Source organism: Colius striatus, chromosome 2, assembly GCF_028858725.1.
Source record: "Colius striatus isolate bColStr4 chromosome 2, bColStr4.1.hap1, whole genome shotgun sequence".
NCBI classification, from domain to species: domain Eukaryota; kingdom Metazoa; phylum Chordata; class Aves; order Coliiformes; family Coliidae; genus Colius; species Colius striatus.
The window spans coordinates 74,426-144,397 of record NC_084760.1 but is presented as its reverse complement, the minus strand read 5'-3'; the positions used below and the strand labels follow the sequence as shown (position 1 = coordinate 144,397).

Here is a 69,972-nt window from a genome sequence, read left to right as displayed (position 1 = left end):
CTGGCCAAGTCTTTGTTACGCTTGACTGTTTTTAACTGATTCCTGCCAGAAAGATGTTGGGAGCTGTGGGTACACGAGGCTGCGCAGGGCGGGAGCAGGGAGTGCTGCCTGGGGCAGGTGGGGGCAAGGAATGGCCAGGGGCTTGTGGCAGGGGTGTGCCCTCCAGCTGTGGGGGCTGTAGGGTGCCCACGGAGGGATTTGGGGGAGAAAACGAGGGTCAGAGGAGCCCTTCTCGCTCTCTGCGACTACCTGAAAGGAAGCTGTAGCGAGGTGGGAGTGGGTCTGTCCTCCCCAGTAGCAAGCAATAGAACGAGAGGAGACGGCCGCAAGTTGCACCAGGGGAGGTTCAAGCTGGATCTGAGGAGGAATTTCTTTGCTGACAGGGTTGTCAGGCGTTGGAGCGGCTGCCCAGGGAGGTGCAGGAGTGACCGTCCCTGGAGGGATTTCAGAGCCGGGTGGATGTTGCACTACGGGAAGTGGGCTGGTGGGCGATAGGGCTGGGACAAAGGCTGCGCTCGACGAGCTTCAAGCTCTCTTCCAGCTGAAACCGTTCTGTGACTCCGTGCTGCTGGGTGTGGGGTGGGCAGAGGGGGGCTGGGCTGGGCCGTCCACTGGGACCCCCACCAATGGCTGGAGCGGTAGGACGTAGCCCAGGCTGTGGCTCTGACCGGGGTGGTTTGTCCTGCTGCTCCCCAGGGGAGGCCTGGCGCCTGGAGGATGACTGCACACATCCCCCCTGCGACCCCCAGCTCGGCACGGCCGTGCAGGACGCTCCCTTCAGCTGCTTCCGCACCTGCTCCTTCTACACGAGGAAGAGCCCGTCTGTGGATAAGCAACCGCATGGGTGCCCTCAGCTACGCCCCGCACCCCGCTGAGCGCGAGGCCGAGCGCGTCAAAGCCAAGCTCGGGCGGCAGTTTGTGAGTATGAGGCTGTGCAGCCCCACTGCCTTCACACACACACACACAAACACGCAGCTTCCTAACAGCACCCACAGGGCACAGCTCTCTTGATGTGCAACGTAACCTCAACAGCAGAAAAAGAGGCTTTTCCAGCTTGGTGGAGGAGCTGGAGGCAGCAGGTTGAGTTTGGTTGTGCTGTGGCAGAGTCCTGCCTGGCCTGGGGAGTGCCTGGCTGCCCACATCCCACCGGGCTGTGCTGGCGCTGACTGGCTCTTACCCAGCTGAGTGATGCCTGGGATCAGTGCCTTGCCTCCGAGTACTGCTCTCTAAGGTAGCAACCAAGTAGGAACTGAGTTTTCCTGTCCTTGTCCCCACGTGTATGAGCAACTGAGTCTTTTCAAGGCTTCAAGCAGATTGGCTCAGTGAGGGGCAGGGGTGAGCAATGAGACCTTGGGGCAGCTCAGCCCTTTTTTGTCCCTTCAGGGCGTCTCGCTTGCAGGATGGGAGGGCCACGTCAGGCGTGTGCCACAGCTACAGGATACTGATCAATGTTCAGTGGGCTTTGCTTCTCCTCTTTCCCAGAGGCACCTGATCCGGGGATACACGTGGCTTTCCTCCTGCTGCGTTACTGGCCTCGGCCTTGTAATGAGGGCTCCGGTGTCCTGCTGCTGAAAAGAGCTCGGTGTTGGTTAAAAATGGTAACTAGACTACTCCTCTGACTTTAATGGTGGCATATATCTGAAAGTTACAGAATTTGGTTGATAATTCGAGTGCTTTATTGAATGTACTTTGTGTACACAGTATAAAAGTACATATTTCTCGTCTAAGAATTGGAATATTCTTCTGAATGTATGAAAGGTAACTTTCTGAAACGAAAAGGATTTGACTGATAATTCGAGGACATGTTTGAATTTACTGTGTGTACGCAATACAACATACAGAATTTGTGCCTGATAACTAGACTGCTCCTTTGAATTTAATGCAGGTATATATCTGAAAGTTATAGAATTTTTTGAGAATAAACCTCACCTCGTGCATTTGCATCAAGTCGGCTCCTCGTTTTCCTCTGAGGTGCGCGTCTGCCTGGATAGAGGAAAGCTTCGTCTTTCATGACTTCGGGCTTTGACTCAGTCAGTTTGCCTTTGGGCTTTGGCAGTTAAGGATAATTCTGTGTTGGGGCTGGGAGGAGGGGATAAGGTCAGGAGTCACAGGGAGAAGTTATAAAGGTTGTGTAGAGTAATGTTCCGTAGCGAGTCCCCATTAGGCAAGGAAAGAGAGGAAGTTACTTCTCAGGACAACGGCAGTGTGTGGCAGGCAGAGTGGCTCCAGTGTCTGTGTGGGGTGTTGTGTTGTCTGTCCTTCACATCTCAGGACTTCCTTGAGTCCCAAAGTCTTTTTTTGCACTTGAGGCACATGGCACATGACTTGGCCATTTTCCCTGAGGTCTCAAAGAACAAACCTCCTCGTTCCAGTGCCCATCAGTGCCACTTTTCTTTCATAAGAAGCTTAAACTGTGGATCATCTTAACACCTTGAAATTCTTTGTCGGTCGTTTTCCACGGTGCAGCGTTCCAGGCTGCGTCAGCAGCTCTTCTCAGTAGGCATCCCTGTTCTGAGATTTGTTCTCATTCCCTTCATTGCTACATTCTCTGGGACTCACGGTCAGGCTTCTTGTGCATCCATCATCCCAGTCTCAATCCTGGGCTGTTCCCTTAGCCTCTTTGCGTGGCTGCTGTGGAGCCTCGCTTCTTTGTCACAGCCCCGTAGGCCTTTACTTTAGGGCATCTCCACTCCCAGCATCCTGTGACCGACTCTCCTCGCTTCTGTGTTGTGTTGTCTGTGTTCTGTGTGGTGTTGGTGTTTATATGTGTGTGTTTACCGTAGAGGTGCTCTGCCTGGGGATGTAGAGTCAAGGAGCACTGAGTGTATGTCAGTTTGCTTTTGATACGTGGGAGTTGGGGCTTTGGCTGCCGAGTGAGGTGCTGGGGCTTTGGCTGCCGAGTGAGGTGTTGGGGCTTTGGCTGCTGAGTGAGGTGTTGGGGCTTTGGCTGCCGAGTGAGGTGCTGGGGCTTTGGCTGCCGAGTGAGGTGCTGGGGCTTTGGCTGCCGAGTGAGGTGTTGGGGCTTTGGCTACCGAGTGAGGTGCTGGGGCTTTGGCTGCCGAGTGAGGTGCTGGGGCTTTGGCTGCCGAGTGAGGTGCTGGGGCTTTGGCTGCCGAGTGAGGTGCTGGGGCTTTGGCTGCCGAGTGAGGTGCTGGGGCTTTGGCTGCCGAGTGAGGTGCTGGGACTTTGGCTGCCGAGTGAGGTGTTGGGGCTTTGGCTGCCGAGTGAGGTGTTGGGGCTTTGGCTGCCGAGTGAGGTGTTGGGGCTTTGGCTGCCGAGTGACGAGGTGTTGGGGCTTTGGCTGCCGAGTGACGAGGTGTTGGGGCTTTGGCTGCCGAGTGACGAGGTGTTGGGACTTTGGCTGCCGAGTGACGAGGTGTTGGGACTTTGGCTGCCGAGTGAGGTGCTGGGGCTTTGGCTGCCGAGTGATTAGGTTTTGCATCTGAGTCACTTGTTTTGCTCTGTTTCCAGAGACTGAGGCTGTGCTCTGAATAAGAATACAAGGGGCAAGCAGAGTGTGTCAGTGCTGCTGTCATGTGGACACAGTGGGGTACTGAAGCTCTGGAGCAGCGCATCACAGTGGCACCCGCCAACTTTTGGAATCGGATCTGTGATTCTTTGCAAATTAAGTACCGGGATAATGCTGTGTTGGGGCTGGGAGGAGGGGACAAGGGTAGGAGTTACAGAGAGGGTTTTTGTGTAGAGCCTGGACTTTGGAGGCAGTTACTTCTCAGGACAATGGCAGCATGTCCCAGGCAGAGCTGCTCCAGCCTCTGTGTATGTCTCATGTCGTCTGACTTCCCCATGTCAGCTTCCTTGGGCCTCCTCGTTCTTCACTCTTTGCTCTTCAGCGGCAATGTCCGCCCATCAGCTCCTCCTACTCCTGACTGACTCATCTTCGTACCCATCACCTCCTCCTGCTCCTGATGGACCCATCTTGGTGCCCATCACCTCCTCCTGACTGACTCATCTTGGTGCCCATCACCTCCTACTGGACCCATCTTGGTGCCCATCACCTCTTCCTGCTCCTGACCAAACCATTTGGTGCCCATCACCTCCTCCTGCTCCTGACCAACCCATCTTGGCATCCTGTCATCTCTGCTTGGCCCTGCTGGACTCGGTGCCCATTGTCTCCTCCTGGTCCTTCCCAACTCATCTTGGCATCCTGCCATCTCTGCTCGGTCCTGCCAGACACATCTTGGCATCTGTCCTGTCCTTCTGGTCCTGCTGGGAATGTTTTGCCACTCATGATGCCCTCCACTTCTCCTGGAACCATCTCAATGCCCCTCACATCTGCTTGGCCCTGCTGGACCCATCTTTGGTGCCCATCATCTCCTCCTGGTCCTGACCAACCCACCTTGGCACCTTTCATCTCTTCTTGGCTCTACCTGACCCACCTTGGCACCCATCATCTCCTCCTGGTCCTCCTGGACCCATTTTGGTGCCCATCATCTCCTGCCCAACCCATCTTGGTGCCCCTCATCTCCTGCTCAGCCCATCTTGGCACCCATCATCTTCTGGTCCTCTTGGACCCACCTTGGCACCCACAATCTCTTTCCTGTGCTGACCAACCACTCCTGGTGTCCCTCATCTCTTCTTGGCCCAGCTTGACCCATCTTGGTGCCCACCATCTCTTCCTGGTCCTGCCCAACCCAACTTGGCACCCATCACTTTCTGGTCCTCCTGGACCTATTTTTGGTGCCCCTCATCTCCTGCCCAGCTCATCTTGGCTCCCATCACCTTCTCCAGGTCCTGCCCAGCCCATCTTGGCTCCCATCATCTTCTCCAGGTCCTGCCCAGCTCATCTTGGCCCCCCATCACCTCTTGCTTCTCCTGGATGCACCTTGGCACCCTCAATCTCCTTCTGGTTCTGACCAACCAGTCCTGGTGCCCCTCATCTCTTTGCCCAGCTTGACCCATCTTGGTGCCCACCATCTCCTCCTGCTCCTACCCATCCTATCTTGGCACCATCTTGCTTCTCCTGGACCCATTCTGGTGTCCATCACCTCCCCCTGCCCAACCCAGCTTGGTGCCCCCCTCATCTTGTCCTGGTCTTCCTGGACCCATCTTGGCACCCATCATCTCCTCCTGCTCCTCTTGCACCCACCTTGGTGCCCATCACCTCCTCCAGCACCCACCTACCCCCAGTGGCACCCAACACCCCCTCCTGGACCCCCCAGTGCCCTCATCTCCCCCATCCCCACCCACCTGGCACTGGGAGGTGCCCCCCAAGCCCCCCAAAGCCACCCCCAAGTGCCTTCGGGTGACATGGGACGGTGAGGGTGGGGGGCACCCACAGGGGAGGGGGCACCCCAGGAGCACCTATGGATGGGGAGGGGGTGGGGTGGGACAGGACAGCCATCAGAGTCCAGAGATGTATAAAGAGAGTTATTAATTAGAAGCCCCTAATTATCAACCCAGATGCTGATTTCTCCTCAGGGTTGGGGGGGCCACGGAGGGGAAGGGGGGGGGCGGTCCCCAAAGTGGAGGGTCTTCAAGGTGGGTGTCACAAGGAAGGGGGTCCCCAAAGTGGTGGGTGTCCCCAGGGGAGGGGTCCCCAAAGTGGGAGTCCTTAAGGTGGGAGGAGTCCCCAAAGTGAAGGGAGGTGTCCCCAAAGTGGGAGTCCTTAAGGTGGGGGGGTCCCCAAGGTGGGTGTCACTAAGGTGGGGGTGTCCCCAAAGTAGGGAGGGAGGGTCCCCAGGGTGAGAGGGGATCCCCAAGATGGGTGTCCCCAGGGGGAGGGGAGGTCCTCAAGGTGGGTGTCACCGAGGTGGGGGGGGTCCCCAAGGTGCATGGGGTCCCCGAGGTGGATGTCACAGGGTGAGGGGGGTCCCGGGGTGAGGGGACCCCCAGCGCTACCTCCCAGCTCTGCTCACTGCCAGGCGTGGGGGGGAGGGGGCACAGGGGGAGAGTGGGGGGTGACACCGGTGTGTGGGGGGGTCCCCCAGGGCCGGGAGGGGTCCCCACTTCCTCTGTTCCCATTTAACCCTTCCCCCCCTCAGCTTTTGTATTTCCCCTCTCTCTTTTCCCCCTTTTTCCCCCTTTTTTTCCGTTTCAGCCTTTTATTTATTATGAAGCCGACACCGAGCATCTCCCCGAGCCCCCCCACCCCCGCGGCTGTGGGACCCTCCCCGCGCGTGGGCCGGGGGCGTGGGGGGACGGGGGGGGGGTCCAGATTGGGGGGAGGGGTCCAGAGGCACCACCCCCCGCCCCTCCCCCCACGGCGTGTGAATAAAAAGCGTCTGGCCGGTGCTGCTCGTTCCCTCTGGAGCCCATCAGTGGGGGGCTACGGGGGGCTATAGGGGCTATGCTGAGGCTATGGGGGGCTATCAAGATACTATGGGGGCTAGGAGGAGGCTATAGGGGGCTATGAGGGCTATAGGGGCTCTGAGGAGGCTATGGGGGGCTATGAAGGAGCTATACAGACTATGAGAAGGCTATGGGGGGCTATGAGGGGGATATGAGGAGGCTATGGGGGGCTATATAGTCTATAAGGAGGCTATGGGGGGCTATAGGGGCTATGAAGGGGCTATATGGGCTATGGGGGGCTATATGGGCTATAAGGGGGCTATGGGGGGCTATATGGGCTATGAAGGGGCTATGAGGGGCTATGGGAGCTATGAGGGGTTTATAGGGGCTCTGAGGAGGCTATGGGGGGCTATGAAGGGGCTATAGGGACTATGAGGAGGCTATGGGGGGCTATACGGGGCTATAGGGGCTATGAGAAGGCTATGGGGGGATATATATGGTGTCTATAGGCTTCAGGGATGCCTATAGGGATATATGTGGGTGCCTACAGACTTATGGGGGTGTCTGTATGGTCATGTGTGTGTCTATAGGGATACGTGTGTGTGTGTGTGTGTCAGTAGGGTTATGGGGGTGTCTATAGGGATATATGTGGGTGCCTATATGGTTATGGGGGATGCCTAGAGGGATCTATGGGGGTGTCTATAGGGTTAAGGGGGTGTCTGTAAGGTTATGGGGGTGTCTCTAGGGGTACGTAGGAGTGTCAGTAGGGTTATGGGGGTGTCTGTAGGGATATATGTGGGTGTCTATAGGGTTAAGGGGGTGTCTGTATGAGTGTCAGTACAGTTATGGGATGTCTCTAGGGATATATGTGGGTGTCTATAGGGTTAAGGGCGTGTCTGTAAGGATCCGAGAGGATCCCCAACGGATCCTGGGCAGAACCCCCCAAAAAAAGACCTCAACGGACCCAGGACAGAGGCTGGATGGATGCCGGATGGATCCCAAACGGATCCCAGCACAGAACCCAAACAGATCCTGGACAGTCTCCCCCAAAAAGACCTAAATGGACCCAGAGCAGAGGCTGGATGGATCCCAAATGGATCCCGGGCAACCTCCCCCTCCCCAAAAGGCTCTGAATAGACCCAGGATACAGCCTGGATGGATCCCAGCCCAGAGACAAAACAGATCCTGGATAAACCCCCCCAAAAAGACCCTAAATGGACCCAGGGCAGAGCCTGGATGGATCCCAGCCCAGAGACAAAACAGATCCCGCACAAAACCCCCGCAAGAAGACCCTAAATGGACCCAGGACACAACCTGGATGGATCCCAGCCCAGAGACAAAACAGATCCCGGACAACCCTCCCCCCAAAAGACCCTAAATGGACCCAGGGCAGAGCCTGGATGGATCCCAGACAACCCCCCCCCCTCCCCAAAAGGCTCTAAATGGACCCAGGACACAACCTGGATGGATCCCAGCCCAGAGACAAAACGGATCCTGGACAAAACCCCCACAAAAAGACTCTAAATGGACCCAGGGCAGAGCCTGGATGACCCCTGGATGGATCCCAGATGGCCCCTGGATGGATCCCAGCCAGATCCCATTTGGCCCTTGCACCTGCTTTGGGATTTTTGAGGCTTTTCCCCTTTTTTTCTGCAGCTTTTCCTCGATGACACCAAAGTGAAGAACTTCATCACTTGCTTCAAAGGTACTGGGATCCCCCCAAAACCCCCCCAAATCCTCCCCCTCAAAAATGACCCCTCAAAATGCCCCCAAAAACCAAAATCCCCCCAAAATTATCCCCCAGATCCTCTCTGACCCCTTCCAAAGACCCAAATCCCACCCTAAAACCCCCACAAATAAGCCTCCCAAATCCTCCCAAAAAACCAAACCCCAACTCCCCCCGACCTCAAAAGCCCCCAAATCCCAACAATCCCCCTCAAATCCCCCCCAAAAAGCCTCCATATTCTCTCCAACCCCCCCAAAAATGTCAAAATCCACCCAAACCCCCCAAAATATCCCCCCAAAAAACACAAATCCCCCCAAACAATCCCCAAAGTCTCCAAATCCCCTCAAATCACCCCAAAAAACACAAAAGCCCCCCAGAAACCCCCAAATCCTCTCCAGTCCCCCCAAAATAAATCCCCCAAAAATCCCAAAAGCCCCCAAATCCCCCCCAGAAAACCCCAAATCCCCTCCAACTCTCTCCAAAAACAATCAAAATCCCCCCAACCCCCCCAAATCTCCTCAGAACCCCTCCAAAAAACCAAATCACCCCAAAATCCCTCCTCCCCATCACCATTCAGTAGCGTTTTAGCCTTAATTAGGGTCTTTAATTAGAGACTCATCTTTATTTGGGGGTCTCATCTGTATTGGGGGGGCTGTGGGGTGGGGAGAAGATACTCTCATCCCCTTCATCGCCTTTGTAGGTGCCAAAACATCCTCCTCTCAACCCAATTTGCATATTAATCACCACCTTAATTAACCACTTCCTGCCCTTAATTGCTCCCAGGCACTTGGTAACACTGATCCCTACTCACCCTCCCCCCCCACCCCCTCCCCCAAACCTCCCTCAGCCCCTTCAAATCGCTTTCCCATTAAGGAACACCCCCCTTTCTCCGGTGTTAATTAGGGGAGGGTTAATTAACAAGGGTGTGAGGTTAATTAACGTTGCCTTCCTCACTCACCTGGAGCTGAACCCGGCAGCCTCTATGGGAGGGTTCATTATGGAGAATTGGGGGTTAGTTAGGAGGGTTGGGGTTAATTAGGAGGGTGGGAGTTAATTAGGAGGTTTAGGGGTTAATAAGTGGGGTTACTTAGGGTCCATCCTGGCAGGTATCACCTTTCTCTTCCTCACTCCCTTAGCAGTGGTTGTTCTGAGCAGCTTTAATCATGAGAGGACTGAGGGTTGGAGGTTAATTAGGAGGGTTGGAGGTTAAATTAGGAGGGTTGGGGTTAATTAAGAGCACTGGGGGTTAATTGTGGGAAGGGGTTATCCCAGCAGACGTTGCCTTTCACATCTTCTTCTTCCTCACCCTCCCTTAGAATCGCAGTGGTTGTTTTGAGGGGGTTAACCATGGGGGGACTGGGGGTTAGTTAGGGGGGTTGGAGGTTAATTAGGGGGATTGGAGGTTAATTAGGAGCACAGGGAGTTAATTCAGGGAAGGGGTTAATGATGGTTTATCCCAGCAGACGTTGCCTTCCTCCTCCTCATTTTCTTCTTCCTCACCCTCCCTTAGAACCGCAGTTGTTCCAAGGGGGTTAATCATGGGGACACTGGGGGTTAGTTAGGGGGGGCTGGAGGTTAATTAGGAGGGTTAGGTTAATTAGGAGCACACAGAGTTAATTGTGGGAAGGGGTTAATGATGGTTTATCCCAGCAGACGTTGCCTTCCTCCTCCTCTTCTTCCTCACCCTCCCTTCGCAGCCCCGCAGCGGCCGTTCCCAGCGGGCTAACCACGAGCGGCGATGCGGCTTAATTAAAAGGGGGGGCTGTTAATTAAGGAGAGGCGCGGGTTAATGAGGGTCCATCCCGGCAGACGTGACCTTCCTCACGTTCTTCTTCACGCGGCTGGAGCGGAACCGCAGCGGCCGCTACAAGCGCGAATTCCCGTTCGTGTCCCGCTGCGGCGCGGAGCGCAACCTCCTGCGCTGCGAGCACAGACCCATCGTCTTCACCCGCCTCCTGCCCCCGGACGCCTCCTCCTCAGCCTCCTCCTGCTCCCGCCGCGCCGTGCTGTCGTTCTGCGGCGGCGGGGAGCGGCTGGCCGTGCCGCTCCGGCCCGAGGCGCTGGTGATGCTGCCGGAGAACGGGCGCTTGTACCACCCGGCGCCGGGCCGGGCGGGGGGCGCGGGGCCGGTGCGCTCGGCGCTGGCTCTGGAGTGGGGGTCCCGCTTCGAGTACGAGCAGGGGCCGGAGCAGCCCCCGACTCACTTTTGGTGGGAGGGGAAGAGGTATCGGCTCACGGGGGAGCTGGTGGAGCTGCTGCGGGGAGGGGAAGGGGCGGGGGAGGCGGAGAGCGGCGGGGCCGCGGGGCGGGGGTGAGGCTTGGAGGGGGTGGGAAGGGGCATTGCATGGCCCCGGGCGAGGAGGAGGAGGAGGAGGCAGAGCTGGTGCTCAGCCACACCGTGTGGCTGATGCTGTGGTGAGGTGAGCGTTGCTGGTGCCAGGGATGTGGGTGTTGTGTGTGGGTCCCCCCACTGTGATATTAAAGGTCTCTGGCAATTGAAATGAGCCTAGAGGTGATGGGTGCCACTGCAGCAGTGTGGGTGCAGCTGTGGAGAGGTTGGTGCTGCTATGGTGAGGTTGGTGCAGCTGTGGTGGGTGACACGGTGCTACTGCCACAGTGTGGGTGTCCCCACGGGTGCTGCCACGGTGACAGTGTTGCTGCCACACTGTGGGTGCCACTGTGGTGATGTTGGCTGGTGTGTAGAGGGAAGGGAAGTTCTTCAGAGGGATGTGGCCATGGGCTGAGGTTGCCTGAGGGCAAGGAGCCAGCAGCGTGCCCAAGGGGGCAAGAAGGCCAGTGGCAGCCTGGCTGGGCTGAGCAGTGGGGTGGCAGCAGCCCCAGGGCAGGGATTGTCCCCTGTGCTGGGCCCTGGGGAGGCTGTAGCTCCAGGGCTGTGCTCAGTGCTGGGCCCCCTCACTCACTGCCACAGGGACACTGAGGGGCTGCAGGGAGAGAAGATGCACTGGGAAGCTCTGGGCTAAATGAGGGTACCTGAGGCAAAGGTTCAGTCTGCAGAGAAGGAGGCTCAGAGGAGACCTGATCACTCTGACTCCCTGGCTGTGGCTGAGAGGGTCGGTCTCTGCTGCCAAGTTAAAAGCTACAGGCCAAGAGGAAAGGGGCTCAGGGTGCCCCAGGGGAGGTTGAGGCTGGAGCTGAGGCAGAACTGTTTCCCTGAGAGGGGTGTCAGCCCCTGTGCCAGGCTGCCCAGGGAGCTGGGGGAGTGCCCAGCCCTGGAGGGGTCCCAGAGCCGTGGGGCTGAGGTGCTTGAGGGCCGTGGCTCAGTGGTGCCTGTGGCACTGTGGGGTCAGGGTTGGACTCCAGCAGCTCAAAGGGCTTTTCCATCTGTAATGATTCTCTGGTCAGTGCCCTGTGTGCCAGAACAGCAGCCAGCTCTCTCCTTGGTCCATTAAAAGCAGAAGAGCTCCATCCCCTCCGCTGAGCTCTGCCACTTCCTCCTGCCAAGCATCCCAGGAGGACTTGGGTTAATCAGGCAAGGTGGGGTTGGCTTTAATGAACTCACCATAACCGAGTGGCACAGTCCAGAGCCCGGCACAGCGCCCCGAGGTGAAGCTTCCCTGGGGGGGGGATGCTACAAGCTGAAGTAGTCGATGGCTCCGTAGCGCTGGAGGCTGGTCGCCCACACGGCGTCTGCTCTACCCGCGCTCGCCAGCAGCCAGCACAGCTCCGCCGGGAAACCCTCCTCCCCCTGCGTGGGGGTGTGGTGGCCGGAGCCCCGCGGCGGCTGCGAGTAGCCCACGAGGCGCAGGTCGGGCAGGGCCGGGCCAGGCCGCCCAGCGCCGCCGCGCTCAGGGGGGTGCCGAGGAGACCGAGGCAGCGCAGGCGGCGGCAGCGGCGCAGCGCCGGCAGCAGCAGCTCCAGCTCCGCGTCCCCCAGCTGACACTCCAGCAGCTCCAGCTGCAGCAGCGAGCACGAAGCGGCTTCCAGCAGCGTCCGCAAGGGTTGCAGGAGGCTGGGGGACGTGAGGTTGTGGCCGCTCAGGTCCAGTTGGAGCAGGGAGGGCGCGTGGAGGCTCGAGGACAGGAAGATGAGGTCGGAGGGGAGCAGGCAGCAGAAGGCCAGCGCCAGACTCTCCAGGGGAGTCTGCAGCTCGCTGGGAGGACAGGGTGGGGTGGCAGAGTGAGTGGGGAACCCCCAAAGCACCCCCAAACCACCACGAGGCTCCCCCACCTCCAAATCCCCTGAGGCCCTCCCCAAACCAGCCACAGACCCCTAAAACCCTGAGGCTGCCCAAATTCCACCCCCAGGATCCCCCAAAATCCCTCAGCTCCCCCAAAGTCTCCCCCAACCCCCGTGAGGTATCCCCAAACCTCCTGAGACCAGACCCCTGAGCTGAGGCAGAGCTGCTCTGGGACTCCATCTCCTCATAAGTGTAGACAGTTGCACAGTGCCAAACTGGGCAACTCCCCTAAAACCCCCTGAGCCAAGGCAGAGCTGCTGTGGGACTCCATCCCCTCTTAAATCTTTGCCCACAGGGTGTAGACAGTTCCCCAATGCCAAACCCCAACCCCAAAACACCCTGAGGCTGCCCAAAACTTCTTCAGGCACCCCAAACCCCTTTTTATGCCTCCCCTGAGCCGAGGCAGAGCTGCTGTGGGACTCCATCCCCTCTTAAATCTTTGCCCAAGGGGCAAATGCCAAACCTTCCAAACCTTCCCCCCAAAACACCCTGAGCCCCCCCAAAACCCCCTGAGACCAGCCCCCTGAGGTGAGGCACAGCTGCTGTGGGACTCCCATCTCCTCTTAAAGCTTTGCCCACGGGGCAAATGCCAAACCTTCCCCCCAAAACCCCCTGAGACCAGCCCCCTGAGCCGAGGCAGAGCTGCTGCGGGACTCCATCCCCTCTTAAATCTTTGCTCACAGGGCAAATGCCAAACCTTCCAAACCCTCTCCCCAAAACCCCCTGAGACCACCCCCTGAGGTAGTGCAGAGCTACTGTTGGACTCCATCCCCTCTTAAATCTGCCCCCACAGGGTGTGGGTGATGCCCCAATGCCACCCCCCCACACACACACACACATTCCCTCCCGCTGCAGCGTGTGAAGGTTTTGGAGTCCCTCCCCCAGCGGGCAGCTTACCCCAGGAGCTGCCTGAGTCTCCCAGAAAGCCTGGAGAAGTACAAATCGAGTTCCTTGAGGGCAGGCAAGGCCCGGAGGTGAGCGGCCAAGCAGCGGATGCCGGCGTCCGTGCCCGGGGGCCGTGCGGCGCACGTCCACGTTGCTGTAGGGCAGCTTGAGGCTGCGCAGCGCGGGGAAGCGGCCGAGGTGAGGCAGCACTTCGCACACCCCGCCAGCCCCAGGTTGTTGAAGCGTAAAACAACTCTGCGGACGGCAGCAGGCTCCAGGGAGTCCAGCAGGGAGACGATGGTGGAGACGGAGAGCTCCTTGGCGTGGAAGTCGCGGCAGAGCAGGCGCAGGGGGGCGCAGGGTGAGTGGAGGGCGGCGCGCAGCAATAGGCGCGTAGCAATAGGGCACCCCTAACCCAGCCCCCATCAATAGGGCATCCTATAGCACCCCTAAGCCAGCCCCCATCAATAGGGCATCCTATAGCACCCCTAACCCAGCCCCCATCAATAGGGCATCTTAGAGCACCCCTAACCCAGCCCTTTATCTATAGGGCATCCTATAGCCCCTCTAATCCAGCCCCCCATCAATAGGGCACCCCACAGCACCCCTAGATCTGCACCTCATCAATAGGGTACCCCTAACCCAGCCCTCTCTCAATAGGACCTCCCATAGCACTCCTAACCCTATCCCCCATTAATAGGGCACCCTATAGCACTCCTAATCCAGCTCCCCATCAATAGGGAACTCCAGGGCAGGACCCATGACCCACCCCTGTTAATGAGGGGTACCCCCAGCACCCCATAAAGGAAGCCTACAGCAGGATCTCCAACACCCCCCTTCCCTCCCTGGGCCCCCCTGTGCTGCCCTCACACCCCTCGACCCCCCTCAGCTGCCCTCACCCCCCCTCGATCCCCAGGGTCCCCTTCAGCTGCCCTCACCCCCCCCAATCCCCGGGGTCCCCTCAGCTGCCCTCACCCCCCCCAATCCCCGGGGACCCCTCAGCTGCCCTCACGCCCCCAGTCCCCGGGGACCTCTCAGATGCCCTCACGGCCCCCAATCCCCGGGGTCTCCCTCAGCTGCCCTCACGCCCCCCAATCCCCGGGGTTCCCCTCAGCTGCCCTCACGCCCCCAATCCCCGGGGACCCCTCAGCTGCCCTCACGCCCCCAATCCCCGGGGACCCCTCAGCTACCCTCACGCCCCCAGTCCCCGGGGACCCCTCAGCTGCCCTCACGCCCCCCAGTCCCCGGGGACCCCTCAGCTACCCTCACGCCCCCAATCCCCGGGGACCCCTCAGCTACCCTCACGCCCCCAATCCCCGGGGACCCCTCAGCTGCCCTCACGCCCCCCAGTCCCCGGGGACCCCTCTGCTGCCCTCACGGCCCCCAGTCCCCGGGGACCCCTCAGCTCACCTCCCGCCCGCCGCCCCGCTCCCGCCGGGCCCCTCACGGCCGCGCTTCCAGGCATTGGCACTGCACCCCGGCACCGCCCCTCCGCCAATCAGAGCGAGAGTTTCACCACGGAAGGCGGGCCCGGCGTCGTTACTAGGTGCCGCCTGCCATCCTCGCCCGCCCATTGGCTGCCGCCGTGTCTGTCATCGCTTCCTCCCTTCTTATTGGCTGAAGGGCGGCGGCAGCGGGAAGTTCGATCTGAGCCCCAGACGCTGCGGTCCCTGCGCGGCTCCGGGAGGTCTCGGATCCCCCCGGGCCGGGGAACGGCCCCGCTCCGCACGCCATGGAGCGGCAGCGGGAGGTCAAGGCCCTGCTGAAGAGCTGGGAAGCGGCTTTTCTCCGGGAGCAGCGGAGGAAGCCCGGCCAGGTGCCCGCTGCGGGGGGCGGGGATGGGGAGGGGCGGCGGGGCAAAGTGGGTTTTTAATGGGGTTCTGAGGGGAAAGGTGGAGTTTTGAGAGGAAAAGTGAGGGGTTTTGTGAATTTCTGAGGAACAAGTGGGAATTGGGAGGAGCTTGGAGGGGAAAAGTGGGGTTTTGGTGGAGTGTTGAGGGGAAAAGTCGGGGTTTGGTGGACTTTAAGGAGAAAAGAGTGGGGTTGGTGGTCTGCTGAGGGGGAAAAGTGGAGATTTGTGGGGTTCTGAGGGGAAAAGTGGGGGTTTGGTGGGGTTTTGAGGGGAAAAGTGTTTTATTGTGGGGTTCTGAGGGGAATAAAGGTTTTTGTAGAGCTTTAAGGAGAAAAGAGTGGGGTTGGTTGTGTGCTGAGGGGGAAAAGTGGAGATTTGTGGGGTTCTGAGGGGAAAAGTGCGGGCTTGGTGGAGTCTGGAGTAGAAAAGTGGAGGTTCGGTGGGGTTTTGAGGGTGAAAGTGGGTTTTTGATGGGGTTCTGAGGGGAAAAGTGGAGTTTTGGTGGAGTTTTCAGATGAAAAGTGGGTTTTTTTTGTGGAGTGTTGAGAAGAACAGTGGGTTTTACTGGAGTGTGGAATGAAAAAGTGGGGGTTTTGGTGGAGTGTTGAGGGGAAAAGGGGTTTTAGTGGAGTTTGGAGTGAAGAAGTGGCGATTTGGTGGATTTTTGAGGGTAAAAGTAGGTTTTTGGTGTGGTTCTGAGGGGAAAAATGGGTTTTGGTGGAGTTTTAAGGAGAAAAGAGTGGGGTTGGTTGTCTGGTGAGGGGGAACAGTGGAGATTGGTGGGGTTCTGAGGGGAAAAGTGCAGGCTTGGTGGAGTCTGGAGTGGAAAAGTGGAGGTTCGGTGGGGTTTTGAGGGCGAAATTGGGTTTTTGATGGGGTTCTGAGGGGAAAAGTGGAGTTTTGGTGGAGTTTTCAGATGAAAAGTGGGGTTTTGGTGGAGTGTTGAGAAGAACAGTGGGTTTTACTGGAGTTTGGAGTGAAAAGTGGGGGTTTTGTGGAGTGTTGAGGGCGAAAGTGGGGGTTTTGTGGAGTGTTGAGAAGAAAAGGGGTTTTAGTGGAGTTTGAAGTGAAAAAGTGGGGATTTGATGAATTTTTGAGAGTAAAAGTAGGTTTTTGGTGTGGATCTGAGGTGAAAATGAGTTTTTGTGGGGTTTTAAGGGGAAAAGTAAGGTTCTGGTGGAGTGTTGAGGGCAAAAGTGGGGTTTTGGTGAGATTCTGAGAGGAAAGAATTGGGTTTTGATGGTGTTGTGGGGAGAAAGTGGGATTGTGGTGTAGTCTTGAGAGGAAAACTGGGTTTTGGCAGAGTTTTGAGGGTAAAAGTGGGGAATTTGTGGACTTCTGAGGAACAAGTGGGAATTAGGAGGAGCTTTGAGGGGGAAAGTGAAGTTTTGGTGGAGTGTTGAGGGAAAAAGTGGGGTTTTGGTGGAGCTTGGAGTGAAAATTGGAGGTTCAATGGGTTTTTGAGGGCGAAAGTGGATTTTTGATGGGATTCTGAGGGGGAAAATGGATTTTTTGGTGGAGTTTTAAGTGGAAAAGTGGAGGTTTGAGAAGAAAAGTGGGGATTTGGTGGACTTAAGAGGAACAAGTGGGATTTTGGAGGAGCTTTGAGGGGAAAAGTGGAGTTTTGGTGGGGTTTTTAGATTAAAAGTGTGGGTTTGGTGTATTTTTAAGGGCAAATGTGGGATTTTGTGGACTTTGGAGTGGTAAGGTGTGGGTTTGGTGGATATTTGGGGCAAAAGCGGGGTGTCTTGTGGTTCTGAGGGAAAAAGAGAGGGTTTGGTGGTCCACTGAAAGGAAAATGAGTTTTTGTGGAGTTTTAAGGGGAAAAGTGGGGTTTTGGAGGGGTTTTAAGATGAAAAATGCAGTTTTGGTGGACTTTTCAGATGAAAAGTGGAGTTTTGGCTGCCCTCACGCCCCCCCAATCCCCGGGGACCCCTCAGCTGCCCTCACCCCCCCCCAATCCCTGGGATCCCCCTCAGCTGCCCTCACACTCCCCCAATCCCTGGGATTCCCCTCAGCTGCCCTCACGCCCCCAGTCCCTGGGGTTCCTCTCAGCTGCCCTCACGCCCCCAGTCCCCGGGGACCCCTCAGCTACCCTCACGCCCCCCAGTCCCCGGGGACCCCTCAGCTCACCTCCCGCCCGCCGCCCCGCTCCCGCCGGGCCCCTCACGGCCGCGCTTCCAGGCATTGGCACTGCACCCCGGCACCGCCCCTCCGCCAATCAGAGCGAGAGTTTCACCACGGAAGGCGGGCCCGGCGTCGTTACTAGGTGCCGCCTGCCATCCTCGCCCGCCCATTGGCTGCCGCCGTGTCTGTCATCGCTTCCTCCCTTCTTATTGGCTGAAGGGCGGCGGCAGCGGGAAGTTCGATCTGAGCCCCAGACGCTGCGGTCCCTGCGCGGCTCCGGGAGGTCTCGGATCCCCCCGGGCCGGGGAACGGCCCCGCTCCGCACGCCATGGAGCGGCAGCGGGAGGTCAAGGCCCTGCTGAAGAGCTGGGAAGCGGCTTTTCTCCGGGAGCAGCGGAGGAAGCCCGGCCAGGTGCCCGCTGCGGGGGGCGGGGATGGGGAGGGGCGGCGGGGCAAAGTGGGTTTTTAATGGGGTTCTGAGGGGAAAGGTGGAGTTTTGAGAGGAAAAGTGAGGGGTTTTGTGAATTTCTGAGGAACAAGTGGGAATTGGGAGGAGCTTGGAGGGGAAAAGTGGGGTTTTGGTGGAGTGTTGAGGGGAAAAGTAGGGGTTTGGTGGACTTGTGAGATACAAGTGGGATTTGAGTGGAGCTCTGAGGGGAAAAGTGGGGGTTTTGTGGAGTGTTGAGAAGAAAAGGGGTTTTAGTGGAGTTCTGAGTGAAAAAGTGGCGATTTGGAGGATTTTTGAGGGTAAAGGTAAGTTTTTGGTGCGGTTCTGAGGGGAAAAATGGGTTTGGGCAGAGTTTTGAGGGCAACAGTGGGTTTTACTGGAGTTTTGAGGGGAAAAGTGGGCGTTTCGTGGAGTTTTGAGGGGAAAAGTGTTTTATTGTGGGGTTCTGAGGGGAAAATGGGTTTTTTGTAGAGTTTTAAGGAGAAAAGAGCGGGATTGGTGGTCTGCTGAGGGGAAACAGTGGAGATTGGTGGGGTTCTGAGGGGAAAAGTGGGGGCTTGGTGGAGTCTGGAGTGGAAAGGTGGAGGTTCGGTGGGGTTTTGAGGGTGAAAGTGGGTTTTTGATGGGGTTCTGAGGGGAAAAGTGGAGTTTTGGTGGAGTTTTGAGAGGAAAAGTGGGGGATTTGTGGACTTCTGAGGAACAAGTGGGAATTTGGAGGAGCTTGGAGGGGGAAAAGTGGCATTTTGGTGGAGTGTTGAGGGAAAAAGTAGGGGTTTGGTGGACTTTTGAGGAACAAGTGGGAATTTGGAGGAGCTTTGAGGGGATAAATGAAGTTTTGGTGGAGTTTTCAGATGAAAAGTGGAGTTTTGGTGGAGTGTTGAGGGAAAAAGTGGGATTTTGGTAGAGCTTGGAGTGAAAAAGTGGGGGGTTGGTGGGTTTTTGAGGGTAAAAGTGGGGTTTTGGTGGGGTTCTGAGGGGAAAATGGGTTTTTTGTAGAGTTTTAAGGAGAAAAGAGCGGGATTGGTGGTCTGCTGAGGGGGAACAGTGGAGATTGGTGGGGTTCTGAGGGGAAAAGTGCAGGCTTGGTGGAGTCTGGAGTGGAAAAGTGGAGGTTCGGTGGGGTTTTGAGGGCGAAATTGGGTTTTTGATGGGGTTCTGAGGGGAAAAGTGGAGTTTTGGTGGAGTTTTCAGATGAAAAGTGGGGTTTTTTGTGGAGTGTTGAGAAGAACAGTGGGTTTTACTGGAGTTTGGAGTGAAAAAGTGGGGTTTTGTGGAGTGTTGAGGGCGAAAGTGGGGGTTTTGTGGAGTGTTGAGAAGAAAAGGGGTTTTAGTGGAGTTTGAAGTGAAAAAGTGGGGATTTGATGAATTTTTGAGAGTAAAAGTAGGTTTTTGGTGTGGATCTGAGGTGAAAATGAGTTTTTGTGGGGTTTTAAGGGGAAAAGTAAGGTTCTGGTGGAGTGTTGAGGGCAAAAGTGGGGTTTTGGTGAGATTCTGAGAGGAAAGAATTGGGTTTTGATGGTGTTGTGGGGAGAAAGTGGGATTGTGGTGTAGTCTTGAGAGGAAAACTGGGTTTTGGCAGAGTTTTGAGGGCAAAAGTGGGGGATTTGTGGACTTCTGAGGAACAAGTGGGAATTAGGAGGAGCTTTGAGGGGGAAAGTGAAGTTTTGGTGGAGTGTTGAGGGAAAAAGTGGGGTTTTGGTGGAGCTTGGAGTTAAAATTGGAGGTTCAATGGGTTTTTGAGGGCGAAAGTGGATTTTTGATGGGATTCTGAGGGGGAAAATGGATTTTTTGGTGGAGTTTTAAGTGGAAAAGTGGAGGTTAGAGAAGAAAAGTGGGGATTTGGTGGAGTGTTGAGGGGAAAAGTGTGGTTTTAGTGGACCTTGGAGTGAAAAAGTGGAGATTTGGTGGGTTTCTAAGGGCAAAAGTGGGTTTTTTGTGGGATTCTGAGGAGAAAAAGGGTTTTTTGTAGAGTTTTAAGGAGAAAAGAGGGGCGTTGGAGTTCTGTTGAGTTGGAAAAGATGGAGATTGGTGGGGTTCTGAGGCACCAGTGGGATTTTGGGGGAGCTTTGAGGGGAAAAGTGGAGTTTTGTTGGTGTTTTCAGATGACAAGTGTGGTTTTAGTGGAGTTTGGAGTGAAAAAGTGGGGGATTGGTGGATATTTGAGGGCAAAGGTGGGTTTTTGATGGGGTTCTGAGGGGAAGATGGGTTTTTGTGGAGTGTTGAGGGGAAAAGTGGTGCTTTGGTGGGCTTCTGACAAAAAAGTTGGGCTTTGGTGTAGTTTTGAGGGGAAAAGTGAGCTTTTTGTGAGTTTTGAAGGGAAATGTTGGGGTTTGGTGGAGTTTTAAGGGGGAAAAAGTGGGATTTTGGTGGAGTTCTGAGGGGAAAATTGGGGAGGTGATTTGAGGGAAAAAAAAGTAGTGTTTTTGTGGTGGTGTTTGGACAAAAAGATAGAATATTGGGGTTTTGGTGGTGAAATCTCTGCCAGGAGGCTGCAGTGAGCTGGAGGTCGGTCTCTGCTCCCAGCTAGTGAGTGACGGGCCAAGAGGAAAGGGGCTCAGGGTGCCCCAGGGGAGGTTGAGGCTGGAGCTGAGGCAGAACTGTTTCCCTGAGAGGGATGTCAGCCGCTGTGCCAGGCTGCCCAGGGAGCTGGGGGAGTGCCCAGCCCTGGAAGGACCCCAAAGCCGTGGAGCTGAGGTGCTGAGGGCTGTGGGTCAGTGGTAGCCGTGGCAGGGTGAGGGCTCAGGGCTGGGCTCCAGCAGCTCAAAGGGCTTTTCTAACCCAAATGATTCTGTGGTTTGCTCCCTGCAGCTGTGGCATCATCACAGATGCCAGTCCTGGGTCGCTCAGCACCATCTGCTGCCACGGCCTCCGCGGCTGCTACGTCACCGTCACCATCCCGGGCCGGGAGGAGCAGTTCACTCTCTGTGAGGTCGAGGTCTACACTGTCCACCCCGAGCCATGAAGGGCTTTTAAGGGGGACAAGGTGAGGAGTTTCCCCCCTGGCACCAGGACCCTCTGACATCAGATGCCCCTGGAGGCTCCCTGTCGTCAGAACCACCCTAATAAACATCCCCACGGGGCCTTTTTGTGCATCACCATCCCCATCCCATAGGCTCCAGAGGACCATGGCATCACCATCCCCATCCCATAGGCTCCAGAGGACCATGGCATCACCATCCCAACCCCACGGGACCTCCAGCCTCTTTCCATCACCACCCTTGAGGCCCATGGGGTTCCACCATCCTCATCCCCACTCTGTGGCTCCCCAGGACCTGTGGTGGCCACCTCGGGGTGGGGGTGGCCGTGGGAGGTCACTGACTCGCCCGTGAAGCCTTTGGAGATGGAGTGGAAGGAGGTGAGTTCCACCGAGTCCAGGTAGGGCGGCCCCATCTCTGTCAGCACCTTCCTAAAGGAGTGGAAGGCCGAACCCTCAGCATACACGTTGTCCTGGTACACCTGGAGGAGGGGGGAAACTGGTGGGGTTACCTAGATGTTGGGGTCCACCTCACATACCCCCCGAGTCTGAGGGTCCCACTCACCTCGTAAGCCATGAGGAAGAGCCTCTCCTCGAAGGCGAATTTGATGACGTCCTCAATGCACTGACGGCTCTGGACCTGCCCTGGGAGGGGGGAGAAGGGGGGAGGTTGGCATAGCGGAGTGGGGGGGTCCAGTCCCACTCCCACCATGGGTTTGGGGGGCCCAGTCCTGCTCCTGATGGGTTTTGGGGGGCTCAATCCCTTTTCCTGATAGGTTTGGGGGCCCAGTCTTGCTCCCTATGGGTTTGGGGTATGGGCTCAGCCCCACTCCTGATGGGTTTTAGGGGACTCAGTCTAGTTTCCCATGGGTATGGGGGGGCTTAGACCCCCTCTCCTGATAGGTTTGGGGGACCCAACCTGCCTCCCTATAGATTTGGGAGGAGAGTCATCCCCACTCCTGATGGGTTTGGGGGGGCTTAGCCCCTGCTCCTGATGGGTTTTGGGGCCTTCACCCCACTCCTAATGGATTTGAGGGGACTCAGTCCCACTTCCTATGGCTTTTGGAGGGTCTCAACCCAGTTCTTGGGTATGTTTTGGAGGTCTTAGTAGGACCAGTAAAGCACTGGGGGTCTCAGAATGGGACTGGGAGGGCACTGGGAGCTCACAGCCCTGGTACCAGAAGTCCCATCCCAACCTCAGGGTCCCATCCCAGCCCCAGGGTCCTATCCCCAGGGTCCCATCCCAGTCCCAGGATCCCATCCCATCCCTGATATCCCACCCCTGGGGTCCCATCCCACCCCTGGGGTCCCATCCAGTCCCATCCCACCCTTGGGGTCCCATCCCATCCCACCCCTGGGGACTCATCCCATCCCACCCCTGGGGTCCCATCACATCCCATCCCACCCCTAGGGTCCCATCCCCTCCCAACCCTTGGGTCCCATCCAGTCCCATCCCATCCCAACCCTGGAGACCCATCCCATCCCTGAAGTCCTATCCCTGGGGTCCCATCCCAACCTCAGGGTCCAGTCCCACCCCTGGGGTCGCATCACACCCCAGGGGTCCCATCCCAGTCTCATCCCACCCCTGGATTCCCATCCCAGTCCTATCCCATCCCACTCCTGAGGTCCCACCCCTGGGGTCCCATCCCATCCCAACCTTGGGTCCCATCCCACCCCTGGGGTCCCATCCCACCCCTGAAGTCCCATCCCTGGGGTCCCATCCCAGTGTCATCCCACCCCTGGAGTCCCATCCCAGTCCTATCCCGTCCCACCCCTGGGGTCCCATCCCATCCCAGCCCTGGGGTCCCATCCAGTCCCATCCCATCCCATTCCATCCCATCCCACCCCTGGGGTCCCGTCCCATCCCACCCCTGGGGTCCCATCCCAACCCTGGGGTCCTATCCCATCCAATCCCACCCCTGGGTTCCCATGCCATCCCAACCCTGGGGTCCAATCCAGTACCATCCCATCCCATTCCATCCGACCCCTGGAGTCCCATCCCACCCCTACGGACCCATCCCACCCCTGGAGTCCCATCCCACCCATACGGACCCATCCCACCCCTGGGGTCCCATCCCATCCCACCCCTCGGGCCCCATCCCATCCCTAGGGTCCCATCCCATCCCACCCCTGGGGTCCCATCCCACCCCTGGGGACTCATCCCACCCCTGGCGCCCCATCCCACCCCTGGCGCCCCATCCCACCCCTGGCGCCCCATCCCACCCCTGGCGACTCATCCCACCCCTGGGGTCCCATCCCAACCCTGGGGTCCCATCCAGTCCCATCCAATCCCATCCCATCCCACCCCTGGGGTCCCAACCAGTCCCATCCCACCCCTACGGACCCATCCCATCCCACCCCTGGGGTCCCATCCCAACCCTGGGGACTCATCCCATCCCACACCTGGGGTCCCATCACATCCCATCCCAACCTTAGGGTCCCATCCCACCCCTGGGGACTCATCCCATCCCACCCCTGGGGTCCCATCACATCCCATCCCACCCCTAGGGTCCCATCCCCTCCCAACCCTTGGGTCCCATCCAGTCCCATGCCATCCCACCCCTGGGGTCCCATCACATCCCGCCCCTGGGGTCCCATCCCATCCCACCCCTGGAGACCCATCCCATCCCTGAAGTCCTATCCCTAGGGTCCCATCCCAACCTCAGGGTCCTGTCCCACCCCTGGAGTCGCATCCCACCCCTGGGGTCCCATCCCAGTCTCATCCCACTCCTGGATTCCCATCCCAGTCCTATCCCATCCCACTCCTGGGGACCCATCCCAACCCTGGGGTCCCAGCCAGTCCCATCCCATCCCACCCCACCCCTGGGGTCCCACCCCACCCCTGGGGTCCCACCCCACCCGTGGGATCCCATCCCATCCCTCCCATCCCACCCCTAGGGTCCCCTCCCATCCCACCCCTGGGGTCCCATTCCATCCCCTCTCATCCCACCCCTGGGGTCCCATCCTAACCCTGGGGTCCCATCCAGTCCCATCCAATCCCATCCCATCCCACCCCTGGGGACCCATCCCATCCCACCCCTGGGATCCCATCCCATCCCTTCCCATCCCACCACTGGGCACTCATCCCACCTCTGGGGTCCCATCCCAACCCTGGGGTCCCATCCAATCCCATCCAATCCCATCCCATCCCAACCCTGGGGTCCCATCCCATCCCACCCCTAGGGTCCCATCCAGTCCCATCCCATCCCACTCCTGGTGTCCCATCCCATCCCACCCCTGGGGTCCCATCCCATCCCAACCCTGGAGACCCACCCCACCCCTGGGGTCCCATCCCACCCCACCCCTGGGGTCCCATCCCACCCCACCCCTGAGGTCCCATCCCATCTCTGGGTTCCCATCCCATCCCACCCCTGGGAACTCATCCCACCCCTGGGAGGCCATCCCATCCTGTCCCATCCCATCCCACCCCTGGGGCCCCATCCCACCCCTGGGGCCCCATCCCACCCCTGGGGCCCCATCCCATCCAACCCCTGGGGACTCATCCCAACCCTGGGGTCCCATCCAGTCCCATGCCATCCCACCCCTGGAGTCCCATCACATCTCATCCCACTCCAGGGGTCCCATCCCATCCCACCCCTGGGGACTCATCCCAGCCCTGGAGTCCCATCACATCCCATCCCACCCCTAGGGTCCCATCCCATCCCACCCCTGGTTTCCCATCCAGTCCCCTCCCATCCCACCCCTGGGGTCCCGTCCCATCCAGTCCCATCCAAACCCATCCCATCCCACCCCACCCCTGGGGTTCCATCCCACCCCTGGGGTCCCATCCAGTCCCATCCCACCCTTGGGGTCCCATCCCATCCCACCCCTGGGGACTCATCCCATCCCACCCCTGGGGTCCCATCACATCCCATCCCACCCCTAGGGTCCCATCCCCTCCCAACACTTGGGTCCCATCCAGTCCCATCCCATCCCAACCCTGGAGACCCATCCCATCCCTGAAGTCCTGTCCCTGGGGTCCCATCCCAACCTCAGGGTCCAGTCCCACCCCTGGGGTCGCATCACACCCCAGGGGTCCCATCCCAGTCTCATCCCACCCCTGGATTCCCATCCCAGTCCTATCCCATCCCACTCCTGAGGTCCCACCCCTGGGGTCCCATCCCATCCCAACCTTGGGTCCCATCCGACCCCTGGGGTCCCATCCCACCCCTGAAGTCCCATCCCTGGGGTCCCATCCCAGTGTCATCCCACCCCTGGAGTCCCATCCCAGTCCTATCCCGTCCCACCCCTGGGGTCCCATCCCATCCCAGCCCTGGGGTCCCATCCAGTCCCATCCCACCCCTGGGGTCCCGTCCCATCCCACCCCTGGGGTCCCATCCCATCCCACCCTTGGGGACTCATCCGACCCCTTGGGTCCTATCCCATCCAATCCCACCCCTGGGTTCCCATGCCATCCCAACCCTGGAGTCCAATCCAGTACCATCCCATCCCATTCCATCCGACCCCTGGCTTCCCATCCCACCCCTACGGACCCATCCCACCCCTGGAGTCCCATCCCACCCCTACGGACCCATCCCACCCCTGGGGTCCCATCCCATCCCTGGGTTCCCATCCCATCCCACCCCTGGGGTCCCAACCAGTCCCATCCCATCCCAAACCTGGGGTCCCATCCCATCCCACCCCTCGGGCCCTATCGCATCCCTAGGGTCCCATCCCATCCCACCCCTGGGGTCCCATCCCACCCTTGGGGACTCATCCCACCCCTGGGGTCCCATCCCATCGTGTCCCATCCCATCCCACCCCTGGCGCCCCATCCCACCCGTGGGGCCCCATCCCATCCCACCCCTGGGGACTCATCCCAACCCTGGGGTCCCATCCAGTCCCATGCCATCCCACCCCTGGGGTCCCATCACATCTCATCCCACTCCTGGGGTCCCATCCCATCCCACCCCTGGGGACTCATCCCAGCCCTGGGGTCCCATCACATCCCACCACTGGTTTCCCATCCAGTCCCATCCCACCCCTGGGGTCCCATCCCATCCCACCCCTGGGGTCCCATCCCAACCCTGGAGTCCCATCCCATCCCAACCCTGGAGTCCCATCCCATCCCACCCCTGGGGTCCCATCCCACCCCTGGGGTCCCATCCCAACCCTGGGGTTCCATCCAGTCCCATCCAATCCCATCCCATCCCACCCCTGGGGTCCCATCCCATCCCACCTCTGGGGAGTTATCCCACCCCTGGGGTCCCATCACATCCCATCCCACCCCTGGGGTCCCATCCCATCCCACCCCTGGAGACCCATTGCACCCCTGAAGTCCTATCCCTGGGGTCCCATCCCAACCTCAGGGTCCCATCCCACCCCTGGGGTTGCATCCCACCCCTGGGGTTGCATCCCACCCCTGGGGTCCCATCCCACCCCTGGGGTCCCATCCCATCCCATACCTGAAGACTCATCCCACCCCTGGGGTCCCATCCCACACTTGGGGACTCATCCCATCCCTGGAGTCCCATCCCATCCCACCCCTGGGGTCCCATCCCATCCTAACCCTTGGCTCTCATCCAGTCCCATCCCATCCCGCCCCTGGGGTCCCATCCCACCCCTGGGGTCCCATCCTTTCCCTCCCCTGGGGACCCGTCCCACCCCTGGGGTCCCGTCCCAGCCCTTGGTGCCGCAGGGTACCGGTGGGGCTGCCGGAGTTGATGATGCACAGCACCCGTGTGCAGCAGTGCCGGCGGCCCTCGGCCAGCGCCCGCCGCAGCTCACTCAGCGCCAGTGCCCAGCACTGTTCCTCGTCCAGGTAGTAGCCGAGCTGCAAGGCCCCCAGCTCGGCGATGGTGGCCGAGTACAGCGGTACTGCAGGATGGGCATCAGCACCGCGTGCGAGAGGGCGCCGAGCCCGTCACCAGCAGCTTCAGGATTGTCTGAGGGCATTGTCATGGCATGATGGGGGGCGACGGGGGGCTACGGACACGATGGGGGGGGGACACGGGGATGGTGACGGGAAAAGGGGGTGGTGAGGGGCACAGTGTGAGCACAGGGATGGTGATGGTACACGGGGGGCAGGTGAGGGGACACGGGGGTGGTGAGGGGACACGGGTGTGGTGAGGGGAGAAAGGGATAGTGAGGGGAGAAGGGGCTGGTGAGGGGACACGGGGCGGGTGAGGGGACATTGGGCAGGTGAGGGGACAAGGGCGTGGTCAGGGAAGAAAGGGATGATGAGGGGATACGGGGGTGGTGAGGGGAGAAGGGTATGGTGAGGGGACACGGGGGTGGTGAGGGGACACGGGCGGGTCAGGGTACAAGGCGTTGTTGAGGGGACATTGGGCAGGTGAGGGGACACGGGTGGGGTGAGGGGACAAGGGGATGGTGAGGGGAGACGGGCATGGTGAGGGGAGAAGGGGAGGTTGAGGGGAAAAGGGGGTGGTGAGGGGACATGGGGCAGGTGAGGGGCCACGGGAGTGGTGAGGGGCCACGGGGCTGGTGAGGGGACACTGGGATGGTGAGGGGACAAGGGAGTGGTGAGGGGAGAACGGTATGGTGAATGGACACGGGGATGGTGACGGGTACAGTGTGGGCACAGGGATGGTGAGGGGAGATGGGGATGGTGAGGGGAGATGGGGATGGCGAGGGGACATGGGACTGGTGAGGGGACACAGCGGGTGGTGAGGGGAGATGGGGATGGTGAGGGGAGAAGGGGAGGTTGAGGGGACAAGGGGGTGGTGACGGGGGGCGGGGCAGGTGCGGGGACACGGGGGTGGTGAGCGGAGAAGGGGATGGTGAGGGGACACGGGGATGGTGAGGGGACATGGTATGGGCACAGGGATGGTGTGGAGCACGGTGTGGGCACAGGGATGGTGTGGAGCACGGTGTGGGCACAGGGATGGTGTGGGACACTGTACATGGACAATGAGGGGCCATTGTGTGGGCATAGGGACAGTGTGGGCACAGGGATGGTGAGGGACATGGTGTCGGCACAGGGATGTTATGGGACATGGTGTGGGCACATTGATAGTGAGGGGACACACTGTGGGCATAGGTAAGGTGGGGGGACACGGTGTGGGCACAGGGACAATGAGGGGACACGGTGTGGGTACAGGGACAATGAGGGGACACGGTGTGGGTACAGGGATGGTGAGGGGACATGGTGTCCGGGCACAGGGATGGTGGGGGGTCACAGTGTGGGCACATGGATTGGGAGGGGCACAGTGTGGTCATAGGGATGGTGTAGGACATGGTGTGGGTACAGGGATGGTGAGGGGACATAGTGTGGGCACAGGGACAATGAGGGGACACGGTGTGGGCACAGGGATTGTGTCGGACATGGTGTGGGCATAAGGATGATGTGGGACAAGGTGTGGGCCCAGCGATGGTGTGGGACATGATGTCGGTACAAGGATGGTGTGGGACACGGTGTGGGCACAGTGACAATGAGGGGACACGCTGTGGGCACAGGGATGGTGAGGGGCACAGTGTGGGCACAGGAACAATGAGGGTCCCATCCCAGTCTCATCCCACCCCTGGAGTCCCATCCCAGTCCTATCCCATCCCACCCCTGAGGTCCCACCCCTGGGATCTTATCCCATCCCAACCCTAGAGTCCCATCCAGTCCCATCCCATCCCATTCCATCCCACCCCTGGGGACTCATCCCACCCCTGGGGTCCCATTCCATCCCATACCAACCATTGGGTCCCATCCGAACCCTGGGGTCCCATCCCACTCCAACCCTGGGGTCGCATCCAATCCCAACCCTGGGGTCCCATCCCACCCCTGAGGTCCCATCCCATCCCACCCCTGAAGACTCATCCCACCCCTGGGGTCCCATCCCATCCCACCACAACCCTGGGGTCCCATCCCACCCCTGGGGTCCCATCCCATTACATCCCATCCCACCCCTGAGTCCCATCCCATCCCCTCCCACCCCTGGGGACCCCTCCCACCCCTGGGGTCCAATCCCAACCCTGGGGTCCCATCCAGTCCCATCCCATCCCACCCCTGGGGTCCCATCCCACCCTTGGGGTCCCATCCCATCCCACTCCTGGGGACTCATCCCAACCCTGGGGTCCCATCCCACCCCTGAAGTCCCATCCCTGGGGTCCCATTCCAACCTCAGGGTCCCATCCCACCCTTGGGGTCCCACCCCTGGGGTCCCATCCCACTCTCGTCCCACCCCTGGAGTCCCATCCCAGTCCTATCCCATCCCACCCCTGAGGTCCCACCCCTAAGGTCCCATCCCATCCCAACCCTAGGGTCCCATCCAGTCCCATCCCATCCCATCCCACCCCTGGGGTCCCATCCCATCCCACCCCTGGGATCCCATCCCACCCCTAGGGTCCCATTCCATCCAACCTCAGGGTCCCATCCCACCCTTGGGGTCCCACCCCTGGGGTCACATCCCACCCCTGGGGTCCCATCCCACTCTCATCCCACCCCTGGAGTCCCATCCCAGTCCTATCCCATCCCACCCCTGAGGTCCCACCCTTAAGGTCCCATCCCATCCCTAGGGTCCCATCCAGTCCCATCCCATCCCATTCCATCCCACCCCTGGGGTCCCATCCCATCCCAACCCTGGGGTCCTATCCAGTCCTATCCCATCCCATCCCATCCCATCCCACCCCTGGGGACCCATCCCACCCCTGGGGTCCCATCCCTTCCCCCCCTCAGGAGTCATCCCACCCCTGGGGTACTATCCCATCCCACCCCTGGGGACCCATCCAACCCTGGTGTCCCATCCAGTCCCATCCCACCCCTGTGGTCCCATCCCACCCCTGGGGTCCCATCCAGTCCCATCCCACTCCTGGGGTCCCATCCCACCCCTGAAGACTCATTCCACCCCTGGGGTCCCATCCCACCCCTGGGGTCCCATCCAGTCCCACCCAATCCCACTCCTGGGGTCCCATCCCGTCCCACCCCTGGGGTCCCATCCCATCTCACCCCTGGGGCCCATCCCATCCCTTCTCACCCCTGGGGTCCCATCCCATCCCAACCCTGGGGTCCCAGCCAGTCCCATCCCATCCCACCCCTGAGGTCCCATCCCACCCCTGGGGTTACATTCCATCTCTTCCCATCCCACCACTGGGGACTCATCCCACCACTGGGGACTCATCCCACCTCTGGGGTCCCATCCCAACCCTGGGGTCCCATCCACTCCCATCCAATCCCATCCCATCCCACCCCTGGGGTCCCATCCCAGTCTCATCCCACCCCTGGATTCCCATCCAGTCCCATGCCATCCCACCCCTGGGGTTCCATCCCATCCAACCCCTGGTGTCCCATCCAGTCTCATCCCACCCCTGTGGTCCCATCCCACACCTGAGGTCCCATCCCACCCCTGGGGTCCCATCCAGTCCCATCCCAGCCCTGGGATCCCATTTCATCCCACCCCTGGGGTCCCATTCCATCCCACCCCTGGGGACTCATCCCACCCCTGGGGTCCCATCACATCCCATCCCACCCCTAGGGTCCCATCCCAACCCTGGGGTCCCAGCCAGTCCCATCCCATCCCATCCCACCCCTGGGATCCCATCCCATCCCTTCCCATCCCACCACTGGGCACTCATCCCACCTCTGGGGTCCCATCCCAACCCTGGGGTCCCATCCAGTCCCATCCAATCCCATCCCATCCCAACCCTGGGGTCCCATCCCACCCCTAGGGTCCCATCCAGTCCCATGCCATCCCACCCCTGGTGTCCCATCCCATCCCACCCCTGGGGTCCCATCCCAACCCTGGAGACCCATCCAGTCCTATCCCATCCCACCCCTGGGGTCCCATCCCAACCCTGGAGACCCATCCAGTCCTATCCCATCCCACCCCTGGGGTCCCATCCCATCCCACCCCTGGGGTCCCATCCCAACCCTGGAGACCCATCCAGTCCTATCCCATCCCACCCCTGGGGTCCCATCCCATCCCAACCCTGGAGACCCATCCAGTCCTATCCCATCCCACCCCTGAAGTCCCACCCCTGAACACTCATCCCACCCCTGGGGTCCCATCCCATCCCACCCCTGGGGTCCCATCCCACCCCTGGGGTCCCATCCCACCCCTGGGGTCCCATCCAACCTCTGGGGTCCCATCCCACCCCTGGGGACCCATCCCAACCCTGGGGTCCAATCCAGTCCCATCCCATCCCACCCCTGGAGTCCCATCCCACCCCTGGGGTCCCATCCCACCCCTGAGGTCCCATCCCACCCCTGGGGTCCCATCCCATCACACCATTGGGGACTCATCCCACCCCTGGGGACTCATCCCACGCCTGGGAACCCATCCCACCCCTGGGGTCCCATCCCATCCCAACCCTGGGGTCCTATCCAGTCCTATCCCATCCCATCCCATCCCACCCCTGGGGACCCATCCCACCCCTGGGGTCCCATCCCTTCCCCCTCTCAGGAGTCATCCCACCCCTGGGGTACTATCCCATCCCACCCCTGGGGACCCATCCAACCCTGGTGTCCCATCCAGTCCCATCCCAGCCTTAAGGTCCCATCCCACCCCTGTGGTCCCATCCCACCCCTGGGGTCCCATCCAGTCCCATCCCACTCCTGGGGTACCATCCCACCCCTGAAGACTCATTCCACCCCTGGGGTCCCATCCCACCCCTGGGGTCCCACCCCTGGGGTCCCATCCCGTCTCACCCCTGGGGCCCATCCCATCCCATCTCACCCCTGGGGTCCCATCCCATCCCAACCCTGGGGTCCCAGCCAGTCCCATCCCATCCCACCCCTGAGGTCCCATCCCACCCCTGGGGTCCCATCCCATCCCTTCCCATCCCACCACTGGGGACTCATCCCACCTCTTGGGTCCCATCCCAACCCTGGGGTCCCATCCACTCCCATCCAATCCCATCCCATCCCACCCCTGGGGTCCCATCCCAGTCTCATCCCACCCCTGGATTCCCATCCAGTCCCATGCCATCCCACCCCTGGGGTTCCATCCCATCCAACCCCTGGTGTCCCATCCAGTCTCATCCCACCCCTGTGGTCCCATCCCACACCTGAGGTCCCATCCCACCCCTGGGGTCCCATCCAGTCCCATCCCAGCCCTGGGATCCCATTTCATCCCACCCCTGGGGTCCCATTCCATCCCAACCCTGGGGTCCCATCCAGTCCCATGCCATCCCACCCCTGGGGTCCCATCCCATCCCATCCCACCCCTAGGGTCCCATCCCATCCCAACCCTGGGGTCCCAGCCAGTCCCATCCCATCCCAACCCTGGGGTCCCAGCCAGTCCCATCCCATCTCACCCCTGAGGTCCTATCCCACCCCTGGGGTCCCATCCCATCCCACCCCTGGGATCCCATCCCATCCCTTCCCATCCCACCACTGGGGACTCATCCCACCTCTGGGGTCCCATCCCAACCCTGGGGTCCCATCCAGTCCCATCCCACCCCTGGGGTCCCATCCCACCCCTGGGGACTCATCCCATCCCACCCCTAGGGTCCCATCCAGTCCCATGCCATCCCACCCCTGGGGTCCCATCCCATCCCAACCCTGGAGATCCATCCCACCCCTGAAGTCCCACCCCTGAACACTCATTCCACCCCTGGGGTCCCATCCCATCCCATCCCATCCCACCCCTGAAGTCCCATCCCTGGGGTCCGATCCCAACCTCAGGGTCCCACCCCAACCCTGGGGTCCCATCCCATCCCACCCCTGGGATCCCATCCCAGCCCATCCAATCCCATCCCAGCTCTCGGGACCCATCCCATCCCACCGCTGGGGTCCCATCCAGTCCCATCCCATTCCACCCCTGGGGTCCCATCCCATTCCACCCCTGGGGACTCATCCCATCCCACCCCTGGGGTCCCGTCCCAGCCCTTGGTGCCGCAGGGTACCGGTGGGGTTGCCAGGGTTGATGATGCACAGCACCCGTGTGCAGCAGTGCCGGCGGCCCTCGGCCAGCGCCCGCCGCAGCTCACTCAGCGCCAGTGCCCAGCACCGTTCCTCATCCAGGTAGTAGCCGAGCTGCACGGCCCCCAGCTCGGCGATGGTGGCCGAGTACAGCGGGTACTGCAGGATGGGCATCAGCACCCGCGTGCGAGAGGGCGCCCAGCCCGTCACCAGCAGCTTCAGGATTGTCTGAGGGCATTGTCATGGCATGATGGAGGGCGACGGGGGGCTGCGGACACGATGGGGGGGGGGGGACACGGGGATGGTGAGGGGACACAGGGATGGTGACGGGAAAAGGGGGTGGTGAGATGACACGGGGGGGGTGAGGGGACATGGGCTGGTGAGGGGAGAAGGGGAGGGTGAGGGTACAAGGGGGTGGTGAGTGGACATGGGGCAGGTGAGGGGACATGGGGCAGGTGAGGGGACGGGGGCGTGAGGGCACATGGGGGTGGTGAGGGGAGAACGGGATGGTGAGGGGAGAAGGGGCTGGTGAGGGGAGAAGGGGATGGTGAGGGGACACGGGGCTGGTGAGGGGAAAAGGGGATGGTGAGGGGCACGGTGTGGGCACAGGGATGGTGGGGGAGAAGGGGATGGTGAGGGTACACGGGGATGGTGAGGGGACAAGGGTCTGGTGAGGGGACACGGGGGTGGTGAGGGGAGAATGGGCTGGTGAGGGTAGAAGGTGCTGGTGAGGGTAGAAGGTGCTGGTGAGGGGCACGGTGTGAGCACAGGGATGGTGAGGGTACACGGGGGGGGTGAGGGGACATGCGGCTGGTGAGGGGATACGGGGGTGGTGAGGGGAAAAGGGGATGGTGAGGGGACACGGGGGGGGTGAGGGGAGAACGGGGTGGTGAGGGGAGAAGGGGAGGTTTAGGGGAAAAGGGGGTGGTGAGGGGACATGGGGCAGGTGAGGGGCCACGGGAGTGGTGAGGGGAGAACGGTATGGTGAGAGGACAAGGGGATGGTGACGGGTACAGTGTGGGCACAGGGATGGCGAGGGGAGATGGGGATGGTGAGGGGAGATGGGGATGGCGAGGGGACATGGGAGTGGTGAGGGGACACAGCGGGTGGTGAGGGGACATGGGGCACAGCGATGGTGTGGGAAATGGTGTGGGCACAGGGACGGTGAGGGCACACAGTGTGGGCACAGGAATTGTGGGGGGACACGGTGTGGGCAGAGGGATTGTGAGGGTACACTATGTGGGCACAAGGATGGTGTGGGACATGTTGTGGGCACAGGGACAATGAGGGGACATGGTGTGGGCACAGCGATGGTGGGGTCTCGGTGTCGGCACAGGGACAATTAGGGGACACGGTGTGGGCACAGGGATGGTGTGGGTCACGGTGTGGGCACAGGGATGGTGTGAGACATGGTGTGGGCACAGGGATAGTGAAGGGACATGGTGTGGGCACAGGGATGGTGAGGGGACATGGTGTCAGGAAAGGGACGGTGTGGGGACACAGTTTGGGCACAGGGATGGTGTGGGACATGGTGTGGGCACAGCGATGGTGGGGGCACGGTGTGGGCACAGGGACAATGAGGGGACATAGTGTGGGCACAGGGATGGTGAGGGAACATGGTGTGGGCATAATGATGGTGTGGGACTCGCTGTGGGCACAGTGATGGTGAGGGCACGGTGTGGGCACAGGGACAATGAGGGGAAACGGTGTGGGCACAGGGATTGTGTGGGGCATGGTGTGGGCACAGGGATGGTGAGGGGCACAGTGTGGGCACAGGGATGGTGAGGGTACACGGGGGGGGTGAGGGGACATGGGGGAGTTGAGGGGACAAGAGGGGGGTGAGGGGACACAGGGGTGTTGACGGGAGAAGGGGGTGGCGAGGGGAGAAGGGGGTGGCGAGGGGAGAAGGGGGTGGCGAGGGGAGAAGGGGATGGTGAGGGGAGAAGGGGATGGTGAGGGGACTTGGGGATGGTAAGGGGACACGGGGGTGGTGAGGGGACACGGGGGTGGTGAGGGGACACGGGGGGGTGAGGGGACACGGGGGGGTGAGGGGACACGGGGGGGGTGAAGGGACATGGGGGTGGTGAGGGGAGAAGGGCTTGTTGAGTGGACACGGGGATGGTGAGGGGACACGGGGATGGTGAGGGGACAAGGGGATGGTGAGGGGAGAAGGGGATGGTGAGGGGACACAGGGCTGGAGAGGGTACACGGGGATGGTGAGGGGCACAGTGTGGGCACAGGGATCATGAGGGGACACCGGGATGGTGAGGGGATAAGGGGATGGTGAGTGGAGAAGGGGAGGGTGAGGGGACAAGGGGGGTGGTGAGGGGGACATTGGGCAGGTGAGGGGATACGGGGGTGGTGAGGGGAAAAGGGGATGGTCAGGGGACACGGGGGTGATGAGGGGACACCTGGGAGAGGAGCGGACACGGGGATGGTGAGGGGACATGGGGATGGTGAGGGGAGAAGGGCGTGCTGAGGAGAAAAGGGGTTGGTGAGGGGACATGGGGCTGGTCAGGGGAAAGGGGGGTGGTGAGGGGATAAGGGCATGTTGAGGGGACACGGGGATGGTGAGGGGACACGGGGGTGGTGAGGGGAGAAGGGGATGGTGAGGGGAGTGGGCACAGGGATGGTGTGGGACACGGTGTGGGCACAGGAATGGTGAGGGGACATGGTGTGGGGGCACAGGGATGGTGAGGGGAAACTGTGGGTATAGGGATGGTGAGGGGACACAGTGTGGGCACAGGGATGATGTGGGACATGGTGTGGGCACAGGGATGGTGAGGAGACACAGTGTGGGTACAGGTATAGTGTGGGACTTGGTGTGGGGTCACAGGGACGGTGGGGGGACACGGTGTGGGCACAGGGATGGTGGGGGCACGGTGTGGGCACAGGGACAATGAGGGGACACGCTGTGGGCACACAGATGGTGTGGGACACGGTGTTTACACAGGGATCATGTGGGGACACAGTGTGAGCACAGGAATGATGGGGGGACACGGTGTGGGCACAGGGATTGTGTGGGACACGATGTGGGCACAGGGACAATGAGGGGACACGGTGTGGGCACAAGGATGGTGAGGGGATATGGTGTGGGGGCACAGGGATGGTGGGGGGACACAGTGTGGGCACAGGGATTGTGAGGGGACATGGTGTGGGCATAGGGATGGTGTGGGACACGGAGTGGGCACAGGGATGGTGTGGGCACAGGGATGGTGGGGGGCTACAGTGGGGGCACAGGGATGGTGTGGGACATGGTGTGGGCCCAGGGATGATGAGGGGACATGGTGTGGGCCCAGGGACAATGAGGGGACACGCTGTGGGCATAAGGATGTTGTGGGACACCGTGTGGGCACAGGGATGGTGAGGGACATGGTGTTGGCACAGGGATGCTCGGGGGACACGGTGTGGGCACAGGGATGGTTTGGGACACAGTGTGGGCACAGGGACAATCAGGGGACATGATGTGGGCACAGGGATGGTGGGGGGACACGGTGTGGGCACAGGGATAGTAGGGGGACACAGTGTGGGCACAGGGATGGTGAGGGCACGGTGTGGGCCCAGGGACAATGAGGGGACATGGTGTGGTCACAGGGATGGTGAGGGCATGGTGTGGGCCCAGGGACAATGAGGGGACAGGGTGTGGTCACAGGGATGGTGAGGGGACACGGTGTGGGCAAAGGGATGGTGAGGGCACATGGTGTGGGCACAGGGATAGTAGGGGGACACAGTGTGGGCACAGGGATGGTGAGGGCACGGTGTCGGCACAGGGACAATGTGGGGACACGGTGTGGGCACAGGGATGGTGTGGGACATGGTGTGGGCACAGGGACGGTGTGGGGACATGGTGTGGGCACAGGGATAGTAGGGGGACACAGTGTGGGCACAGGGATGGTGAGGGCACGGTGTCGGCACAGGGACAATGAGGGGACACGGTGTGGGCACAGGGATGGTGTGGGACATGGTGTGGGCACAGGGACGGTGTGGGGACATGGTGTGGGCACAGGGATGGTGAGGGACACAGCGTGGGCACAGGGATGGTGTGGGACAAGGTGTGGGCACAGGGACGGTGTGGGGGACATGGTGTGGGCACAGGGATGGTGGGGGGACACGGTGTGGGCACCGGGACAGGAGGTGGTGGTGACTATCGTACCTTTTCCCTCTTTGTCTCCCTCTCATTCTTTTCTTTGCTTCTCCCACTTTCTATTGTTGATTGTTGTGGGGAAAATAAAGTAATTCAGCACTCGACTCCCCAACCAACTTGTCAGGAGCTTACAGTAAACAATTTGCTTTGTGACCAGAGACATTTTTGAGAAGGGATTCTCGCAGGCCCTAATTCTGTTCTGTCATTCTATCCTATTTGGGACATAGCTCCACTGCAATACAGGTGGTACAGACTAAAAGCACAGAAACTAAAGCATGTTATGCAGGGGGAGTTGAAAAGAATTACTTAAACTATAGACAAGGGTGCGAAGTGTTGCAATAGACAAATCTCTCAGTTTATTTTATATATAAAGGGCACGGGGCCTCAGAGCAGACTCACCGCTGGCATTTCTGCCGGACGTAAAGGCACAACCATTCGCCATCTCCTTTGTGCCTCGGGCCACGTTTCCAGCTGCCGGGCTCGGGGTGAGCGCCTGCGGTTGGGTCTGGGCGAGAGGGTGAAGTGCTGCGGCGCTGAAGCCCCGGCCTTCTGTTCCCAAAGAACGGAACCCGGGCCGCTTAGATTTCTGTTCTGCGTATCCATTGTAGTTCACGGATCCTGGGCAGAACCCCCCAAAAAAAGACCTCAACGGACCCAGGACAGAGGCTGGATGGATGCTGGATGGATCCCAAACGGATCCTGGACAGTCTCCCCCAAAAAGACCTAAATGGACCCAGAGCAGAGGCTGGATGGATCCCAAATGGATCCTGGGCAACCTCCCCCTCCCCAAAAGGCTCTGAATAGACCCAGAATATAGCCTGGATGGATCCCAGCCCAGAGACAAAACAGATCCTGGATAAACCTCCCCAAAAAGACCCTAAATGGACCCAGGACACAACCTGGATGGATCCCAGCCCAGAGACAAAACAGATCCTGGACAAAACCCCCCCAAAAAGGCCCTAAATGGACCCAGGGCAGAGCCTGGATGGATCCCAGACAACCCCCCCCCTCCCCAAAAGGCTCTAAATGGACCCAGGACACAACCTGGATGGATCCCAGCCCAGAGACAAAACGGATCCTGGACAAAACCCCCACAAAAAGACTCTAAATGGACCCAGGGCAGAGCCTGGATGACCCCTGGATGGATCCCAGATGGCCCCTGGATGGATCCCAGCCAGATCCCATTTGGCCCTTGCACCTGCTTTGGGATTTTGAGGCTTTTCCCCTTTTTTTCTGCAGCTTTTCCTCGCTGACACCAAAGTGAAGAACTTCATCACTTGTTTCAAAGGTACTGGGATCCCCCCAAACCCCCCCCAAATCCTCCCCCTCAAAATGCCCCCAAAAACCAAAATCCCCCCAAAATTATCCCCCAGATCCTCTCTGACCCCTTCCAAAGACCCAAATCCCACCCTAAAACCCCCACAAATAAGCCTCCCAAATCCTCCCAAAAAACCAAACCCCAACTCCCCCCGACCTCAAAAGCCCCCAAATCCCAACAATCCCCCTCAAATCCCCCCAGAGCATCCCAAAACCTCCCAAATCCCCCCCAAAAAGCCTCCAAATTCTCTCCAACCCCCCCAAAAATGTCAAAATCCACCCAAACCCCCCCAAATATCCCCCCAAACAATCCCCATAGTCTCCAAATCCCCTCAAATCACCCCAAAAAACACAAAAGCCCCCCAGAAACCCCCAAATCCTCTCCAGTCCCTCCAAAATAAATCCCCCAAAAATCCCAAAATCCCCCAAATCCCCCCCAAAAAACCCCAAATCCCCTCCAACTCTCTCCAAAAGCAATCAAAATCCCCCCAACCCCCCCAAATCTCCTCAGAACCCCTCCAAAAAACCAAATCACCCCAAAATCCCTCCTCCCCATCACCATTCAGTAGCGTTTTAGCCTTAATTAGGGTCTTTAATTAGAGACTCATCTTTATTTGGGGTCTCATCTGTATTGGGGGGGCTGTGGAGTGGGGAGAAGATACTCTCATCCCCTTCATTGCCTTTGTAGGTGCCAAAACATCCTCCTCTCAACCTAATTTGCATATTAATCACCGCCTTAATTAACCACTTCCTGCCCTTAATTGCTCCCAGGCACTTGGTAACACTGATCCCTACTCACCCCCCCCCCCCCCCCCCCCGTGTCCCGTCCCCCCCCCCCCCCCCCCCCCCCGTCCCCCAAACCTCCCTCAGCCCCTTCAAATCGCTTTCCCATTAAGGAACACCCCCCTTTCTCCGGTGTTAATTAGGGGAGGGTTAATTAACGAGGGTGTGAGGTTAATTAACGTTGCCTTCCTCACTCACCTGGAGCTGAACCCCGGCAGCCTCTATGGGAGGGTTCATTATGGAGAATTGGGGGTTAGTTAGGAGGGTTGGGGTTAATTAGGAGGGTGGGAGTTAATTAGGAGGTTTAGGGGTTAATTAGTGGAGTTACTTAGGGTCCATCCTGGCAGGTATCACCTTCCTCTTCCTCACTCCCTTAGCAGTGGTTGTTCTGAGCAGCTTTAATCATGAGAGGACTGAGGGTTGGAGGTTAATTAGGAGGGTTGGAGGTTAAATTAGGAGGGTTGGGGTTAATTAAGAGCACTGGGGGTTAATTGTGGGAAGGGGTTATCCCAGCAGACGTTGCCTTTCTCATCTTCTTCTTCCTCACCCTCCCTTAGAATCGCAGTGGTTGTTTTGAGGGGGTTAACCATGGGGGGACTGGGGGTTAGTTAGGGGGGTTGGAGGTTAATTAGGGGGATTGGAGGTTAATTAGGAGCACAGGGAGTTAATTCAGGGAAGGGGTTAATGATGGTTTATCCCAGCAGACGTTGCCTTCCTCCTCCTCATTTTCTTCTTCCTCACCCTCCCTTAGAACCGCAGTTGTTCCAAGGGGGTTAATCATGGGGACACTGGGGGTTAGTTAGGGGGGGCTGGAGGTTAATTAGGAGGGTTAGGTTAATTAGGAGCACACAGAGTTAATTGTGGGAAGGGGTTAATGATGGTTTATCCCAGCAGACGTTGCCTTCCTCCTCCTCTTCTTCCTCACCCTCCCTTCGCAGCCCCGCAGCGGCCGTTCCCAGCGGGCTAACCACGAGCGGCGATGCGGCTTAATTAAAAGGGGGGGCTGTTAATTAAGGAGAGGCGCGGGTTAATGAGGGTCCATCCCGGCAGACGTGACCTTCCTCACGTTCTTCTTCACGCGGCTGGAGCGGAACCGCAGCGGCCGCTACGAGCGCGAATTCCCGTTCGTGTCCCGCTGCGGCGCGGAGCGCAACCTCCTGCGCTGCGAGCACAGACCCATCGTCTTCACCCGCCTCCTGCCCCCGGACGCCTCCTCCTCAGCCTCCTCCTGCTCCCGCCGCGCCGTGCTGTCGTTCTGCGGCGGCGGGGAGCGGCTGGCCGTGCCGTTCCGGCCCGAGGCGCTGGTGATGCTGCCGGAGAACGGGCGCTTGTACCACCCGGCGCCGGGCCGGGCGGGGGGCGCGGGGCCGGTGCGCTCGGCGCTGGCTCTGGAGTGGGGGTCCGGCTTGGAGTACGAGCAGGGGCCGGAGCAGCCCCCGACTCACTTTTGGTGGGAGGGGAAGAGGTATCGGCTCACGGGGGAGCTGGTGGAGCTGCTGCGGGGAGGGGAAGGGGCGGGGGAGGCGGAGAGCGGCGGGGCCGCGGGGCGGGGGTGAGGCTTGGAGGGGGTGGGAAGGGGCATTGCATGGCCCCGGGCGAGGAGGAGGAGGAGGAGGCAGAGCTGGTGCTCAGCCACACCGTGTGGCTGATGCTGTGGTGAGGTGAGCGTTGCTGGTGCCAGGGATGTGGGTGTTGTGTGTGGGTCCCCCCACTGTGATATTAAAGGTCTCTGGCAATTGAAATGAGCCTAGAGGTGATGGGTGCCACTGCAGCAGTGTGGGTGCAGCTGTGGAGAGGTTGGTGCTGCTATGGTGAGGTTGGTGCAGCTGTGGTGGGTGACACGGTGCTACTGCCACAGTGTGGGTGTCCCCACGGGTGCTGCCACGGTGACAGTGTTGCTGCCACACTGTGGGTGCCACTGTGGTGATGTTGGCTGGTGTGTAGAGGGAAGGGAAGTTCTTCAGAGGGATGTGGCCATGGGCTGAGGTTGCCCGAGGGCAAGGAGCCAGCAGCGTGCCCAAGGGGGCAAGAAGGCCAGTGGCAGCCTGGCTGGGCTGAGCAGTGGGGTGGCAGCAGCCCCAGGGCAGGGATTGTCCCCTGTGCTGGGCCCTGGGGAGGCTGTAGCTCCAGGGCTGTGCTCAGTGCTGGGCCCCTCACTCACTGCCACAGGGACACTGAGGGGCTGCAGCTCTAGGGCTGTGCTCAGTGCTGGGCCCCCTCACTCACTGCCACAGGGACACTGAGGGGCTGCAGGGAGAGGAGAAGATGCACTGGGAAGCTCTGGGCTAAATGAGGGTACCTGAGGCAAAGGTTCAGTCTGCAGAGAAGGAGGCTCAGAGGAGACCTGATCACTCTGACTCCCTGGCTGTGGCTGAGAGGGTCGGTCTCTGCTGCCAAGTTAAAAGCTACAGGCCAAGAGGAAAGGGGCTCAGGGTGCCCCAGGGGAGGTTGAGGCTGGAGCTGAGGCAGAACTGTTTCCCTGAGAGGGGTGTCAGCCCCTGTGCCAGGCTGCCCAGGGAGCTGGGGGAGTGCCCAGCCCTGGAGGGGTCCCAGAACCGTGGGGCTGAGGTGCTTGAGGGCCGTGGCTCAGTGGTGCCTGTGGCACTGTGGGGTCAGGGTTGGACTCCAGCAGCTCAAAGGGCTTTTCCATCTGTAATGATTCTCTGGTCAGTGCCCTGTGTGCCAGAACAGCAGCCAGCTCTCTCCTTGGTCCATTAAAAGCAGAAGAGCTCCATCCCCTCCGCTGAGCTCTGCCACTTCCTCCTGCCAAGCATCCCAGGAGGACTTGGGTTAATCAGGCAAGGTGGGGTTGGCTTTAATGAACTCACCATAACCGAGTGGCACAGCCCAGAGCCCGGCACAGCGCCCCGAGGTGAAGCTTCCCTGGGGGGGGGGGGGGGGGGCGGGGATGCTACAAGCTGAAGTAGTCGATGGCTCCGTAGCGCTGGAGGCTGGTCGCCCACACGGCGTCTGCTCTACCCGCGCTCGCCAGCAGCCAGCACAGCTCCGCCGGGAAACCCTCCTCCCCCTGCGTGGGGGTGTGGTGGCCGGAGCCCCGCGGCGGCTGCGAGTAGCCCACGAGGCGCAGGTCGGGCAGGGCCGCGCAGTGCCGGGCCAGGCCAGGCCGCCCAGCGCCGCCGCGCTCAGGGGGGTGCCGAGGAGACCGAGGCAGCGCAGGCGGCGGCAGCGGCGCAGCGCCGGCAGCAGCAGCTCCAGCTCCGCGTCCCCCAGCTGACACTCCAGCAGCTCCAGCTGCAGCAGCGAGCACGAAGCGGCTTCCAGCAGCGTCCGCAAGGGTTGCAGGAGGCTGGGGGACGTGAGGTTGTGGCCGCTCAGGTCCAGTTGGAGCAGGGAGGGCGCGTGGAGGCTCGAGGACAGGAAGATGAGGTCGGAGGGGAGCAGGCAGCAGAAGGCCAGCGCCAGACTCTCCAGGGGAGTCTGCAGCTCGCTGGGAGGACAGGGTGGGGTGGCAGAGTGAGTGGGGAACCCCCAAAGCACCCCCAAACCACCACGAGGCTCCCCCACCTCCAAATCCCCTGAGGCCCTCCCCAAACCAGCCACAGACCCCTAAAACCCTGAGGCTGCCCAAATTCCACCCCCAGGATCCCCCAAAATCCCTCAGCTCCCCCAAAGTCTCCCCCAACCCCCGTGAGGTATCCCCAAACCTCCTGAGACCAGACCCCTGAGCTGAGGCAGAGCTGCTCTGGGACTCCATCTCCTCCTAAGTGTAGACAGTTGCACAGTGCCAAACTGGGCAACTCCCCTAAAACCCCCTGAGCCAAGGCAGAGCTGCTGTGGGACTCCATCCCCTCTTAAATCTTTGCCCACAGGGTGTAGACAGTTCCCCAATGCCAAACCCCAACCCCAAAACACCCTGAGGCTGCCCAAAACATCTTCAGGCACCCCAAACCCCTCTTTTATGCCTCCCCTGAGCCGAGGCAGAGCTGCTGTGGGACTCCCATCTCCTCTTAAATCTTTGCCCACGGGGCAAATGCCAAACCTTCCCCCCAAAACCCCCTGAGACCAGCCCCCTGAGGTGAGGCACAGCTGCTGTGGGACTCCCATCTCCTCTTAAATCTTTGCCCACGGGGCAAATGCCAAACCTTCCCCCCAAAACCCCCTGAGACCAGCCCCCTGAGCCGAGGCAGAGCTGCTGTGGGACTCCATCCCCTCTTAAATCTTTGCTCACAGGGCAAATGCCAAACCTTCCAAACCCTCTCCCCAAAACCCCCTGAGACCACCCCCTGAGGTAGTGCAGAGCTACTGTGGGACTCCATCCCCTCTTAAATCTTTGCTCACAGGGCAAATGCCCAACCTTCCAAACCCTCTCCTCAAAACCCCCTGAGACCACCCCCTGAGGTAGTGCAGAGCTACTGTTGGACTCCAGCCCCTCTTAAATCTGCCCCCACAGGGTGTGGGTGATGCCCCAATGCCACCCCCCCCCACACACACACATTCCCTCCCGCTGCAGCGTGTGAAGGTTTTGGGGTCCCTCCCCCAGCGGGCAGCTTACCCCAGGAGCTGCCTGAGTCTCCCAGAAAGCCTGGAGGAGTACAAATCGAGTTCCTTGAGGGCAGGCAGGGCCCGGAGGTGAGCGGCCAAGCAGCGGATGCCGGCGTCCGTGCCCGGGGGCCGTGCGGCGCACGTCCACGTTGCTGTAGGGCAGCTTGAGGCTGCGCAGCGCGGGGAAGCGGCTGAGGTGAGGCAGCACTGCGCACAGCCCCGCCAGCCCCAGGTTGTTGAAGCGTAAAACAACTCTGCGGACGGCGGCAGGCTCCAGGGAGTCCAGCAGGCAGACGACGGTGGAGACGGAGAGCTCCTCGGCGTGGAAGTCGCGGCAGAGCAGGCGCAGGGGGGCGCAGGGCGAGCGGAGGGCGGCGCGCAGCAATAGGCGCGTAGCAATAGGGCACCCCTAACCCAGCCCCCATCAATAGGGCATCCTATAGCACCCCTAAGCCAGCCCCCATCAATAGGGCATCCTATAGCACCCCTAAGCCAGCCCCCATCAATAGGGCATCCTATAGCACCCCTAACCCAGCCCCCATCAATAGGGCATCTTAGAGCACCTCTAACCCAGCCCCCATCAATAGGGCATCTTAGAGCACCCCTAACCCAGCCCCCATCAATAGGGCATCTTAGAGCACCCCTAACCCAGCCCTCTATCTATAGGGCATCCTATAGCACCTCTAATCCAGCCCCCCATCAATAGGGCACCCCACAGCACCCCTAGATCTGCACCTCATCAATAGGGTACCCCTAACCCAGCCCTCTCTCAATAGGACCTCCCATAGCACTCCTAATCCTATCCCCCATTAATAGGGCACCCTATAGCACTCCTAACCCAGCTCCCCATCAATAGGGAACTCCAGGGCAGGACCCATGACCCACCCCTCTTAATGAGGGGTACCCCCAGCACCCCATAAAGGAAGCCTACAGCAGGATCTCCGACACCCCCCTTCCCTCCCTGGGCCCCCCTGTGCTGCCCTCACACCCCTCGACCGCCCTCAGCTGCCCTCACCCCCCCTCGATCCCCGGGGTCCCCTTCAGCTGCCCTCACCCCCCCCAATCCCCGGGGTCCCCTTCAGCTGCCCTCACCCCCCCCAATCCCCGGGGTCCCCTTCATCTGTCCTCAACCCCCTAATCCCCGGGGTCTCCCTCAGCTGCCATCATGCCCCCCAATCCCCGAGGTCCCCTTCTGCTGCCCTCACCCCCCCCAATCCCCGGGGTCCCCTTCATCTGTCCTCAACCCCCTAATCCCCGGGGTCTCCCTCAGCTGCCCTCACGCCTCCCCAATCCCCAGGGACCCCTCAGCTGCCCTCACCCCCCCCAATCCCCGAGGCCCCCCTCAGCTGCCCTCACCCGCACCCAATCCCTGGGAACCCCTCAGCTACCCTCACGCCCCCCCAATCCCCGGGGTCCCCCTCAGCTGCCCTCATGCCCCCCCAATCCCCGAGGCCCCCTTAAGCTGCCCTCACGCCCCCCCAATCTTCGGGGACCCCTCGGCTGCCCTCACGCCCCCTCAATCTCCGGGGTCCCCTTCAGCTGCCTTCACGGCCCCCAATCCCTGAGGCCCCCCTCAGCTGCCCTCACACTCCCCCAATCCCCGGGGACCCCTCAGCTGCCCTCACCCCCCCCCCCCAATCCCCGGGGACCCCTCAGCTGCCCTCACCCCCCCCCCCCCCAATCCCCGGGGACCCCTCAGCTGCCCTCACCCCCCCCCCCCCAATCCCCGGGCACCCCTCAGCTGCCCTCACACCCCCTGTCCCCGCGGACCCCTCAGCTGCCCTCACACCCCCAATCCCCGGGATTCCCCTCAGCTGCCCTCACGCCCCCAGTCCCCGCGGACCCCTCAGCTGCCCTCACGCCCCCCAGTCCCCGGGGACCCCTCAGCTGCCCTCATCCCCCCCCCCCCAATCCCCGGGGACCCCTCTGCTGCCCTCACGGCCCCCAGTCCCCGGGGACCCCTCAGCTCACCTCCCGCCCGCCGCCCCGCTCCCGCCGGGCCCCTCACGGCCGCGCTTCCAGGCATTGGCACTGCACCCCGGCACCGCCCCTCCGCCAATCAGAGCGAGAGTTTCACCACGGAAGGCGGGCCCGGCGTCGTTACTAGGTGCCGCCTGCCATCCTCGCCCGCCCATTGGCTGCCGCCGTGTCTGTCATCGCTTCCTCCCTTCTTATTGGCTGAAGGGCGGCGGCAGCGGGAAGTTCGATCTGAGCCCCAGACGCTGCGGTCCCTGCGCGGCTCCGGGAGGTCTCGGATCCCCCCGGGCCGGGGAACGGCCCCGCTCCGCACGCCATGGAGCGGCAGCGGGAGGTCAAGGCCCTGCTGAAGAGCTGGGAAGCGGCTTTTCTCCGGGAGCAGCGGAGGAAGCGCGGCCAGGTGCCCGCTGCGGGGGGCGGGGATGGGGAGGGGCGGCGGGGCAAAGTGGGTTTTTAATGGGGTTCTGAGGGGAAAGGTGGAGTTTTGAGAGGAAAAGTGAGGGGTTTTGTGAATTTCTGAGGAACAAGTGGAATTGGGAGGAGCTTGGAGGGGAAAAGTGGGGTTTTGGTGGAGTGTTGAGGGGAAAAGTAGGGGTTTGGTGGACTTTAAGGAGAAAAGAGTGGGGTTGGTGGTCTGCTGAGGGGGAAAAGTGGAGATTTGTGGGGTTCTGAGGGGAAAAGTGGGGGTTTGGTGGGGTTCTGAGGGGAAAAGTGTTTTTTTGTGGGGTTCTGAGGGGAATAAAGGTTTTTGTAGAGCTTTAAGGAGAAAAGAGTGGGGTTGGTTGTGTGCTGAGGGGGAAAAGTGGAGATTTGTGGGGTTCTGAGGGGAAAAGTGCGGGCTTGGTGGAGTCTGGAGTGGAAAAGTGGAGGTTCGGTGGGGTTTTGAGGGCGAAAGTGGGTTTTTGATGGGGTTCTGAGGGAAAAAGTGGAGTTTTGAGAGGAAAAGAGGGGAGTTTGTGAATTTCTGAGGAACAAGTGGGAATTGGGAGGAGCTTGGAGGTGAAAAGTGGGCTTTTGGTGGATTTCTGAGATACAAGTGGGATTTGAGTGGAGCTCTGAGGGGAAAAGTGGGGGTTTTGTGGAGTGTTGAGAAGAAAAGGGGTTTTAGTGGAGTTGTGAGTGAAAAAGTGGCGATTTGGAGGATTTTTGAGGGTAAAAGTAAGTTTTTGATGTGGTTCTGAGGGGAAAAATGGGTTTTGGCAGAGTTTTGAGGGCAAAAGTGGAGGGTTTGTGGACTTCTGAGGAACAAGTGGGAATTTGGAGGAGCTTTGAGGGGATAAATGAAGTTTTGGTGGAGTTTTCAGATGAAAAGTGGAGTTTTGGTGGAGTGTTGAGGGAAAAAGTGGGGTTTTGGTAGAGCTTGGAGTGAAAAAGTGGGGGGTTGGTGGCTTTTTGAGGGTAAAAGTGGGGTTTTGGTGGGGTTCTGAGGGGAAAATGGGTTTTTTGTAGAGTTTTAAGGAGAAAAGAGCGGGATTGGTGGTCTGCTGAGGGGGAACAGTGGAGATTGGTGGGGTTCTGAGGGGAAAAGTGCAGGCTTGGTGGAGTCTGGAGTGGAAAAGTGGAGGTTCGGTGGGGTTTTGAGGGCGAAATTGGGTTTTTGATGGGGTTCTGAGGGGAAAAGTGGAGTTTTGGTGGAGTTTTCAGATGAAAAGTGGGGTTTTTTGTGGAGTGTTGAGAAGAACAGTGGGTTTTACTGGAGTTTGGAGTGAAAAAGTGGGGGTTTTGTGGAGTGTTGAGGGCGAAAGTGGGGGTTTTGTGGAGTGTTGAGAAGAAAAGGGGTTTTAGTGGAGTTTGAAGTGAAAAAGTGGGGATTTGATGAATTTTTGAGAGTAAAAGTAGGTTTTTGGTGTGGATCTGAGGTGAAAATGAGTTTTTGTGGGGTTTTAAGGGGAAAAGTAAGGTTCTGGTGGAGTGTTGAGGGCAAAAGTGGGGTTTTGGTGAGATTCTGAGAGGAAAGAATTGGGTTTTGATGGTGTTGTGGGGAGAAAGTGGGATTGTGGTGTAGTCTTGAGAGGAAAACTGGGTTTTGGCAGAGTTTTGAGGGCAAAAGTGGGGGATTTGTGGACTTCTGAGGAACAAGTGGGAATTAGGAGGAGCTTTGAGGGGGAAAGTGAAGTTTTGGTGGAGTGTTGAGGGGAAAAGTGGGGTTTTGGTGGAGCTTGGAGTGAAAATTGGAGGTTCAATGGGTTTTTGAGGGCGAAAGTGGATTTTTGATGGGATTCTGAGGCGGAAAATGGATTTTTTGGTGGAGTTTTAAGTGGAAAAGTGGAGGTTTGAGAAGAAAAGTGGGGATTTGGTGGACTTAAGAGGAACAAGTGGGATTTTGGAGGAGCTTTGAGGGGAAAAGTGGAGTTTTGGTGGGGTTTTTAGATTAAAAGTGTGGGTTTGGTGTATTTTTAAGGGCAAATGTGGGATTTTGTGGACTTTGGAGTGGTAAGGTGTGGGTTTGGTGGATATTTGGGGCAAAAGCGGGGTGTCTTGTGGTTCTGAGGGAAAAAGAGAGGGTTTGGTGGTCCACTGAAAGGAAAATGAGTTTTTGTGGAGTTTTAAGGGGAAAAGTGGGGTTTTGGTGGGGTTTTAAGATGAAAAATGCAGTTTTGGTGGAGATTTCAGATGAAAAGTGGAGTTTTGGCTGCCCTCACGCCCCCCCAATCTCCGGGGTCCCCTTCAGCTGCCCACACGCCCCCCAATCCCCGAGGCCCCCCTCAGCTGCCCTCACCCCCCCCAATCCCCGGGGTCCCCTTCAGCTGCCCTCACCCCCCCCAATCCCCGGGGTCCCCTTCAGCTGCCCTCACCCCCCCCAATCCCCGGGGTCCCCCTCAGCTGCCCTCACCCCCCCCAATCCCCGGGGTTCCCCTCAGCTGCCCTCACCCCCCCCAATCCCCGGGGTTCCCCTCAGCTGCCCTCACGCCCCCCAGTCCCCGGGGTTCCCCTCAGCTGCCCTCACCCCCCCCAATCCCCGGGGACCCCTCAGCTGCCCTCACGCCCCCAATCCCCGGGGTTCCCCTCAGCTGCCCTCACCCCCCCCCAATCCCCGGGGACCCCTCAGCTGCCCTCACCCCCCCCCAATCCCCGGGGACCCCTCAGCTGCCCTCACCCCCCCCCCCCCAATCCCCGGGGACCCCTCAGCTGCCCTCACCCCCCCCCCCAATCCCCGGGGACCCCTCTGCTGCCCTCACGGCCCCCAGTCCCCGGGGACCCCTCAGCTCACCTCCCGCCCGCCGCCCCGCTCCCGCCGGGCCCCTCACGGCCGCGCTTCCAGGCATTGGCACTGCACCCCGGCACCGCCCCTCCGCCAATCAGAGCGAGAGTTTCACCACGGAAGGCGGGCCCGGCGTCGTTACTAGGTGCCGCCTGCCATCCTCGCCCGCCCATTGGCTGCCGCCGTGTCTGTCATCGCTTCCTCCCTTCTTATTGGCTGAAGGGCGGCGGCAGCGGGAAGTTCGATCTGAGCCCCAGACGCTGCGGTCCCTGCGCGGCTCCGGGAGGTCTCGGATCCCCCCGGGCCGGGGAACGGCCCCGCTCCGCACGCCATGGAGCGGCAGCGGGAGGTCAAGGCCCTGCTGAAGAGCTGGGAAGCGGCTTTTCTCCGGGAGCAGCGGAGGAAGCCCGGCCAGGTGCCCGCTGCGGGGGGCGGGGATGGGGAGGGGCGGCGGGGCAAAGTGGGTTTTTAATGGGGTTCTGAGGGGAAAGGTGGAGTTTTGAGAGGAAAAGTGAGGGGTTTTGTGAATTTCTGAGGAACAAGTGGGAATTGGGAGGAGCTTGGAGGGGAAAAGTGGGGTTTTGGTGGAGTGTTGAGGGGAAAAGTCGGGGTTTGGTGGACTTTAAGGAGAAAAGAGTGGGGTTGGTGGTCTGCTGAGGGGGAAAAGTGGAGATTTGTGGGGTTCTGAGGGGAAAAGTGGGGGTTTGGTGGGGTTTTGAGGGGAAAAGTGTTTTATTGTGGGGTTCTGAGGGGAATAAAGGTTTTTGTAGAGCTTTAAGGAGAAAAGAGTGGGGTTGGTTGTGTGCTGAGGGGGAAAAGTGGAGATTTGTGGGGTTCTGAGGGGAAAAGTGCGGGCTTGGTGGAGTCTGGAGTAGAAAAGTGGAGGTTCGGTGGGGTTTTGAGGGTGAAAGTGGGTTTTTGATGGGGTTCTGAGGGGAAAAGTGGAGTTTTGGTGGAGTTTTCAGATGAAAAGTGGGTTTTTTTTGTGGAGTGTTGAGAAGAACAGTGGGTTTTACTGGAGTGTGGAATGAAAAAGTGGGGTTTTGGTGGAGTGTTGAGGGGAAAAGGGGTTTTAGTGGAGTTTGGAGTGAAGAAGTGGCGATTTGGTGGATTTTTGAGGGTAAAAGTAGGTTTTTGGTGTGGTTCTGAGGGGAAAAATGGGTTTTGGTGGAGTTTTAAGGAGAAAAGAGTGGGGTTGGTTGTCTGGTGAGGGGGAACAGTGGAGATTGGTGGGGTTCTGAGGGGAAAAGTGCGGGCTTGGTGGAGTCTGGAGTGGAAAAGTGGAGGTTCGGCGGGGTTTTGAGGGCGAAAGTGGGTTTTTGATGGGTTTCTGAGGGGAAAAGTGGAGTTTTGAGAGGAAAAGAGGGGAGTTTGTGAATTTCTGAGGAACAAGTGGGAATTGGGAGGAGCTTGGAGGTGAAAAGTGGGCTTTTGGTGGATTTCTGAGATACAAGTGGGATTTGAGTGGAGCTCTGAGGGGAAAAGTGGGGGTTTTGTGGAGTGTTGAGAAGAAAAGGGGTTTTAGTGGAGTTGTGAGTGAAAAAGTGGCGATTTGGAGGATTTTTGAGGGTAAAGGTAAGTTTTTGGTGCGGTTCTGAGGGGAAAAATGGGTTTTGGCAGAGTTTTGAGGGCAACAGTGGGTTTTACTGGAGTTTTGAGGGGAAAAGTGGGGGTTTGGTGGGGTTTTGAGGGGAAAAGTGTTTTATTGTGGGGTTCTGAGGGGAATAAAGGTTTTTGTAGAGCTTTAAGGAGAAAAGAGTGGGGTTGGTGGTCTGCTGAGGGGGAAAAGTGGAGATTTGTGGGGTTCTGAGGGGAAAAGTGCGGGCTTGGTGGAGTCTGGAGTAGAAAAGTGGAGGTTCGGTGGGGTTTTGAGGGTGAAAGTGGGTTTTTGATGGGGTTCTGAGGGGAAAAGTGGAGTTTTGGTGGAGTTTTGAGAGGAAAAGTGGGGGATTTGTGGACTTCTGAGGAACAAGTGGGAATTTGGAGGAGCTTGGAGGGGGAAAACTGGCATTTTGGTGGAGTGTTGAGGGAAAAAGTAGGGGTTTGGTGGACTTTTGAGGAACAAGTGGGGGTTTGGAGGAGCTTTGAGGGGAAAAGTGGGGGTTTTGTGGAGTGTTGAGAAGAAAAGGGGTTTTAGTGGAGTTTGGTGTGAAAAAGTGGCGATTTGGTGGATTTTTGAGTCTAAAGGTAAGTTTTTGGTGTGGTTCTGAGGGGAAAAATGGGTTTTGGCAGAGTTTTGAGGGCAAAAGTGGAGGGTTTGTGGACTTCTGAGGAACAAGTGGGAATTTGGAGGAGCTTTGAGGGGATAAATGAAGTTTTGGTGGAGTTTTCAGATGAAAAGTGGAGTTTTGGTGGAGTCTGGAGTGGAAAAGTGGAGGTTCGGTGGGGTTTTGAGGGCGAAATTGGGTTTTTGATGGGGTTCTGAGGGGAAAAGTGGAGTTTTGGTGGAGTTTTCAGATGAAAAGTGGGGTTTTTTGTGGAGTGTTGAGAAGAACAGTGGGTTTTACTGGAGTTTGGAGTGAAAAAGTGGGGGTTTTGTGGAGTGTTGAGGGCGAAAGTGGGGGTTTTGTGGAGTGTTGAGAAGAAAAGGGGTTTTAGTGGAGTTTGAAGTGAAAAAGTGGGGATTTGATGAATTTTTGAGAGTAAAAGTAGGTTTTTGGTGTGGATCTGAGGTGAAAATGAGTTTTTGTGGGGTTTTAAGGGGAAAAGTAAGGTTCTGGTGGAGTGTTGAGGGCAAAAGTGGGGTTTTGGTGAGATTCTGAGAGGAAAGAATTGGGTTTTGATGGTGTTGTGGGGAGAAAGTGGGATTGTGGTGTAGTCTTGAGAGGAAAACTGGGTTTTGGCAGAGTTTTGAGGGCAAAAGTGGGGGATTTGTGGACTTCTGAGGAACAAGTGGGAATTAGGAGGAGCTTTGAGGGGGAAAGTGAAGTTTTGGTGGAGTGTTGAGGGAAAAAGTGGGGTTTTGGTGGAGCTTGGAGTGAAAATTGGAGGTTCAATGGGTTTTTGAGGGCGAAAGTGGATTTTTGATGGGATTCTGAGGCGGAAAATGGATTTTTTGGTGGAGTTTTAAGTGGAAAAGTGGAGGTTTGAGAAGAAAAGTGGGGATTTGGTGGAGTGTTGAGGGGAAAAGTGTGGTTTTAGTGGACCTTGGAGTGAAAAAGTGGAGATTTGGTGGGTTTTTGAGGGCAAAAGTGGGTTTTTTGTGGGATTCTGAGGAGAAAAAGGGTTTTTTGTAGAGTTTTAAGGAGAAAAGAGGGGCGTTGGAGTTCTGCTGAGTTGGAAAAGATGCAGATTGGTGGGGTTCTGAGGCACCAGTGGGATTTTGGGGGAGCTTTGAGGGGAAAAGTGGAGTTTTGTTGGTGTTTTCAGATGACAAGTGTGGTTTTAGTGGAGTTTGGAGTGAAAAAGTGGGGGGTTGGTGGATATTTGAGGGCAAAGGTGGGTTTTTGATGGGGTTCTGAGGGGAAGATGGGTTTTTGTGGAGTGTTGAGGGGAAAAGTGGTGCTTTGGTGGGCTTCTGACAAAAAAGTTGGGCTTTGGTGTAGTTTTGAGGGGAAAAGTGAGCTTTTTGTGAGTTTTGAAGGGAAATGTTGGGGTTTTGTGGAGTTTTAAGGGGGAAAAAGTGGGATTTTGGTGGAGTTCTGAGGGGAAAATTGGGGAGGTGATTTGAGGGGAAAAAAAAGTAGTGTTTTTGTGGTGGTGTTTGGACAAAAAGATAGAATATTGGGGTTTTGGTGGTGAAATCTCTGCCAGGAGGCTGCAGCGAGCTGGAGGTCGGTCTCTGCTCCCAGCTAGTGAGTGACGGGCCAAGAGGAAAGGGGCTCAGGGTGCCCCAGGGGAGGTTGAGGCTGGAGCTGAGGCAGAACTGTTTCCCTGAGAGGGGTGTCAGCCGCTGTGCCAGGCTGCCCAGGGAGCTGGGGGAGTGCCCAGCCCTGGAGGGACCCCAAAGTCCTGGAGCTGAGGTGCTGAGGGCTGTGGGTCAGTGGTGGCTGTGGCAGGGTGAGGGCTCAGGGCTGGGCTCCTGCAGCTCAAAGGGCTTTTCTAACCCAAATGATTCTGTGGTTTGCTCCCTGCAGCTGTGGCATCATCACAGATGCCAGTCCTGGGTCGCTCAGCACCATCTGCTGCCACGGCCTCCGCGGCCGCTACGTCACCGTCACCATCCTGGGCCGGGAGGAGCAGTTCACTCTCTGTGAGGTCGAGGTCTACACTGTCCACCCCGAGCCATGAGGGGCTTTTAAGGGGGACAAGGTGAGGAGTTTCCCCCCTGGCACCAGGACCCGCTGACATCAGATGCCCCTGGAGGCTCCCTGTCGTCAGAACCACCCTAATAAACATCTCCACGGGGCCTTTTTGTGCATCACCATCCCCATCCCATAGGCTCCAGAGGACCATGGCATCACCATCCCCACCCCGTGGGCTCCACAGAACCATGGCATCACCATCCCCACCCCGTGGGCTCCACAGGACCATGGCATCACCATCCCAACCCCACGGGACCTCCAGCCTCTTTCCATCACCACCCTTGAGGCCCATGGGGTTCCACCATCCTCATCCCCACTCTGTGGCTCCCCAGGACCTGTGGTGGCCACCTCGGGGTGGGGGTGGCCGTGGGAGGTCACTGACTCGCCCGTGAAGCCTTTGGAGATGGAGTGGAAGGAGGTGAGTTCCACCGAGTCCAGGTAGGGCGGCCCCATCTCTGTCAGCACCTTCCTGAAGGAGTGGAAGGCCGAACCCTCAGCATACACGTTGTCCTGGTACACCTGGAGGAGGGGGGAAACTGGTGGGGTTACCTAGATGTTGGGGTCCACCTCACATACCCCCCGAGTCTGAGGGTCCCACTCACCTCGTCAGCCATGAGGAAGAGCCTCTCCTCGAAGGCGAATTTGATGACGGCCTCAATGCACTGACGGCTCTGGACCTGCCCTGGGAGGGGGGAGAAGGGGGGAGGTTGGCATAGCGGAGTGGGGGGGTCCAGTCCCACTCCCACCATGGGTTTGGGGGGCCCAGTCCTGCTCCTGATGGGTTTTGGGGGGCTCAATCCCTTTTCCTGATAGGTTTGGGGGCCCAGTCTTGCTCCCTATGGGTTTGGGGTATGGGCTCAGCCCCACTCCTGATGGGTTTTAGGGGACTCAGTCTAGTTTCCCATGGGTATGGGGGGGCTTAGACCCCCTCTCCTGATAGGTTTGGGGGACCCAACCTGCCTCCCTATAGATTTGGGAGGAGAGTCATCCCCACTCCTGATGGGTTTGGGGGGGCTTAGCCCCTGCTCCTGATGGGTTTTGGGGCCTTCACCCCACTCCTAATGGATTTGAGGGGACTCAGTCCCACTTCCTATGGCTTTTGGAGGGTCTCAACCCAGTTCTTGGGTATGTTTTGGAGGTCTTAGTAGGACCAGTAAAGCACTGGGGGTCTCAGAATGGGACTGGGAGGGCACTGGGAGCTCACAGCCCTGGTACCAGAAGTCCCATCCCAACCTCAGGGTCCCATCCCAGCCCCAGGGTCCTATCCCCAGGGTCCCATCCCAGTCCCAGGATCCCATCCCATCCCTGATATCCCACCCCTGGGGTCCCATCCCACCCCTGGGGTCCCATCCCATCCCTGAGGTCCCATCCCAGTCCCATCCCATCCCATCCCTGGGGTCCCATCCCATCCCACCCCTGAAGTCCCATCCCTGGGGTCCCATGCCAACCTCAGGGTCCCATCCCACTCCTGGGGTTCCACCCCTGGGGTCCCTTCCCAGTCTCATCCCACCCCTGGAGTCCCATCCCAGTCCTATACCATCCGACCCCTGAGGTCCCACCCCTGGGGTCCCATCTGACCCCTGGGGTCCCATCCAGTCCCTCCCCACCCCTGGGGTTCCATCCCACCCCACACCTGGGGACCCACCCCACACCTGGGGTCCCATCCCATCCCACCCCTGGAGACTCATCCCACCCCTGGGGTCCCATCCCATCCCACCCCTGGGGTCCCAACCAGTCCCATCCCATCCCACCCCTGGGACCCCATCCCATCCCATCCCACCCTGGGGCCCCATCCCATCCCATCCCACCCCTGGGGCCCCATCCCACCCCTGGGGTCCCATCCCATCCCATCCCACCCCTGGGGTCCCATCCCATCCCACCCCTGGGGTCCCATCCCATCCCACCCCTGGGGTCCCATTCCATCCCACCCCTGGGGTCCCAGCCACTCCCATCCCATCCCACCCTTGGGGTCTCATCCCATCCTTGAGGTCCCATCCCACCCGTGGGATCCCATCCCATCCATCCCATCCCACCCCTAGGGTCTCCTCCCATCCCACCCCTGGGGTCCCATCCCATCCCACCCCTGGGGTCCCATCCCATCCCACCCCTGGGGTCCCATCCCATCTCACCCCTGGGGTCCCATCCCAACCCCTGGAGTCCCATCCCACCCGTGAAGTCCCATCCCTGGGGTCCCATCCCAACCTCAGGGTCCCATCCCACCCCTGAGGTCCCATCCCACCCCTGGGGTCCCATCCCACCCCTGGGGACCCATCCCAACCCTGGGGTCCCAGCCAGTCCCACCCCACTCCTGGATTCCCATCCCAGTCCTATCCCATCCCACTCCTGAGGTCCCACCCCTGGGTTCCCATCCCACCCCTGGGGTCCCTTCCCATCCCATCCCTGAAGACTCATCCCACCCCTGGGGTCCCATCCCATCCCACCCCTCGGGTCCCCTCCCATCCCACCCCTGGGGTCCCATTCCATCCCCTCTCATCCCACCCCTGGGGTCCCATCCTAACCCTGGGGTCCCATCCAGTCCCATCCAATCCCATCCCATCCCACCCCTGGGGAGTTATCCCACCCCTGGGGTCCCATCACATCCCATCCCACCCCTGGGGTCCCATCCCATTCCACCCCTGGGGTCCCATCCCATCCCAACCCTGGAGACCCATTGCACCCCTGAAGTCCTATCCTTGGGGTCCCATCCCAACCTCAGGGTCCCATCCCACCCCTGGGGTTGCATCCCACCCCTGGGGTCCCATCCCAGTCTCATCCCACCCCTCGATTCCCATCCCAGTTCTATCCCATCCCACCCCTGGCGTGCCATCCCACCCCTGGGGTCCCATCCCATCCCATACCTGAAGACTCATCCCACCCCTGGGGTCCCATCCCATCCCATCTCACCCCTTGGGTCCCATCTCACCCCTGGGGTCCCATCCCACACTTGGGGACTCATCCCACCCCTGGAGTCCCATCCCATCCCACCCCTGGGGTCCCATCCCATCCCAACTCTTGGCTCTCATCCAGTCCCATCCCATCCCACCCCTGGGGTCCCATCCCACCCCTGGGGTCCCATCCTTTCCCACCCCTGATGTCCCATCCCACCCCTGGGATCTCATCCCATCCATCCCATCCCACCCCTCGGGTCCCCTCCCATCCCACCCCTGGGGTCCCATTCCATCCCCTCCCATCCCACCCCTGGGGTCCCATCCGAACCCTGGGGTCCCATCCAGTCCCATCCAATCCCATCCCATCCCACCCCTGGGGTCCCATCCCACCCCTGGGGACTCATCCCATTCCTGGGGTCCCATCACATCCCATCCCACTCCTGGGGTCCCGACCCATCCCACCCCTGAAGTCCCATCCCACGGTCCCATCCCATCCCACCCCTGGGGTCCCATCCCATCCCACCCCTGGGGTCCCATCCCATCCCACCCCTGGGGTCCCATCCCATCCCACCCCTGGGGTCCCATCCCACCACTGGGGACGCATCCCACATCTGGGGTCCCATCCCAACCCTGGGGTCCCATCCAGTCCCATCCAATCCCATCCCACCCCACCCCTGGGGTCCCATCCCACCCCACCCCTGGGGTCCCATCCCACCCCTGGGGTCCCATCCCATCCCACCCCTGGGGACTCATCCCAGCTCTGGGGTCCCATCACATCCCATCCCACCCTTAGGGTCCCATCCCATCCCACCCCTGGGGTCCCATCCAGTCCCATGCCATCCCACCCCTGGGGTCCCATCCCATCCCTGATGTCCCATCCCACCCCTGGGATCTCATCCCATCCATCCCATCCCACCCCTGGGCTCCCATCCCACCCCTGGGGTCCCATCCAGTCCCATCCAATCCAATCCCATCCCAACCCTGGGGTCCCATCACATCCCATCCCACCCCTGGGGTCCCATCACATCCCATCCCACCCCTGGGGACTCCTCCCAGCCCTGGGGTCCCATCACATCCCATCCCACCCCTGGGGTCCCATCCAGTCCCATCCCACCCCTGGGGTCCCATCCAGTCCCATCCCACCCCTGGGGTCCCAGCCAGTCCCATCCCATCCCACCCCTGGGGTCCCATCCCATCTCACCCCTGAGGTCCCATCCCACCCATGGGGTCCCATCCAGTCCCATCCAATCCCATCCCACCCCACCCCTGGGGTCCCATCCCACCCCTGGGGTCCCATCCAGTCCCATCCCACCCCTGGGGACTCATCCCATCCCACCCCTGGGGTCCCATCACATCCCATCCCACGCCTAGGGTCCCATCCCCTCCCAAACCTTGGGTCCCATCCAGTCCCATCCCATCCCACCCCTGGGGTCCCATCCCATCCCACCCCTGGGGTCCCATCCCATCCCAACCCTGGAGACCCATCCCATCCCTGGGGTCCCATCCCAACCTCAGGGTCCCATCCCACCCCTCGGGTTCCATCCCTGAGGTCCCATCCCACCCCTGGTGTCCCATCCCACCCCTGTGGTCGCATCCCAACCCTGGGGTTCCCAGCCACTCTCATCCCATCCCACCCTTGGGGTCTCATCCCATCCTTGAGGTCCCATCCCACCCGTGGGATCCCATCCCATCCATCCCATCCCACCCCTAGGGTCTCCTCCCATCCCACCCCTGGGGTCCCATCCCATCCCACCCCTGGGGTCCCATCCCATCTCACCCCTGGGGTCCCATCCCAACCCCTGGAGTCCCATCCCACCCGTGAAGTCCCATCCCTGGGGTCCCATCCCAACCTCAGGGTCCCATCCCACCCCTGAGGTCCCATCCCACCCCTGGGGTCCCATCCCATCCCACCCCTGGGGACCCATCCCAACCCTGGGGTCCCAGCCAGTCCCACCCCACTCCTGGATTCCCATCCCAGTCCTATCCCATCCCACTCCTGAGGTCCCACCCCTGGGTTCCCATCCCACCCCTGGGGTCCCTTCCCATCCCATCCCTGAAGACTCATCCCACCCCTGGGGTCCCATCCCATCCCACCCCTCGGGTCCCCTCCCATCCCACCCCTGGGGTCCCATTCCATCCCCTCTCATCCCACCCCTGGGGTCCCATCCTAACCCTGGGGTCCCATCCAGTCCCATCCAATCCCATCCCATCCCACCCCTGGGGAGTTATCCCACCCCTGGGGTCCCATCACATCCCATCCCACCCCTGGGGTCCCATCCCATTCCACCCCTGGGGTCCCATCCCATCCCAACCCTGGAGACCCATTGCACCCCTGAAGTCCTATCCTTGGGGTCCCATCCCAACCTCAGGGTCCCATCCCACCCCTGGGGTTGCATCCCACCCCTGGGGTCCCATCCCAGTCTCATCCCACCCCTCGATTCCCATCCCAGTTCTATCCCATCCCACCCCTGGCGTGCCATCCCACCCCTGGGGTCCCATCCCATCCCATACCTGAAGACTCATCCCACCCCTGGGGTCCCATCCCATCCCATCTCACCCCTTGGGTCCCATCTCACCCCTGGGGTCCCATCCCACACTTGGGGACTCATCCCACCCCTGGAGTCCCATCCCATCCCACCCCTGGGGTCCCATCCCATCCCAACCCTTGGCTCTCATCCAGTCCCATCCCATCCCACCCCTGGGGTCCCATCCCACCCCTGGGGTCCCATCCTTTCCCTCCCCTGGGGACCCATCCCACCCCTGGGGTCCCGTCCCAGCCCTTGGTGCCGCAGGGTACCGGTGGGGCTGCCGGAGTTGATGATGCACAGCACCCGTGTGCAGCAGTGCCGGCGGCCCTCGGCCAGCGCCCGCCGCAGCTCACTCAGCGCCAGTGCCCAGCACCGTTCCTCGTCCAGGTAGTAGCCGAGCTGCAAGGCCCCCAGCTCGGCGATGGTGGCCGAGTACAGCGGGTACTGCAGGATGGGCATCAGCACCCGCGTGCGAGAGGGCGCCGAGCCCGTCACCAGCAGCTTCAGGATGGTCTGAGGGCATTGGCATGGCATGATGGAGGGTGACGGGGGGCTGCGGACACGATGGGGGGGGGACACAGGGATGGTGAGGGGACACGGGGATGGTGAGGGGACACGGGGATGGTGAGGGGAGAAGGGGATGGTGAGGGGAGAAGGGGGTGGTGAGGGGAGAAGGGGGTGGTGAGTGGCACAGTGTGAGCACAGGGATGGTGATGGTACACGGGAGGGTGAGGGGACATGCGGCTGGTGAGGGGACACGGGGGTGGTGAGGGGATAAGGGCATGTTGAGGGGACACGGGGATTGTGAGGGGACACGGGGGTGGTGAGGGGAGAAGGGGATAGTGAGGGGAGAAGGGGCTGGTGAGGGGACACGGGGCGGGTGAGGGGACATTGGGCAGGTGAGGGGACACGGGGGTGGTGAGGGGACAAGGGCGTGGTGAGGGGACAAGGGCGTGGTGAGGGAAGAAAGGGATGATGAGGGGACACGGGGGTGGTGAGGGGACACGGGTGGGGTGAGGGGACAAGGGGATGGTGAGGGGAGACGGGCATGGTGAGGGGAGAAGGGGAGGTTGAGGGGAAAAGGGGGTGGTGAGGGGACATGGGGCAGGTGAGGGGCCACGGGAGTGGTGAGGGGACACTGGGATAGTGAGGGGACACTGGGATGGTGAGGGGACAAGGGAGTGGTGAGGGGAGAATGGTATGGTGAATGGACACGGGGATGGTGAGTGGACAAGGGGATTGTGACGGGTACAGTGTGGGCACAGGGATGGTGAGGGGAGATGGCGAGGGGAGATGGGGATGGTGAGGGGAGATGGGGATGGCGAGGGGACATGGGACTGGTGAGGGGACACAGCGGGTGGTGAGGGGAGAAGGGGAGGTTGAGGGGACAAGGGGGTGGTGAGCGGACAAGGGGGTGGTGACGGGGCGCGGGGCATGTGCGGGGACACGGGGGTGGTGAGGGGACACGGGGATGGTGAGCGGAGAAGGGGATGGTGAGGGGACACGGGGATGGTGAGGGGACATGGTATGGGCACAGGGATGGTGTGGAGCACGGTGTGGGCACAGGGATGGTGTGGGACACTGTACATGGACAATGAGGGGACATTGTGTGGGCACAGGGATGGTGTGGGGGCACAGTGTGGGCACAGGGATGGTGAGGGACATGGTGTCGGCACAGGGATGTTATGGGACATGGTGTGGGCACATTGATAGTGAGGGGACACAGTGTGGGCATAGGTAAGGTGGGGGGACACGGTGTGGGCACAGGGACAATGAGGGGACACGGTGTGCGTACAGGGATGGTGAGGGGACATGGTGTCCGGGCACAGGGATGGTGGGGGGCCACAGTGTGGGCACATGGATTGGGAGGGGCACAGTGTGGTTATAGGGATGGTGTGGAACATGGTGTGGGCACAGGGATGGTGTCGGACATGGTGTGGGCATAAGGATGGTGTGGGACAAGGTGTGGGCACAGCGATGGCGTGGGACACGATGTGGTCACAAGGATGGTGTGGGACTCGCTGTGGGCACAGGGATGGTGAGGGCACACTGTGGGCACAGGGACAATGAGGGGACACGGTGTGGGCACAGGGATGGTGAGGGGACATGGTGTGGGCATAAGGATGATGTGGGACAAGGTGTGGGCACAGCGATGGTGTGGGACATGATGTCGGTACACGGATGGTGTGGGACACGGTGTGGGCACAGTGACAATGAGGGGACACGCTGTGGGCACAGGGATGGTGTGAGACATAGTGTGGGCACAGGGATGGTGAGGGGCACAGTGTGGGCACAGGAACAATGAGGGTCCCATCCCAGTCTCATCCCACCCCTAGGGTCCCATCCCAGTCCTATCCCATCCCACCCCTGAGGTCCCACCCCTGGGATCCTATCCCATCCCAACCCTAGGGTCCCATCCAGTCCCATCCCATCCCATTCCATCCCACCCCTGGGGACTCATCCCACCCCTGGGGTCCCATTCCATCCCATCCCAACCATTGGGTCCCATCCCACCCCAACCCTGGGGTCGCATCCAATCCCACCCCTGAGGTCCCATCCCACCCCTGGGGTTCCCATCCCATCCCACCCCTGGGTTCCCATCCCATCCCACCCCTGGGGTCCCATCCCATCCCACCCCTGGGGTCCCATCCCATCCCACCCCTGTGGTCGCATCCCACCCTTGGGGTCCCATCCTAGTCTCAATCCACCCCTGGAGTACCATCCCAGTCCTATCCCATCCCATTCCATCCCATCCCACCCATGGGGTCCCATCCCATCCCACCCCTGGGATCCCATCCCATTACATCCCATCCCACCCCTGGGTCCCATCCCACCCCTGGGGTATCATCCCATCCCAACCCTGGGGTCCCATCCAGTCCCCTCCCACCCCTGGGGACCCCTCCCACCCCTGGGGTCCAATCCCACCCCTGTGAACCCATCCCAACCCTGGGGTCCCATCCAGTCCCATCCCATCCCACCCCTGGGGTCCCATTCCACCCCTGGGGTCCCATCCCATCCCACTCCTGGGGACTCATCCCACCCCTGGAGTCCCATCCCAACCCTGGGGTCCCATCCAGTCCCATCCCAACCCTGGGGTCCCATCCCACCCCTGAAGTCCCATCCCTGGGGTCCCATTCCAACCTCAGGGTCCCATCCCACCCTTGGGGTCCCACCCCTGGGGTCACATCCCACCCCTGAGGTCCCATCCCACTCTCGTCCCACCCCTGGAGTCCCATCCCAGTCCTATCCCATCCCACTCCTGAGGTCCCACCCCTGGGTTCCCATCCCACCCCTGGGGTCCCTTCCCATCCCATCCCTGAAGACTCATCCCACCCCTGGGGTCCCATCCCATCCCACCCCTCGGGTCCCCTCCCATCCCACCCCTGGGGTCCCATTCCATCCCCTCTCATCCCACCCCTGGGGTCCCATCCTAACCCTGGGGTCCCATCCAGTCCCATCCAATCCCATCCCATCCCACCCCTGGGGAGTTATCCCACCCCTGGGGTCCCATCACATCCCATCCCACCCCTGGGGTCCCATCCCATTCCACCCCTGGGGTCCCATCCCATCCCAACCCTGGAGACCCATTGCACCCCTGAAGTCCTATCCTTGGGGTCCCATCCCAACCTCAGGGTCCCATCCCACCCCTGGGGTTGCATCCCACCCCTGGGGTCCCATCCCAGTCTCATCCCACCCCTCGATTCCCATCCCAGTTCTATCCCATCCCACCCCTGGCGTGCCATCCCACCCCTGGGGTCCCATCCCATCCCATACCTGAAGACTCATCCCACCCCTGGGGTCCCATCCCATCCCATCTCACCCCTTGGGTCCCATCTCACCCCTGGGGTCCCATCCCACACTTGGGGACTCATCCCACCCCTGGAGTCCCATCCCATCCCACCCCTGGGGTCCCATCCCATCCCAACTCTTGGCTCTCATCCAGTCCCATCCCATCCCACCCCTGGGGTCCCATCCCACCCCTGGGGTCCCATCCTTTCCCACCCCTGATGTCCCATCCCACCCCTGGGATCTCATCCCATCCATCCCATCCCACCCCTCGGGTCCCCTCCCATCCCACCCCTGGGGTCCCATTCCATCCCCTCCCATCCCACCCCTGGGGTCCCATCCGAACCCTGGGGTCCCATCCAGTCCCATCCAATCCCATCCCATCCCACCCCTGGGGTCCCATCCCACCCCTGGGGACTCATCCCATTCCTGGGGTCCCATCACATCCCATCCCACTCCTGGGGTCCCGACCCATCCCACCCCTGAAGTCCCATCCCACGGTCCCATCCCATCCCACCCCTGGGGTCCCATCCCATCCCACCCCTGGGGTCCCATCCCATCCCACCCCTGGGGTCCCATCCCATCCTACCCCTGGGGTCCCATCCCATCCTACCCCTGGGGTCCCATCCCACCACTGGGGACGCATCCCACATCTGGGGTCCCATCCCAACCCTGGGGTCCCATCCAGTCCCATCCAATCCCATCCCACCCCACCCCTGGGGTCCCATCCCACCCCACCCCTGGGGTCCCATCCCACCCCTGGGGTCCCATCCCATCCCACCCCTGGGGACTCATCCCAGCTCTGGGGTCCCATCACATCCCATCCCACCCTTAGGGTCCCATCCCATCCCACCCCTGGGGTCCCATCCAGTCCCATGCCATCCCACCCCTGGGGTCCCATCCCATCCCTGATGTCCCATCCCACCCCTGGGCTCCCATCCCACCCCTGGGCTCCCATCCCACCCCTGGGGTCCCATCCAGTCCCATCCAATCCAATCCCATCCCAACCCTGGGGTCCCATCACATCCCATCCCACCCCTGGGGTCCCATCACATCCCATCCCACCCCTGGGGACTCCTCCCAGCCCTGGGGTCCCATCACATCCCATCCCACCCCTGGGGTCCCATCCAGTCCCATCCCACCCCTGGGGTCCCATCCAGTCCCATCCCACCCCTGGGGTCCCAGCCAGTCCCATCCCATCCCACCCCTGGGGTCCCATCCCATCTCACCCCTGAGGTCCCATCCCACCCATGGGGTCCCATCCAGTCCCATCCAATCCCATCCCACCCCACCCCTGGGGTCCCATCCCACCCCTGGGGTCCCATCCAGTCCCATCCCACCCCTGGGGACTCATCCCATCCCACCCCTGGGGTCCCATCACATCCCATCCCACGCCTAGGGTCCCATCCCCTCCCAAACCTTGGGTCCCATCCAGTCCCATCCCATCCCACCCCTGGGGTCCCATCCCATCCCACCCCTGGGGTCCCATCCCATCCCAACCCTGGAGACCCATCCCATCCCTGGGGTCCCATCCCAACCTCAGGGTCCCATCCCACCCCTCGGGTTCCATCCCTGAGGTCCCATCCCACCCCTGGTGTCCCATCCCACCCCTGTGGTCGCATCCCAACCCTGGGGTTCCCAGCCACTCTCATCCCATCCCACCCTTGGGGTCTCATCCCATCCTTGAGGTCCCATCCCACCCGTGGGATCCCATCCCATCCATCCCATCCCACCCCTAGGGTCTCCTCCCATCCCACCCCTGGGGTCCCATCCCATCCCACCCCTGGGGTCCCATCCCATCTCACCCCTGGGGTCCCATCCCAACCCCTGGAGTCCCATCCCACCCGTGAAGTCCCATCCCTGGGGTCCCATCCCAACCTCAGGGTCCCATCCCACCCCTGAGGTCCCATCCCACCCCTGGGGTCCCATCCCATCCCACCCCTGGGGACCCATCCCAACCCTGGGGTCCCAGCCAGTCCCACCCCACTCCTGGATTCCCATCCCAGTCCTATCCCATCCCACTCCTGAGGTCCCACCCCTGGGTTCCCATCCCACCCCTGGGGTCCCTTCCCATCCCATCCCTGAAGACTCATCCCACCCCTGGGGTCCCATCCCATCCCACCCCTCGGGTCCCCTCCCATCCCACCCCTGGGGTCCCATTCCATCCCCTCTCATCCCACCCCTGGGGTCCCATCCTAACCCTGGGGTCCCATCCAGTCCCATCCAATCCCATCCCATCCCACCCCTGGGGAGTTATCCCACCCCTGGGGTCCCATCACATCCCATCCCACCCCTGGGGTCCCATCCCATTCCACCCCTGGGGTCCCATCCCATCCCAACCCTGGAGACCCATTGCACCCCTGAAGTCCTATCCTTGGGGTCCCATCCCAACCTCAGGGTCCCATCCCACCCCTGGGGTTGCATCCCACCCCTGGGGTCCCATCCCAGTCTCATCCCACCCCTCGATTCCCATCCCAGTTCTATCCCATCCCACCCCTGGCGTGCCATCCCACCCCTGGGGTCCCATCCCATCCCATACCTGAAGACTCATCCCACCCCTGGGGTCCCATCCCATCCCATCTCACCCCTTGGGTCCCATCTCACCCCTGGGGTCCCATCCCACACTTGGGGACTCATCCCACCCCTGGAGTCCCATCCCATCCCACCCCTGGGGTCCCATCCCATCCCAACCCTTGGCTCTCATCCAGTCCCATCCCATCCCACCCCTGGGGTCCCATCCCACCCCTGGGGTCCCATCCTTTCCCTCCCCTGGGGACCCATCCCACCCCTGGGGTCCCGTCCCAGCCCTTGGTGCCGCAGGGTACCGGTGGGGCTGCCGGAGTTGATGATGCACAGCACCCGTGTGCAGCAGTGCCGGCGGCCCTCGGCCAGCGCCCGCCGCAGCTCACTCAGCGCCAGTGCCCAGCACCGTTCCTCGTCCAGGTAGTAGCCGAGCTGCAAGGCCCCCAGCTCGGCGATGGTGGCCGAGTACAGCGGGTACTGCAGGATGGGCATCAGCACCCGCGTGCGAGAGGGCGCCGAGCCCGTCACCAGCAGCTTCAGGATGGTCTGAGGGCATTGGCATGGCATGATGGAGGGTGACGGGGGGCTGCGGACACGATGGGGGGGGGACACAGGGATGGTGAGGGGACACAGGGATGGTGAGGGGACACGGGGATGGTGAGGGGACACGGGGATGGTGAGGGGAGAAGGGGATGGTGAGGGGAGAAGGGGGTGGTGAGGGGAGAAGGGGGTGGTGAGTGGCACAGTGTGAGCACAGGGATGGTGATGGTACACGGGAGGGTGAGGGGACATGCGGCTGGTGAGGGGACACGGGGGTGGTGAGGGGATAAGGGCATGTTGAGGGGACACGGGGATTGTGAGGGGACACGGGGGTGGTGAGGGGAGAAGGGGATAGTGAGGGGAGAAGGGGCTGGTGAGGGGACACGGGGCGGGTGAGGGGACATTGGGCAGGTGAGGGGACACGGGGGTGGTGAGGGGACAAGGGCGTGGTGAGGGAAGAAAGGGATGATGAGGGGACACGGGGGTGGTGAGGGGACACGGGGATGGTGAGGGGACACGGGGGTGGTGAGGGGACACGGGTGGGGTGAGGGGACAAGGGGATGGTGAGGGGAGACGGGCATGGTGAGGGGAGAAGGGGAGGTTGAGGGGAAAAGGGGGTGGTGAGGGGACATGGGGCAGGTGAGGGGCCACGGGAGTGGTGAGGGGACACTGGGATAGTGAGGGGACACTGGGATGGTGAGGGGACAAGGGAGTGGTGAGGGGAGAATGGTATGGTGAATGGACACGGGGATGGTGAGTGGACAAGGGGATTGTGACGGGTACAGTGTGGGCACAGGGATGGTGAGGGGAGATGGCGAGGGGAGATGGGGATGGTGAGGGGAGATGGGGATGGCGAGGGGACATGGGACTGGTGAGGGGACACAGCGGGTGGTGAGGGGAGAAGGGGAGGTTGAGGGGACAAGGGGGTGGTGAGCGGACAAGGGGGTGGTGACGGGGCGCGGGGCATGTGCGGGGACACGGGGGTGGTGAGGGGACACGGGGATGGTGAGCGGAGAAGGGGATGGTGAGGGGACACGGGGATGGTGAGGGGACATGGTATGGGCACAGGGATGGTGTGGAGCACGGTGTGGGCACAGGGATGGTGTGGGACACTGTACATGGACAATGAGGGGACATTGTGTGGGCACAGGGATGGTGTGGGGGCACAGTGTGGGCACAGGGATGGTGAGGGACATGGTGTCGGCACAGGGATGTTATGGGACATGGTGTGGGCACATTGATAGTGAGGGGACACAGTGTGGGCATAGGTAAGGTGGGGGGACACGGTGTGGGCACAGGGACAATGAGGGGACACGGTGTGCGTACAGGGATGGTGAGGGGACATGGTGTCCGGGCACAGGGATGGTGGGGGGCCACAGTGTGGGCACATGGATTGGGAGGGGCACAGTGTGGTTATAGGGATGGTGTGGAACATGGTGTGGGCACAGGGATGGTGTCGGACATGGTGTGGGCATAAGGATGGTGTGGGACAAGGTGTGGGCACAGCGATGGCGTGGGACACGATGTGGTCACAAGGATGGTGTGGGACTCGCTGTGGGCACAGGGATGGTGAGGGCACACTGTGGGCACAGGGACAATGAGGGGACACGGTGTGGGCACAGGGATGGTGAGGGGACATGGTGTGGGCATAAGGATGATGTGGGACAAGGTGTGGGCACAGCGATGGTGTGGGACATGATGTCGGTACACGGATGGTGTGGGACACGGTGTGGGCACAGTGACAATGAGGGGACACGCTGTGGGCACAGGGATGGTGTGAGACATAGTGTGGGCACAGGGATGGTGAGGGGCACAGTGTGGGCACAGGAACAATGAGGGTCCCATCCCAGTCTCATCCCACCCCTAGGGTCCCATCCCAGTCCTATCCCATCCCACCCCTGAGGTCCCACCCCTGGGATCCTATCCCATCCCAACCCTAGGGTCCCATCCAGTCCCATCCCATCCCATTCCATCCCACCCCTGGGGACTCATCCCACCCCTGGGGTCCCATTCCATCCCATCCCAACCATTGGGTCCCATCCCACCCCAACCCTGGGGTCGCATCCAATCCCACCCCTGAGGTCCCATCCCACCCCTGGGGTCCCCTCCCATCCCACCCCTGGGTTCCCATCCCATCCCACCCCTGGGGTCCCATCCCATCCCACCCCTGGGGTCCCATCCCATCCCACCCCTGTGGTCGCATCCCACCCTTGGGGTCCCATCCTAGTCTCAATCCACCCCTGGAGTACCATCCCAGTCCTATCCCATCCCATTCCATCCCATCCCACCCATGGGGTCCCATCCCATCCCACCCCTGGGATCCCATCCCATTACATCCCATCCCACCCCTGGGTCCCATCCCACCCCTGGGGTATCATCCCATCCCAACCCTGGGGTCCCATCCAGTCCCCTCCCACCCCTGGGGACCCCTCCCACCCCTGGGGTCCAATCCCACCCCTGTGAACCCATCCCAACCCTGGGGTCCCATCCAGTCCCATCCCATCCCACCCCTGGGGTCCCATTCCACCCCTGGGGTCCCATCCCATCCCACTCCTGGGGACTCATCCCACCCCTGGAGTCCCATCCCAACCCTGGGGTCCCATCCAGTCCCATCCCACCCCTGAAGTCCCATCCCTGGGGTCCCATTCCAACCTCAGGGTCCCATCCCACCCTTGGGGTCCCACCCCTGGGGTCACATCCCACCCCTGAGGTCCCATCCCACTCTCGTCCCACCCCTGGAGTCCCATCCCAGTCCTATCCCATCCCACCCCTGAGGTCCCACCCCTAAGGTCCCATCCCATCCCATCCCTAGGGTCCCATCCAGTCCCATCCTATCCCATTCCATCCCACCCCTGGGGTCTCATCCCGTCCCACCCCTAAGGTCCCATCCCATCCCAACCCTAGGGTCCCATTCAATCCCATCCCATCCCATTCCATCCCACCCCTGGGGTCCCATCCCATTCCACCCCTGGGGTCCCATCCCATTCCACCCCTGAGGTCCCATCCCACACCTGGGGTCCCATCCAACCTCTGGGGTCCCGTCCCATCCCATCCCACCCCTGGGGACCCATCCCAACCCTGGGGTCCAATCCAGTCCCATCCCATCCCACCCCTGGAGTCCCATCCCATCCCACCCCTGGGGTCCCATTCCACCCCTGAGGTCCCATCACACCCCTGGGGTCCCATCCCATCACACCATTGGGGACTCATCCCACCCCTGGGGACTCATCCCACGCCTGAGAACCCATCCCACCCCTGGGGTCCCATCCCATCCCATCCCTGCGGTCCTATCCCACCCCTGGGGTCCCATCCCACCTTTGGGGACTCATCCCACCCCTAGGGTCCCATCCCATCCCAACCCTGGGGTCCCATCCAGTCCCATCCTAACCCTGGGATCCCATCCCACCCCTGAGGTCGCATCCCACCCCTGGGGTCCCATCCCATCCCAGTCCTGGGGACTCATCCCACCCCTGGGGTCCCATCCCACCCCTGGGGACCCATCCAGTCCCATCCCACTCCTGGGGTCCCATCCCATCCCACCCCTGGAGTCCCATCCCACCCCTGGGGTCCCATCCCACCCCTGGGGTCCCATCCCATCCCACCCCTGGGGACCTATCCAACCCTGGTGTCCCATCCAGTCCCATCCCAGCCCTAAGGTCCCATCCCACCCCTGGGGTCCAATCCAGTCCCATCCCACCCCTGGGGTCTTATCCCACCCCTGAAGTCGCATCCCTGGGGTCCCATTCCAACCTCAGGGTCCCATCCCACCCTTGGGGTTCCACCCCTGGGGTCGCATCCCACCCCTGGGGTCCCATCCCAGTCTCATCCCACCCCTGGAGTCCCATCCCAGTCCTATCCCATCCCACCCCTGAGGTCCCACCCCTAAGGTCCCATCCCATCCCAACCCTGGGTTCCCATCCCGTCCCATCCCAACCCTGGGGTCCTATCCAGTTCCATCCAATCCCACCCCTGGGGTCCCGTCCCAGCCCTTGGTGCCGCAGGGTACCGGTGGGGTTGCCAGGGTTGATGATGCACAGCACCCGTGTGCAGCAGTGCCGGCGGACCTTGGCCAACGCCCGCCGCAGCTCACTCAGCGCCAGTGCCCAGCACCGTTCCTCGTCCAGGTAGTAGCCGAGCTGCAAGGCCCCCAGCTCGGCGATGGTGGCCGAGTACAGCGGTACTGCAGGATGGGCATCAGCACCCGCGTGCGAGAGGGCGCCGAGCCCGTCACCAGCAGCTTCAGGATTGTCTGAGGGCATTGTCATGGCATGATGGGGGGCGACGGGGGGCTACGGACACGATGGGGGGGGGACACGTGGATGGTGACGGGAAAAGGGGGTGGTGAGGGGCACAGTGTGAGCACAGGGATGGTGATGGTACACGGGGGGGTGAGGGGACACGGGGGTGGTGAGGGGACATGGGGGTTGTGAGGGGAAAAGGGGATGGTCAGGGGACACGGGGATGGTGAGGGGACAAGTGGGGGTTGAGGGGACATGGGGCTGGTGAGGGGAAACGGGGGTGGTGAGGGGACAAGGGCATGGTGAGAGGACATGGGGTTGGTGAGGGGAGAAGGGGATAGTGAGGGGAGAAGGGGCTGGTGAGGGGACACGGGGGGATGAGGGGACATTGGGCAGGTGAGGGGACACGGGGTGGTGAGGGGACAAGGGCGTGGTGAGGGAAGAAAGGGATGATGAGGGGACACGGGGGTGGTGAGGGGAGAAGGGGATGGTGTGGGGACACGGGGGGGGGTGAGGGGACACAGGGGGTTCAGGGTACAAGGGATTGGTGAGGGGACATTGGGCAGGTGAGGGGACATGGGGGTCGTGAGGGGTCACGGGGCTGGTGAGGGGACACGGGTGGGGTGAGGGGACACGGGGATGGTGAGGGGAGAAGGGGATGGTGAGGGGAGAAGGGAATGGTGAGGGGACATGGGGGTGGTGAGGGGACACGGGGGTGGTGAGGGGACACGGGGGTGGTGAGGGGAGAAGGGGGTGGTGAGGGGAGAATGGGATGGTGAGGGTAGATGGGGATGGTAAGCGGAGAAGGGGAGGTTTAGGGGAAAAGGGGGTGGTGAGGGGACATGGGGCAGGTGAGGGGCCACGGGAGTGATGAGGGGACAAGGGGGTGGTGAGGGGAGAACGGTATGGGGAGGGGACAAGGGGATGGTGACGGGTACAGTGTGGGCACAGGGATGGTGAGGGGAGATGGGGATGGTGAGGGGAGATGGGGATGGCGAGGGGACATGGGACTGGTGAGGGGACACAGCGGG

General features: G+C 60.8%; 2 protein-coding genes across 2 annotated transcripts; one reads left to right on the top strand and one right to left on the bottom strand.

Moving 5' to 3' along the window:
- The first annotated feature begins 38,916 nt into the window (after positions 1 to 38,916).
- LOC133625017 (UPF0598 protein C8orf82 homolog) lies at positions 38,917 to 41,306 on the top strand. The gene is made up of 4 exons (XM_061991378.1): positions 38,917 to 38,938; positions 39,563 to 40,010; positions 40,238 to 40,308; positions 41,284 to 41,306. Exons 1-4 carry the CDS (start codon positions 38,917 to 38,919, stop codon positions 41,304 to 41,306), a joined length of 564 nt encoding a protein of 187 aa, XP_061847362.1.
- Positions 41,303 to 68,968, bottom strand: LOC133625016 (leucine-rich repeat-containing protein 14-like). Its single transcript, XM_061991371.1, is given in 7 exon segments — positions 41,303 to 41,639; positions 41,642 to 41,960; positions 43,026 to 43,141; positions 43,143 to 43,424; positions 52,718 to 52,957; positions 53,041 to 53,120; positions 68,935 to 68,968. Coding segments are annotated over 7 exon segments (1,287 nt in total). The 3' UTR covers positions 41,303 to 41,423.
- Between the last annotated feature and the right edge of the window lie 1,004 nt (positions 68,969 to 69,972).

Bases quoted from the DNA above. Each gene is read 5' to 3' on its own strand.
- LOC133625017 (XM_061991378.1), top strand. From the start codon at position 38,917: ATGAGAGGACTGAGGGTTGGAG. The intron at 40,011-40,237 runs GCGGGGAGGGGA...GTGATATTAAAG, and splicing joins GGGGAGCTGGTGGAGCTGCT to GTCTCTGGCAATTGAAATGA. The intron at 40,309-41,283 runs GTTGGTGCTGCT...CCTCCTGCCAAG, and splicing joins GTGGGTGCAGCTGTGGAGAG to CATCCCAGGAGGACTTGGGT.